Here is a 72,089-nt window from a genome sequence, read left to right as displayed (position 1 = left end):
TGGAATATTCCATCAGTTCATTCTCGGTTAAAAATATTGTACTCTGAGGTGCCTGTGTTGTTTTATTGCATTTTCCTCTCTTGCAGCTTTTCTATCCAATTTTCTCCTTTAACCCTATTTCTCCTGAAGGCAATGATCCATATGGTTCTCTGAAAAATGATGGCCATCCAATAACTTGCCCATACAGCTGTTTATCATGTGTCAGCATATTACAGGGAGTGTTGGCAGGCTATTCGACTGTGAGGGACCATCACAGCTAAGACTGTCCAGATATATGAATTTCTAGCAGGAGTCACTGGATAGCAATCAGGAGTGCAAGTCCTAGCCAAATCTGAGACCTTCCCAGTCTGTATAACTCAGCACCACACCCTGCAAAACATTTACTTAGTGAGTCACCAGACTTCATTTTTAAAATGGGACATTGTTAAAAGAACATATATAAATTGAAAAGATGATATTTTGGGACAGGTTTACTTTCTAGAATAGCCAGCTCTGGAATCTCCACTGAAAACTGCTCAAATTGCTCACTGGGACACATTTGACAATGATGATTAAAAATTTGTTAGACCAAAGTCAGCTATGATGTCAGCCATGGCGATAGTGTCGCACTCTCACCACTGAGTCAGAAGGTTGTGGATTCAAGCCCCACTCCACTGATGAGACCTTAAACCAAGCCCCCGTCTGTCCTCTCAAGTGGACGTAAAAGATCCTATGGCACTTTTTGAAGAAGAGTAGAGGGGTTCTCCTGGTGTCCTGTCCAATATTTATCCAAATTGGCGTAGGGATAAGCAGATTATGGAGGTGAACATGTGGCTAAAGGAGTGGTGTGGGAAAGAGGGTTTCCATTTCATGGGACACTAGCACCAGTACTGGAACAGAAAGGAACTGTACCATTGAGACGGGCTACACCTGACCTGGTCTGGGACCAGGGTCCAAGTGGAAAGAATAAGTAGGGCGGTCACGAGGTCTTTAAACTAGTAAATGGAGGGGAGGGCTTAGGTGGAAAAGGTAGTATAAATAATCATTCTAAAACAAACGAAAGGGAAGAGAGTCAGAAATTGTGCTTTAGGCACTACAGGTAAAGGGAAAACTAAAAGATGTAAACTAATTAAACCAGGAGAGAGAAATAAGAAATGTGTGAGTAAAACATTAGAGCAGAAGGACAGGTTGGGGTGTGTGGCCCAAATAAGAGTTCATTATACAAACACGCGGAGTATAAAAAATAAATTGAATGAATTGCAGGTGCAAATTCAACTTGGAGCGTATGACAAGGTAGCCATTACTGAGATATGGCTACAAGATGGTCAGGACTGGGAACTAAATATACCAGGTTATAAGGTCTACAAGATAGGGAAAATGGTAAAAGGGGAGGAGTAGCTTTAGTGCTTAAGGATGAAATCACTTTAATGATAAGAGAGGTTATAATGAGAGGTAAGCAGGCAGTGGAGAGTTTATGGGTAGAATTAAGAAATAGAAAAGGATTTAAGACTGTAGTGGGAGTTCTGTACATGCCCCCCTGATAGCAGCTGCGAAGTGGTAGAATGTATAACTGCAGCGATTAGACAAGCATGTAGCAAAGGCATAGTGGTTTTAATGGGGGATTTTAACTCTCAAAGAGAGTAGACTAGCTCATTTCAGAAAGGTAGTGAATTTCCTGAGTGTGTTCAGGATCATTTTCTGCAACCATGGGGGTGATTTTATCAATGGGGACGTGATGGAGGCGGGACTACTGCTTGTTGGGTTTTAGTCCCGCCTCCATCGACGTCTGGTCAACCCATGCTATTTTCCCTTGATTGACCTTGTTAAGCCCGCCCAGCAGGCTTAGCAGGCCAATTAAGGGAAAGCCAGTGACAAAAATTTTTGACAGATGACTTGTCATCATTTGACAGCTTTGAGAAGCTGTCAAACACTGACCATCTCTGTTCTTTGGTGAGTCCTTGTACTCAAGACTCACCAAACCTCTTTGCTGAGCAGAAATCAGATGGCTGTTGCATCGAAGAATGCAGCAGCCATTCTGTCATCTCTGCCATGGAGATGAGGCAGCTCCGCAGCCTAAAGGGATGAAGCCTGGAGGAAGAAGCAAAGGTAAGTAAAACACTTTAGACTCACCTCATACACTTACTTCTCCACACTTGCACTCATCACTCACCTGCACACCGGACATTTCGGCTCCTCAGGCCCCCACAGACCCATGGCTCGCCTCGCTGACCCTGGTGAGTTTCGGAGCCATCGGGAAGCCCACATTTTAGGGCTCAAAATAGAGATTAGCCAGAAAATTGCCGGTTAACTACCTGTTAACTGGCAGTTAATTGGCACTAATCCTCTTCCCGCCTCGAGGAGATGGGACCTGGCGCGGGTCGGGTACCCACCTCCTGGGAAGATGGCACGGAGGTGGGTTGGGGCGGGATGGGTACCCACTCCCAGATTCTGCCATTTTCCTGGCAGTCCCGCCTCCATACCCGCCTCCCCAGGGCTGGGAAAATCATCCCCAATATGTCTAGAACCAAAAATGGGGCAGGCCATATTAGATTTAGTAATGAGTAGTGAGCCAGATTTAGTTAACAGCCTAATGGTGTGTGAACATTTATCTAATAGCAATCATAATATGACTGAGTTCAACGTAGTGTTTGAAAGGTAGAAACGCAAAACAGCTACGAAGATTCTAGATTTAGGTAAGGCTGATTTCAATGCTATGAGACAAAAACTGTCCACAGTAAACTGGGTAAATTTGTTAATGGGTAAAACAACGGAAGATCAGTGGGAGGTATTCAAAAAATAATTTAAGATGATACAGAACCTGTTTATACCCCTAAGGGCAAAACAACAGCCATAAAACTAAAAGAAAAAGCACACAAAAATGCAAAAACTAGCACAGATCCTGGCAACTGGGAGAGATACAAAGACCAACAAAAGGTGACAAAACAGATTGTAAGAGCTATAGAAGGAGAGTAAGAAAAGAAACTTGCAAGGGCTATCAAAATCAACACTTTTTTTACAATTATATTAGGAAATAAATGGCGGTCAGGAACAATGTGAGCCCTTTGAAAACTGAAAACGGTGATATTGTAACTGAAAATAAGGAAATAGCGGACATGTAGAATAATGACTTTGCCTCAGTATTTACAGTAGGGGAAGAGGATAGCATGCTGGACGTCCCAAGTAAACTAATATTGAATCAGGGATGGGGACTCACCAAAATTAATGTAAGCAAAATAACAGTAATGAAGAAATTAATGGCATTAAAAAATGACAAATCCCCAGAACCAGATGGTTTCCATCCCAGGGCTTTAAAGGAAGTAGGTGAGAGCATTGCAGATGCCCTAATTACATGCACAGGGGTGGTAGGAGTTTGAAACTGTCTTTGCAAATGGCAACTGGTGCTAAGTAAATTGTTAATTTTAAATCTGCGATTGATAGATTTTTGTTAACCAAAGGTATTAAGGGATATGCGGCAAAGGCAGGCATATGGAGTTAGGTCACAGATCAGCCATGATCTCATTGAATGGTGGAGCAGGCTCAAGGGGCTAAATGACTGTGGTGATTATTCTTGTTTTATAAGAAGCATTGTAATTGGTTGCCTGTTTTCCTGCCTTGAGATATATGCTGTAAACTTATTGGTTAGTGGATTCCATGTGACCTGTGGTGGCCATCTTAAATTTAGTTTTCTACAGTTTGGTTGAGACTGGGTGCTCAACATGTACTTGCTGGTTTTTTAAGGTTAATAAAGCCTAGCTTTTGAAAGGCAATCTATTCTTTATTTCAATTTATTAACCTTTTGCTATAATGGAACGATATCTTCGACCGGAACGATTTAATGCTGACCCTAATTCTGCAGGAGTGGATGATCAATGGAAACATTGGTATCGTACATTTAAAAACTTTTTGGGTGTGTTGGATCAGCAATCTCTAAATAAGTTGGACATACTAATCAACTACATTGCTCCGGATGTGTATAAGTATATTTTGGACTGTGAAACTTATGAATTGGCTATTGCTACGTTGGAATTTTTTTTTGTTAAACCCAAAAATGAGGTATTTGCACATCACCTTTTATCTGCCCGTAGGCAGCAGGCGGGAGAATCCTTGGATGCTTATTTACAAGCACTCCGGCGCCTTGGTGCTAACTGTAATTATAAGGCCGTGTCTGCAGAAGAACATAGGGAAGAGTCGGTACGGGATGCATTTATTAATGGATTACTGTCTAGATCAATTCGTCAGCGGTTATTAGAAAATAAGATCTTGGATCTTAAGAGTGCTTTTGAGCAAGCCTCTACATTGGATTTGGCTCAGAGAAGTTCGGATTCTTATGCTCTTTTTGATCGGCCTGCAACCGTGGTTTCGGCAGTTCCGGATGAAAGGGAGTTACGTGGATTTAATAGGAGTGGTTTACCAGATTCCGAAACAGTTTCTACTTCGGCAGCTGTTGCCTCTAGGATTCAGAAGTGTTATTTTTGCGGGAACGCCTGGCACCCCCATCTGAAGTGCCCTGCCCGGGAGGCTGTGTGTAGTAAATGCGGCAAGGGAGGTCATTACGCACGTGTTTGCAAATCGGTTGCCTCCTCTGCGACCATTCAGCCTTTAGATAGGGCGTTTATTGCATCAGTTTCTGCCGCCTTTTCCCATGGCCTAAACAAAGCTATAGTTATGGTCCAAGTTAATGGGTCAGAAGTGAAGGCCCTTATAGATACGGGCAGTACTGAGAGCTTTATAAGTCTTCAGTTTGTGAGGGAGAAGTGTTTGAAAATTTCGCCTGTTTCCTATCAGGTGTGTATGGCTCAGACGACTCTCACCTCACAAGTAGCTGGTTGTTGCCTTGTGAAATTAATTCTCCTAGGTAATACGTATACTGATATACGCCTATCCATTCTGCCTAATCTCTGTGCGGACATTTTGATTGGTCATGATGTGCTTCAATTACATGAGTCCCTCAGTCTTTCTTTCGGAGGAACCAAGCCACCTTTGTCTATTTGTGGATTAACTTCTTTATTCATTTCTCCATTATCACTTTTTTCCAATTTGATGCCGGACTGTAAGCCAATTGCTACCAAGTCAAGAAGGTATAGCAGTCAGGATAAAGAATTTATTAATTCTGAAGTTCAACGTCTTTTATCGGAAGGAATCATTGAACCTAGTTTTTCGCCCTGGCGGGCACAGGTAGTTGTCACCACTAATGAGAGACATAAGAAGTGACTACTCTCAAACTATTAACAGGTATACTCAATTAGATGCGTACCCCCTGCCTAAGATTGATGAGCTTATCAATAAAGTATCTCAATATAAGGTTTTTAGCACTATTGACCTAAAGAGTGCTTATCATCAGATTCCTATCGCTAAGAGGGACAAACCATATACGGCCTTTGAAGCTGGCGGAAAGCTGTACCAGTTTTGCCGAGTACCATTCGGTGTTACTAACGGTGTCGCCTGTTTTCAACGGGCAATGGATGCTTTTATAAGTGATAACTCTCTCTCTGACACCTTCTCATATTTAGATGACATCACGGTGTGTGGCAAATCAAGGGTGGAGCACGATTTTAATCTAGAAAGATTCCTTCAAGTTGCGGAAAAAGTTGGCTTAACTTTCAATAAAGAGAAGTGTATCTTTTCGACCACTGAGGTAAATTTACTGGGGTATATTATCTCGGGAAACAAGATTAAACCAGATCCAGAACGGCTGCGACCACTGATTGATTTACCTTGCCCTACTAATTCTAAGGCCTTGCAACGAGTTGTTGGACTGTTTTCTTATTATTCTAATTGGATTGCAAACTTCTCGCAGAAGATCCGGCCCCTTATTCGGGTTACGACATATCCTCTATCATGGGAGGCCAGGATGTGTTTTGATAATCTTAAAAAGGATATCCTTGGAGCAGTTGTGCATTCTATTGATGAGCAGGTTCCCTTTGTGATTGAGACAGATGCTTCCGATTTTGCAATTGGGGCTACCCTGAACCAAAATGGAAGACCTGTGGCCTTTTTCTCACGTACTCTGAGCAATAGTGAGCAGAGACATTCATCAATAGAGAAAGAGGCGTACGCAATACTAGAAGCACTGCGTAAATGGAGACATTATTTATCTGGGCGACATTTTACGTTAGTAACTGACCAAAAATCTGTGTCCTTCATGTTTGATGTCAAACATTTTGGAAAATTAAGAATGATAAAATAATGAGGTGGAGGATCGAGTTGGCATGCTACCATTTCGATATAGTCTATCGTCCGGGGAAGGATAATGTTGCCGCTGATGCGCTGTTGAGGGCATATTGTTCTGTGCTTCACGGAGATACGCTTATTAATCTTCATAATGCTTTGTGCCATCCTGGTGTTACGAGGATGATACACTTCGTACGCAGTAAGAATTTGCCCTTTTCAGTTGAAGACGTCAAGCGGATGACTTTGTCATGCTCTGTCTGTGCCTGGTGTAAACCAAATTTCTTTAAGCCTCAACGAGCTCATCTTATAAAGGCTACTTCTCCCTTTGAACGCCTGAGCATTGATTTTAAGGGGCCTCTTCCTTCAACGACTCAGAATCGATATATATTTACTGTTGTGGATGAGTTTTCAAGGTTCCCTTTTGCTTTTCCTTGTGCAGATGTATCAGCTGCTACAGTTATTAAATGTCTGACTCAACTTTTTGTCATCTTTGGGATGCCTGCGTATATCCATTCGGATCAGGGAAGTTCTTTTATGTCTTCCCAGTTGAAGGAATACCTCCAGAGTCAGGGAATTTCTACTAGCAGAACTACCCCGTATAATCCCCAGGGTAATGGACAGTGCGAACGATACAATGGGGTGATTTGGAAGGCAGTTATGTTGGCTTTGACATCCCGTAACCTTAAGAATACACAGTGGGAAATGGTACTGCCTGATGCCCTGCATTCCATTAGATCATTGCTTTCAACGGCTACTAATGTGACCCCCCATGAAAGGCTCTTCAACTATCCGCGGAGATCCACTACGGGATATTCGGTACCTTCATGGCTTACTATGCAGGGACCTATGCTGCTCCGACACCATGTTAGACTGTCAAAGTATGATCCTTTAGTGGAGGAGGTGGAGCTATTGGAGGCAAATTCCCAATATGCTCACATTCGATTCCAAGATGGGAAAGAAAGTATGGTTTCAGTTAAAGATTTAGCTCCTTGTGGTGGCCAGCCCTCTCCTGAGGACATTAACAATAGCCATAATTCAGATAATGTTGATGTCGTCACAGATACTACGAACATTTCCAATCCTATTGCAGACACTTATAATTCTCTTAGTCTGCCTCCGATGGATGTTCATGACCCTCCCAGTCTACCTTCTAATGGGACTTCCAATCCAGAAACCGTTGATAATCGGGATATTGATAGCCTCCCTGCAGAAGATATTTCTGTGTCTCCTGGTGTGGGAGGGCAAGGAACTCCACCAAGGCTAAGAAGGTCGACACGAACAAGATATCCGGTCGACCGATTAAAAATGGACTTTTAAAATAATTAATAATTTAATAGTAAAATTTTAAAATTGTTGAAGGCATTATACATGTATTGCTCTAGTCATAAATAACTAATTGTAAACTGTAAAGGCTACCTAGGTTGAAGTATATTTTAAAAGGAGGGGTGAATGTGGTGATTATTCTTGCTTTATAAGAAGCATTGTAATTGGTTGCCTGTTTTCCTGCCTTGAGATATATGCTGTAAACTTATTGGTTAGTGGATTCCATGTGACCTGTGGTGGCCATCTTAAATTTAGTTTTCTACAGTTTGGTTGAGACTGGGTGCTCAACATGTACTTGCTGGTTTTTTAAGGTTAATAAAGCCTAGCTTTTGAAAGGCAATCTACTCTTTATTTCAATGACCTACTCCTGTTCCTATGTTCCTCTCCCTCAACTAACATCACTAAAACAGATTATCTGGTCATTATTACATTGTTGTTTGTCGGACATTGCTGTGCACAAATTGGCTGCCCCGTTTCTTACATTACAACAGTGACTACACTTCAAAAGTACTTCATTGGCTGTAAAGCACTTTCTGAAGTCATGAAAAGCACTATATAAATGCAAGTCTATCTTTCTTTCAGTGTCCATAAGTAGAGTGCAGACATCCCCATTTTAGTGATAGTGGCAGAAGATGCTGGAAAAACTCAGCAGGCCAGGCAACATCCATGGAGAGAAAATAGAGTCAACGTTTCGGGTGAATCCTTTGTCAAGACTAAAGAAGCACAGGAAATGAAATAGATTAAGAGGCCAGGCTGGGAGAGAACAAAAGAGAAGTGAAGAGACATTAAGAAGTACTCAAAATGAGATGAGATGGTGATAGGACTAGTGGAGACAAAAGACGGCTCTAGATTAGGTGTGAAATGCGCTGACAGAATGGGAGACAGCTGCCGTGTGGGAGAGAGAAAATAAAAGAAAGGGGGGGGGAAGGGCCAAAACAAAGGTGTGGATACAAAATATAAGTAAAAATGTAATAGGGGCTGAGGTTATGATCTGAAATTGTTGAACTCAATATTGAGTCCGGAAGGCTGTAAAGTGTCTAATCGGAAGATGAGGTGATAGTGGCGTTGTTCACACCTCCACTTAGAAATCTGAAATGTCTTGTGAGACATTTTTTCAGGTTGCAATTTGTTGTTTAAATGAAGAATAGAGTTGGGAATGAATAGTTATTTCATAAAAGTCTTGTGATGTAAAACTGGATACTTCCATGGGTAGTGGTGGGGAAGCATATATAAACAACATTGAACAGCACTAGAGAAGATGATGCTGCCAATGTGGCAGTAAAGGAGGAGGTAGTAGTGATATTGGATAGGATAAAAATACATAAAAAGGAGGTACTTAAAATGTTGGCAGTCCTTAAAGTAGAAAAGCCACTGGTCCGGATGGGATGCATTCTAGATTACTGAGGGAAATAAGGGTGGAAATTACGGAGGCTCTGGCCACAATCTTCCAATCCTCCTTAGATATGGGGGTGGTGCCAGAACACTGGAGGATTGCAAATGTTACATCCCTGTTTAAAAAAGGCGAGAGGGGTAAACCTGGCAACTACAGGTCTGTCAGCCTAATGTCGGTAGTGGGGAAACTTCTGGAGACAATAATCTGGGACCGAATTATTTGGCATTTGGAAAAGTATGGGCTAATAAATGAAAGCCAGCACGGATTTGTCAAAGGCAAATCATGTTTGACTAACTTGATTGAGTTCCTTGATGAAGTAATGGAGAGGATTGATGAGGGTAGTGCAGTTAATGTTATGTATATGGACTTTCAAAAGGCGTTTGACAAAGTACCACAAAATAGACTTGTTAGTAAAATTGAAGCCATGGGATTAAAAGGACAGTGGCAGTGTGGATATGATGTTGGCTAAGGGACAGAAAGCATAGAGTAGTGGTGAATGGTTGTTTTTCAGACTGGAGGGAAGTATACAATGGTGTTCCCCAGAGGTTGGTATTAGGTCCACTGCTCTTTTAAATATATTTTAATGACCTGGACTTGGGTATACAGGGCATCATTTCAAAGTTTGCAGATGATATGCACTCGGAAATGTAGTAAACAGTGAGGAAGATAGTAACAGACTTCAAGAGGACATAGACTGGTGAAATGGGCAGACATGTGGCAGATGCAATTTAACACAGAGAATTGTGAAGAGATACATTTTGGTAGGAATAATGAGGAGAGGCACTATAAACTAAATGATACAATTTTAAAGGGGATGCAGGAACAGAGAGACCTGGGAATACACAAATCTTTGAAGATGGCAGGACAAGTTGACAAGGCTGTTAAAAAAGCATATGGGATCGTTGAGTTTATTAATAGAAGCATAGAATACAAAAGCAAGGAAGTTATGTAAAACCTTTATCAAAAACGGGTTAGGCTTTAGCTAGAGTATTGTATTCAACTGTGGGCACCACACTTTAGGGAGGATATCAAGGCCATATAGAGGGTGTGGAACAGGTTTACTAGAATGGTACCAGAGATGAGGGACTTCTGTTATGTGTAGTGATTGAAGAAGCTGGGGTTGTTCTCCTTAGAGCTGAGAAGGTTAAAGGGAGATTTGATAGAGGAGTAAATAAGCAGAAATTGTTTCCAGAAGGGTCGTTAACCAGAGGACACAGATTTAAGATGAGTGGCAAAAGAACCAGAGGTGACATGAGGAATCAATTTTTTTACACAGTGAGTTGTGATCTGAATGCACGGCTTGAAACGATGGTGGAAGCAGATTCAGTAGTAACTTTCAAAAGGGAATTGGATAAATACTTGAAGGGAAAAAATTACAGGGCTATGGGGAGTGGGACTAATTGGATAGCTATGCTAAAGAGCCAGCACAGGCACGATGGGCCAAATGGCCTCTTTCTGTGTTGTACCATTCTATGATTTTATGAAATATAATTCCCGTGATGAAATATTAAAGCTGGGATCCCCCAGACTCGATACCAGAAGACAGGCAGCTTGACTGAAAGTGTCTCCCTGTAATGTCGGACAGGAGAGCACCGAGGCCGAGTATAAAAGGAAGAGTGAGGCGAGGCCCAACCAGATCGGACCAGGTGAGCACCGAGGCCGAGTATAAAAGGAAGAGCGAGGCGAGGCCCAACCAGATCGGGCCAGGTGAGCACCGAGGCCGAGTATAAAAGGAGGAGCGAGGCGAGGCCCAACCAGATCGGACCAGGAGAGCACCGAGGCCGAGTATAAAAGGAGGAGCGAGGCGAGGCCCGACCAGATCAGACCAGGAGAGCACCGAAGCCAAGTATAAAAGGAGTAGCGAGGCGAGGCCCGACCAGATCAGACCAGGAGAGCAGCGAGGCCGAGTATAAAAGGAGGAGCGAGGCGAGGCCCGACCAGATCGGACCAGGAGAGCACCGAGGCCGACTATAAAAGGAGGAGCGAGGCGAGGCCCGACCAGATCGGACCAGGAGAGCACTGAGGCCGACTATAAAAGGAGGAGCGAGGCGAGGCTTACCAACTCAGCAGCGGGGAGAGAGGTAAAAAGTAATCAGAGTGTGACGTCACCAGGGAGCAGGTAAGTGATTGGTTGGTGAGTATTTCTCTATTTTTTAAACTTTACACAACTGTGGTTTATAGTTGCTAAGGTCTTTCTGGTGTAGCGGGGACTGTTGGTAAACCATACAAGCGCCCTAGAGTTTATCTTTAATTGGTGGTAGTGAATTCATTTAAATTAATTAAAGGGTAAGTCATGTCAGGACAGCCCAGCCCCGTGTTATGCTCCTCTTGCTCTATTTGGGAATTCAGGGACGCTGCCTGTGTCCCTGATGACCATGTGTGCCAGAAATGCATCCAGCTGCAGCTATTAGCAGACCGCATTGCGGCGCTGGAGCTGCGGATGGATGGGCTTTGGAGCATTCACGATGCTGAGAGGGTCGTGGATAACACATTTAGTGAGTTGGTCACACCGCAGGTAAGGGCTGCACAGGCAGAAGGGAAGTGGGTGACCATCAGGCAGAGCAGTAGAGGCAGGCAGGTAGTGCAGGGGACCCCTGTGGCCATCCCCCTCTCAAACAGGTATACCAATTTGGATACTGTTGAGGGGGATGACTTACCAGAGGAAGGCAGCAGCAGCCAACTTCCTGGCACCAGGGGTGCTTCTGCTGCTCAGGAAGGGAGGAAAAAGAGTGGGAGAGCAATAGTGGTAGGGGATTCTATCGTAAGGGGAACAGATAGGCGTTTCTGTGGCCGTAGACGTGACTCCAGGATGGTTTGTTGCCTCCCTGGTGCCACGGTCAAGGATGTCACTGAATGGCTGCAGGGCATTCTGAAGGGGGAGGGTGAACAGTCAGAGGTCATGGTTCACATTAGGACCAATGACATGGGTAGGAAGAGGGATGAGGCCTTGCAGCAAGAATTTAGGGAGCTAGGTAGCAGATTAAAGAGCAGGACCTCAAAGGTTGTAGTCTCTGGATTACTCCCAGTGCCACGTGCTAGTGAGTATAGGAATAGGAGGATAGAGCAGATGAATGCGTGGCTAAAGAGTTGGTGCAGGAGGGAGGGCTTTAGTTTCCTGGATCACTGGGCCTGCTTCTGGGGAAGGTGGGACTTGTTCAAGTCAGACGGGCTGCACCTGAACCAGAGCAGGACAAATATCCTTGTGGGGAGGTTTGCTAGCACTGTTCGGGGGGGGTTTAAACTAAAATGGCAGGGGGTTGGGAACCTGAGCAGGGAGACAGAGGAAAGGGAAACAGGGATAAAAGCAAAAGATAGGAAGGAGAAAAACAAAAGTGGCAGTCAGAGAAATCAACGGTTTAAATCAAACGTGGCCGCAGTAAATAATAATTATAATAGGTCTAAGAGTGTTAAAAAGACAAGCCTGAAGGCTTTGTGTCTTAATGCGAGGAGCATTTGTAATAAGGTGGATGAATTGGCTGCGCAAATAGAGGTAAACGAATATGATTTGGTTGGGATCACGGAAACGTGGCTCAAGGATGGCCAAGACTGGGAACTCAACATCCAGGGGTATTCAATATTCAGGAAAGATAGGCAAAAAGGAAAGGGAGATGGGGTAGCATTACTGGTTAAAGAAGGGATTAATACAATTGTAATGAAGGATATTAGCTCTGATGATATGGAATCTGTATGGGTAGAATTGAGAAATACTAAGGGGAAAAAAACATTAGTGGGAGTGGTATATAGACCTCCAAACAGTAAGGCGGAGGTTGGGGATGGCAGTAAAAGGGAAATTAAAGAAGCGTGCAATAAGGGCACAGCAGTCATCATGGGTGACTTTAATCTACATATAGATTGGGCCAACCAAATTAGTAACAATACTGTGGAGGAGGAATTCCTGGAGTGTTTACGGGATGGTTTCCTGGACCAATATGTTGAGGAACCAACCAGAGATCAGGCCATCTTAGACTGGGTATTATGTAACAAGAAAGGATTAATTAGCAATCTTGTTGTACGAGGCCCCTTGGGTCGGAGCGATCATAATATGATCGAATTCTTCATTAAGATGGAGAATGAAGTTGTTGACTCAGAGGCTAGGGTCCTCAATTTAAATAAAGGAAACTACGATGGTCTGAGGAGCGAGTTGGGTAGGATTGATTGGGGAATGGCACTCAAAGGGTTGACGGTGGATAGGCAATGGCAAACATTCAAAGACCGAATGGATGAGCTACAGAATTTGTTCATCCCAGTTTGGCATAAAAATAAAACAAAAAAGGTGACTCAACAAGGGAAATTAGGGATAGCATAAGATCCAAGGAGAGGACATATAAATTGGCCAGAAAAAGCAATAACCCTGAGGATTGGGAGCAGTTTAGGATTCTACAAAGGAGGACAAAGGGATTAATTAAGAAAGGGAAAATAGAATATGAGAGTAAGCTTGCAGGGAACATAAAAACTGACTGTAAAATCTTTTATAGATATGTGAAGATAAAAAGATTGGTGAAGTCAAGCACAGGTCCCTTACAGTCAGAATCAGGGGAATTTATAATGGGAAACAAAGAAATGACAGACCAACTAAATACATACTTTGGTTCTGTCTTCACAAAAGAGGACACAAATAACCTCCCAGAGATGCCGGGGAACATAGGGTCTGATGAAAGGGTGGAACTGAAAGAAATCAGTATTTGTAGGGAAATGGTGTTAGGAAAATTGATGGGACTGAAGGCCGATAAATCCCCAGGGCCTGATAATCTACATCCCAGGGTACTTAAGGAAGTGGCCCTAGAAATAGCAGATGCATTGCTGGTCATCTCCCAGAACTCGATAGACTCTGGAACAGTACCCATGGATTGGAGGGTAGCTAATGTTACCCCACTATTCAAAAAAGGTGGTAGAGAAAAAGCGGGCAATTATAGACCGGTAAGCCTGACATCGGTAGTGGGGAAAATGCTGGAGTCCATTATAAAAGATGTAATAGCAGAGCACTTGGAAAGCAGTGACAGGATCGGGCAAAGTCAACATGGATTTACAAAAGGTAAATCATGCTTGACTAATCTACTGGAATTTTTTGAGGATGTAACTGGTAAAATAGATAAGGGAGAACCAGTGGATGTGGTGTATTTGGACTTTCAGAAGGCTTTTGATAAGGTCCCACATAAGAGATTAGTGTGCAAAATTAAAGCACATGGGATTGGGGGCAAGGTACTGACTTGGATAGAGAACTGGTTGGCGGACAGAAAGCAAAGAGTTGGAATAAACGGGTCGTTTTCCGAGTGGCAGGCAGTGACTGGTGGGGTACCGCAAGGATCGGTCCTAGGACCCCAGCTGTTCACAATATATATTAATGATCTGGATGAGGGAATTGGATGTAGTATCTCCAAATTTGCAGACGACACAAAGCTGGGTGGGAGGGTAAGCTGTGAGGAGGATGTCGTGAAACTCCAGTACGATTTGGACAGGTTGGGTGATTGGGCAGAAACATGGCAAATGCACTATAATGTGGATAAATGTGAGGTTATCCACTTTGGTGGCAAAAACGGGAAGGCAGATTATTATTTGAATGGCAATAGATTGGGAGAAGGGGAAGTGCAAAGAGACCTGGGTGTTTTTGTGCACCAGTCGCTGAAGGTAAGCATGCAGGTGCAGCAGGCAGTTAAGAAGGCAAATGGTATGTTGGCCTTCGTAGCGAGAGGGTTCGAGTACAGGAACAAGGATGTCTTGCTACAGTTGTACAGAGCCTTGGTGAGACCACACCTTGAGTATTGTGTGCAGTTTTGGTCGCCTTACCTGAGGAAGGACGTTCTTGCCATGGAAGGAGTGCAGCGAAGATTCACCAGGCTGATACCTGGCATGGCAGGAATGACGTATGCGGAGAGATTGTGTCGATTGGGCTTATACTCACTGGCGTTTAGAAGATTGAGAGGGGATCTCATCGAAACCTATAAAATTCTTTCAGGCCTGGACAGACTAGATGCAGGAAGAATGTTTCTGATGGCCGGGGAGTCCAGAACCTGGGGTCATAATCTAAGGATAAGGGGTAAGCCATTTAGGACTGAAATGAGGAGGAATTTCTTCACCCAGAGAGTGGTGAACCTGTGGAATTCTCTGCCACAGAGGGCGGTGGACGCCAGTTCATTAAATATATTCAAGAAAGAGTTGGATATATTTCTTAAGGCTAAAGAGATCAAGTGATATGGGGAGAAGGCAGGGACAGGGTACTGAATTTGGATGATCAGCCATGATCTCATTGAATGGTGGAGCAGGCTCGAAGGGCCAAATGGCCTACTCCTGCTCCTATCTTCTATGTTTCTATGTTTCTATGTTTCCTTTCTTTGGCCAGATCATCCTTTACTCCCAGCGTACATTGTGGCTTCATGGAAGGACATCCAGCAATCAGATTTCAGTGTTCGATATAGTATTGAATATTTTTTTCAAGCATATGTGAGGATATTGTATGACAAGTCCTTTCAATATTACATCATGCTTGACATACTTAAAAATGACAAAAAGGAGCGAGAGTGATAATAATATAGTTACTGCAGGTTAATATAATTCCAATCAGAGGGGATGGAGTTTTCATCCGGAAAACACTCAAGGAAAGAGGAAACACCACAGCATTTTTGCAGGGACTGTCACTGCGAGTGTGCAAACAATTTGGAACTTAAATTTACATTTTAAACGGAGCATTACTTCTATACATTTTAACGTAATCTGCACCAAAGCAAAAGGCAAGCGTATACACGCGGTACATTGAAAGCAGCGAATTGATCAGAATACCTGGCACAAACTGATAGATCGGCTATGCTGTTGAATTCTATTGAAATTAGGATTATTCTCAGTGTCAAACCAATTAATAGGGGCCGATGGCAATGACAGCAAGCGCCACCCTTGCATTCACAGACAAGCTAAAGTTGTCTTCGAGATAACTGGACGTGGACAGAGTGTGTGAAACCATTGTGTCCATAAACGAATGAACAGGATTTGACATCGGGAGCGTGAAATCAGGTGGGAAAAGGCAGTGTGAGCTGGCAAGAATTGGAAGTGGCGAGAAGTGCACCATTTCTCAGTGAACTGCTTCCAGTTCCATGTGGCGTGGGAGGCAGGGCTCGGTGTCGGGCGCACCTCAGTGATGGATGCTGTATTGTGAGCCTTCACTTGAGAGGGAGTAAGGAGCAGCGTCCTCCCCTCGCTCCCTCCTCCAGTTGTGACTGCCGACCCTTTCAAAAGAAAGCATCTGTCCGAGAGGTGGGAATGACTGAGGTGTGACACGGAACAAGGTGACTACAATGGCCATGGAAGTGGGTTGCAAATTTACCAATTTAAGTCTCTGTCTCCATCTCGCTCTGATGTAATTCAAGTTGTGTGAAAGGTGGCTCTGGTCTAAATCTCGGCGATTCCTTGCCCGTGTGTGTCCCTCTGGTGTAATTGCAAGCGCATGCGGCTCTCCGCTCGCCGTCTCATCGATTGAGTCAGTGTGCGAGATTCTTCTTGCTGATGTAAACGCCTGGAGGTCGGATGTCGCTGGAACAGCATCGATCCAGCCCTGATCGCGGTCTCTCCTCCAGGTTATCTGAAAAGATAGCTATAGCCAACGGCTCTGCCGATTCACTCCTCTCGATGCAGTTGCGAGGTGCATGAAAGGCTGAGCTCCCTTGGCCGGATCTTCTATCAATGCAACAAGCCCGCTGAAAGAAAGCGCCCTTCCTTCTGAAGCCACCTGCAGCATCGCTTGTCCATGTGAGAGATGAACGCGTACGGATCTCCCTACATGTACATGGCCGGCCCGGTGTCCCAGCCCCGACCCCCTCTCCAAAGGACCCCCAAGTGCGCCCGCTGCCGGAACCACGGCGTCCTGTCCTGGCTCAAGGGTCACAAGCGCTACTGCCGCTTCAAGGACTGTACCTGCGAGAAGTGCATCCTGATCATCGAGAGGCAGCGGGTGATGGCGGCCCAGGTGGCCCTCCGGCGGCAGCAGGCCAACGAGTGCATTGGTAGCCTGATCCCGGACAGCATCCGAGCCGTGCAGGGGATGGCACCCGCTCCTGTCACCGCCGAGCCCCGCCACCCTCAACCCAAAGGCGGGGAGCCCGAGCAGCCCGACAGCCTCCAGGAGCCCAGGGCCGGTAAGCGATCGTACTTCAAATCTCAATTCAGGCACCAATCCAAAGGAATGCGATTTAAAAGCCGGATTGATTTTTTCTCTCTCTAAAAAATAGGATCTCTTCCACCTTTGTCAAATTTTGACATCGGCTCAATTCTACCGCAGAAAGAATCGTAGAAATAGAATGGATGCTGTGGGTGTCGCGGGGTTAGATGTGTGATCTGTAACGGGCTCGGCCTTAGGAATGAACACACAGCAAGCAGCGTTACTGAAAGGACGGATAGATTTATCTGTCTAACCAGTACAACATGTTTTTAATAGTTCTGATTGACATATTTACTTCTAAAAATAATCCTAAAATGATGAGACTCAGGGCTCAGAGAACTGAATACTGTGACTTATTACTAGACAAAATAAGGGAAAATCTGACGAAAAACAGCTTTCCTCTCGTTGCTTTGCCATCTTTTTTAGACTGATGTGGTCGCGAACCTTCTTCATGTAAACGCCTTTCATTTATAATTTTTTAAAAATAACCAGTTACTCATTACGAATAATTTACCAAGCGAATTCATTCCATGTTCAAAACGTATGCATGATACGAACATTTATGATATCTAACAACGAAGGGGTTTGCTATGTCCTGGGCCGGTTAATCTTATTGCTTCGCAGTGATGTGATTACAAACCCCGACAGTGTATACTTGAGGTACAGTTGTAGTTTAATGACATCTGCACAGGGTGGAAACGGGGATTCCGGCTGAAGTTTCACAAATACAGACCTGAACTTCCTAATGGCAAAGTTATGAAAGGTAGATATCACTTCAAACCGCAGAGGATCAGGTGGATGATTTTTTAAGTTCAGTGCTTTACTGCAAACTCCCTCCTGTTCCATTCAGAGACAATTAAAGGAAGAAAGGTTTCTCTGGTTGTAGCTATGTTATGCCGGCATCTATATCTATACCGTCCTCGTTGGACTCTCAATCAGCTTCCAGTCTGCAGACTTCATCGTTTTTAATAAGAACTCATGTATTACAGCCGTCACCGCTGGAGGATTTAGTTAGAGGAGATTTCTAAACTAACATTGACGCGCTTGGAGAAGTATGACGGCCACTTCTTGAACAGTCCCTTTAATGCATAGCCTCCCCGTAGATTTCATCCGAGTTCATTTTCTATTTAGCTTGTGATTTTTTACTGAAGCAACCTTTGCTAACAAGTAAGATCTCTTTAACTCTGCTGCTGACGGCGCTTTACTTTCTGCTCGATTATTTGAACGGCCCGAAATACTCAGCAGGCGAAAGAAATAACCTCCGGGACCCACTCGAAAGGGATCAGTGGAACGGGGGAAATGTGCGATTGGAAACCCGCCAAATTATCTTTAATATTAGCGTGTGTTGAAGGTGGAATATTTGTATAAATCAGCTTATCACGGAAATTATTTTATACACAATAAAGATTAAAGAAACAAAAGAATCCGCTGGCATGTTTCGTTGGCAGAGTAGAACTTCGAGTTTGGATGTAAATAAAGTGAGTTATTTTAATTCATGCTGGTAATTTTATTTATTTGGAGAAGGGCAGGAGACTTTACCCATCTTCTGCTCTCTCAGCTGATCCCGGGACAGTAAAGTAAGGAATAAAAACAGAAAATGCTGGAGATACTCAGCAGGTCAGGCAGCATCTGTGAAGAGAGAATGGTTTCAGGTCGATGACCCTTCGTGACGAAAGGTCATCGACCTGAAACATTAACTCTGTTTCTCTCTTCACAGATGCTGCCTGACCTGCTGAGTATCTCCAGCATTTTCTGTTTTTATTTCAGATTTCCAGCATCTGCAGTATTTTCTTTTTGTACAGTAAAGTAAGGGATGTTTCCAAGCCGGTGTTGACGTTTGGCTGCAGACTCCAGCACCTCTACAAGTACTCTTTCCGACAGTAACCTACAAATGGTTAATTAAAAACAGAAAATGCTGGAAATACTCAGCAGGTCAGGCAGCATCTGTGGAGAGAGAAACAGAGCTAACGTTTCAGGTCGATGACCCTTCCTCAGAACTGAATGGTTAAACTTGGGCCAGCTGCCCAGACAGGCTTAACGCAGTCAGAATGGAGGGTGAAAACAAGAAATCGTGACCTTTTCACCTGCAACCTGGTAAGTAACACGGAAACTTGCAAAACATGGATTCAGCGAAACAATCGACATTTGTATTCGGTTTGATTGTTTTACCGAGCAGCTGGTTTTAAAACTCCTGCGGTATTGGTTACTTACAAAACAAATACGTTTAACGGATGAGTAATTTGACGATTTCAAGTAAACAGGGGTTTCCTGTAAATGAACCACATGTATAGGAAAATGTCCAAGACTCAGGCGAAGCTCTGTTTGCTATCGGAAGAACTGTGTGTACAGTGGAAACACCGAGCATTATTACCAGGGTCCGGCACAGCCAAGCGCTTTGCATTCGGTCGAATTTGAACTTGGTTTCCATGACCGCGCTCCGATAGACAAGGCGAGGCTGTGCAAACCGGAGCTCGAACCGGATACTCAGCCCAACGCCCAACTATTCCACACATCACGTGCAGCACTGAAATAAAAAAAACTCTTTAATATCATTTGAAATTCATCATCACCGATTTTATACTAGAGCAGGTCGTAGCATGACGTAACCATCAGAGCTGATTTAGACCGAGAGACTTGTAATGGCTGATACTTTTTAAAATAGTCTCACAGGCGGTAACACGAATAACAATGCCAGTTGCTGTGCATTTGTATTGGATATGATCATGATATTAATACTAGTATTAACCTCTATGCAAAGCTTTCAGAACTGTGGAAGGACTTTGAAACCAGCCTTTCTGTAAATGATATCACAGCTGTATCATTCAAGTGGAATCTAACCTAACGGGGAGGGTGCACCGGACAACACTGCACTAGTTCCATCTCAAATTATTACATTTAGTACTAAATTATTCGTAAAGGTAATGTTTAAAATGCGATTCTACGAATAGTACTTCCGTTTAAAGAGGACATTTGTTTACGAATATCGGTTTAAAATCAAATAGTTAAAATAATTATAACTAACATTAAATAGCCTCTTTCTTTCTTGGTGTCTATCAATTGTGTTGAGGGCATTATGCCGAAACTGTAAGAGTGACGGATAAAGAAAACGCAATTAAAATGGGCGAGTTAACCCAGGTTATTTTGCGTCAGCTGAGGCTCAGTGTTAGCACTCCAGCCTCTGAGTGAGGAGTTTGTGGGTTCAAATCCCACTCCAGAGACTTGAGCACAAATGCTAGGCTGATACTCCAGCTCAGTGCTGAAGGAGCGCTGCACGGTGCCCCCTTTCCAATGAGACATTAAATGGTGGCCCGCCCCATCTGCCTTTTCAGGGGACACTATCGGAAGAAGAGCAGGGGAGTTCCCCTAGGTGTCCTGGTAAATGGTTATCCCACACTAAAACAGAATATCGGATCATTATCTCATTGCTGTTTGTGGGAATTTGCTGTTTGCCACCGCGTTTCGATACAGTACAACAGCAACTGCACATCAAAGGTACTTCATTGGCTGTTAAATTCTTACTTCAACCAGTTATTCATTTCAATGGGTACAGGTTATTGGGCCAGTTCCCAATATGCCATCAACACTCACTGTTTAATTAAACACATTAAAGAAACATCTGCAGAATAATTCGTGTTCTAATTAATCATAATTCTTTTTAAACGATTTTTAAATGATTCTTCACAGCGAGACTGCCTCTTTAAACATGTTTATTAAGCTAAGTAGAATAGTCCTTAACCATATTGGTTTATCTGTATATGGGGCTTGGCTTCTTAGCAGAGCCGTCGTTATATTTCCAGTAAATACACTGCACACCGCGCTAGCGATGTCACAGTTACTGCTGCTGGTAATCTGTTCTTTTCGTCATTGAGCCCCGGCGCTGTTTTGTTTCGGAAACACATTTTATACACACATGTTAAATATATATTAATCACAAAACGATAACGGAATGAATAAAACAACAGCTTCAATACGATCCCAGCTCTGTTGTGCTCTGCCTATCACGGGTTATGTTAGATCTTTTAGTGTTTAATTTTGTTTCAGCTACTAAAACATATTTAAACGAACAAATTCATCCAAATATTTTAGTTTACTAATAAATTTCGTTTACACTCCAGAAAATGCAAGACTTGTTCTAAAGTTAGAATAGTTCAGTAAGCGTAGTTTGTGTTGTTTATTTATTGGTTTCATTATGCGTTAGATTAATCCACCTTTCCACAAGCTGCATTCGTTTAACTAATTTAATTATTAGTCATTTGCTATAATGCTGTGATCATTTTCTTAGCTATTTCAGATATAATTTTACTGTAGTGTCTTTACCTATGCTAATTATACAATTAGATCTGCAGTAACCCATTAGGGAGTTGGACTGGGCCGTTTTAGTTTCAGTCAAGGCGATAAGATGTGAACATAACAGTAAAAGAGTAAAGAGTCGGTTATTGAAGAACTCCATAGAGCGGACTTCATCGCATTAAAGTGTGATTCTTGGAGATCATTACTTATATAATATCATTATCCGGCAGGGCATGATACACTTTTTAAACATCTAAATCTCTGATTTGTTTGAAATAAATTCTATTGTTACCGTGTAAATGGAGAATGAATAGAGCTGGCAGCGTTCATTGTGGTCTGTTAGCTAATAGATAATATGTTTTATTTAACCAAGCAATAATAAAACAAACCTTCTGTGTTCACACCGCCCCCTATTTTGTGGTATTTAAGAAATATTAAACAGACCCTCGCCACAAGGCGAGGAGTTTTGCAGCAATGGGAGGCACAGGATGGAAATCGGAAGCTTGTAGAAAACCTACTGGTTGCGGGATTTGGAAAATACAATTTATTAATGCCAGAAATCTTTATACCCAGAACTGCCACAAGGGAGGAAATTTAATACAAATAATTTCACAGTCACTGTGATGTATTCTCTGACATTTAGGAACGAGCAGGTCTTACGTTAAACTGCACTATCTTAAAGTCGCACACGGCATTTAAAATAACAGCCGACACTCATAGATTGCTATGTTTTCAAAACATACATTTAAATTTGCATCGTAACCAGCGATTTTTCAGATTCAAACGCCTTCTACCATCTGTTTCTCTAGGCACAATATTAATAACTGCGGAAAGGTTCCTAACCAATCAAATAGTCAAGAATGTAATAAGGTGCAATATATGTGTTCCTTGGCCAGGACAAGTGCTGTTTCTAAACGATTAAGCACGTTGTTTCCATAAGACGTTACCGTCCAGCGTTGTTCTTATAATATTAACGCAATTGTAAAGGAGCCAGTGTCGTGAATAAAACAGAAAACGACGATTCTTCATCAATTTATGTTCCAACGACTGGGCGGGGGAGAGATTTGTAACACAATTTAATTCGCTACAGAAAAAGCTCTTCTAACCTGCTGCAGAATGTTGCATTGCGATTATGCAGAGCTTTTTTTAGAAGTTTAAAATGTTGAATTATAGATACATAAATAAAGATCTGTAAATTGATTATGGTATGGCGCTAGCTGTTGGGGTGGGGGATTTATTGATGGCTCCAAAAAGCACTTTATTTAAAAAAGAAACACTGCCGCGATTACAGCTGGCAGACTTTAAAACCTCAATGTGAAAATAGATGAGGCGACTGGCACAGTATTGGATTTAACAGATGATTAATAATCGCGCTTTAATGCAAGACTCTTAACAAATTACAGCAATCAGACGAGAGCTGATTCAATCGAATTGGGACAACAATAACTTCTTCAGAAAAGGTCAAAGAACACTGAAATGTTACCAAGCAACAGGCGAGTTCTTAGGAAATACAGTCACATCTGCATTGATGTAGTGCGCCTTGCCATCCAGTCAGCACTTCTCCTAACAGCTTCCCAGAGAGAGGAGTAAATCGTCATCAATCACAACGGCTCTGGCGTTTTCGACACTGATTCGTAAATGTTGCATTTCTCCATGGAAATTCAAGGTCATAGGGATTGTTCCAAGCGCAACTTTAGCCAGGTTTAAAGGCAGTATCTCTTTTTGTTAAAGATTGCCAAAATAACCCCATATTTTTCCACATCTCCCACTCCCAAACATTACTGAGCCTCCCTCTGGTTTTATCGGCCAGTCTTCCTCTCGTACCCAGCCATTACCCATTTCAGTTCTATTTTGTTTTTTAAATGATTTTTTCCCCTGCGTTTACATTTTCGAAAGCGGTACATATTATAGAAGGAGCTATAATGATCTCCCTTGGACACGGGAAATAGGTTCGGGAATCAAAAGTCAAGTAAAACGCATTCAGAAATTTCTCTACCTGAATTGATTTTAAAAACAAAATAGTAACATGCAAGTGCTTTGATTTTTTTTTCAAACGGTATAACTATATCAGACATATTTCTAAATACAGTTAAACTACGCTTTGTGTAAAGTTGTAGTTTAAAACATATCTAAATACTGCTCTAAATGGAACAAGCTTATCACGTTAAACACAATTGCCGTCTCACTTATATTCAAGTTCATGACACCAGTAGCACTAAAGTAGAAAATGATGGAAACTCACAGTCTGAAAGAGAAACATGGGCTGCGGTAACGATAAATGCTAAAACAAACAACAGATTATTAAAATAATTCCCAAAATGAAAAACAAGAATAAAGATTAAAACAGGCAGTGTGAAGCATGTAATATCAAATATCCCAGTGGAAAATGATGTTATATAAGGAAACAAATTCAAGGAAACATAATGCGTTTTAAAGAAGAAGAAATTTGTGAGAGGTCTCAGTTTCAGTCACAATTGCCACAGACGCAATCAGAATGTTCCTCCACGGTATAAAACAGAGAAATAAAAATGAAATTAATATGTGGGCTCCTGGTCCCACTGCTTTGATCATAGCACAGAACTTGTACATTCCTATACCATTTTCGTCAGTGCATTGAATATACCCTTGAGCAAACGCGTTTGTCTACTTCAAAAAATCTGTTTCATTTTGTGGACTTGTAGTTATTTTCTAAAGGAAGGACCACCATCTGTTTGAAAATAGACTCTTTTCTGAATTCAAGCAATGACACAAAATTTTCATCTTATATTTTAAAACATTTTCACACATTGCTACATTGTAATTCTAGTTAAGCACATAAAACTGATTATTATAATTTCTCAGGAGTATCCATTAACTAGAGCCAGAGGAGCCTCTCAGCTAACTAAGAAATGACTGGATCATATGATCTGACCCAGAATGTTGCATTACCGTGGCGACTCTCACTGGTTCAGTTAAACATAAAATAATGTTAATTTATCTAAATGTTATAATGGTGCATCGGGGCACTTACCTTTCCGATCAAAAATGCCTTCCGTGACTCCATCTTGCGCAATGTGACTACTCAGTTAACAGCTTGTTATTCTAGACTTTGAGAAGGAGCCTCAAGAAGGTTTTAGGACAGAGATATCTCCATGAACCAATATTAATTTATATTAGGTGGTAGTTTATTAAAATCGGATAATCTGCTTAATTGTTCAACAATTACTAACTTCAGGTAAAATTCCTTGTTCTAATGTTAGATTCTAAATTTAGATTCTAGGTTTGGTGCTATTAATTATTAACAAATGCTACATATTTGATACTACTCTTACACACAAGTGCATCATCTCAATGCCCATGACTCAATAACTGCATTTTGTTGGTAGCCATTATTCTCTATGATCAGAACCTTGGGTTTGGAGCTTTCACAGAAAAATGAACAGAATTGTGCAATGTAATCCCTAAAAACCTCCAAATCCCCAGTATCAAAGGTGACATTTAACTTATCCAGCACAAACCAATGGCCTTGATTGCAATATGCTGGTGAATCTCCCATGGCATTGCTCATCATAATTTGAAGATGCACTGTTTATAATGAGAGTCTGCTAAACCTATATGCAACCAACTCTTCCACATCCCCTCCCTCCCAACAAGATGTCTTTCTTTCCTCTCTCCCTTCTTCAATAGCATTTGTACTTCAACAGGTTCTTCCTCTCCACTTCCTACATGTTTCCTGCTCAATAAATGCTTTCTCCCCTTTTCTCTACATTCCATATAAGGTCTCACTCTTTTTTCTCTCACCCCAACAGGATACCTCTTTATCTCCAACTCCCCGAGTCAGATACCCCAGAAGATCTCTCTCTCTCTGCTCCCCCTCTCCCAACAACATCTGATTGTCCATCTCTCTCTTCCTGTTCTCCAGCCTAAACAATTGATGAAATCAGTGTTGCTAGACTTTCTGGTACTTGGTAGCCCAAAGGCCATTAAAATCCAACCCAATAGTTGTCCAGTATATTTCATTTCAACTAGCTCAAAAGTAGTCAGAGATGGCTGAAGACTGTGCAACCAATGATGAGGAAAATTAGGATAGATGCACAGAAGGATGGAGTCAGGAATGGAGCATTTGGTAGGGGATATAGGGTTGCAGGAGATTGTGGAGATAGGTTGTTGCAAGGCCATGATGAAATTTATAGCTGAGGATGAGGATTTTAAATTTATATCCCTAGTTAGACACATAAAGCAGATTATTATAATTCATTATGGTGGCATTGAACAATCAGGAGAACCATTTAACCTAAACCCAAGAAGCCTCTCTCTCAGCTGGGAAATGACTGGAACATATAGTCTAAAACAGAGTGTTGCATTTCCGATGCAACTTTCACTATAGTGTTCAATGTATTAAAGGCTGTCCAGAGGAAAAACTAACCTAAAACTTTCTTCAATACACAATTCTTTCATAAAATATAACTATCTTAAAAATAAGATAATGGCTCAGAATTTGTGGTTGTAATGATGGTGTAACAGTTAGCGCTTGCTGTCATTACTGTGTAAAACTGACAGCAACATCTGGTATCCACACATGCGCAGTTAAACACGGAAATCCTGAAGTTGCTGTCAGTGATACCCTGCTCCTCCACAGAGTGCGCTGTTGCAGTCTTCGCAGACGCAATCAACACAGAATCAGTGATTTGACGTGAACTTCAACTTTTTACACGTTATTCTCATTGTAAAAAAATGGAAAAAGTCAAGCCTTGTTGAATGAGGTGTAACTGATAATGGCGTACTATGTCATAATTACTGCTGAACAACCTCTCTGGCCCTGAAAAACTAACTTTATAAGTGTGGAGTGTCATTTCCTCCATTCCATGATAAAAATTCCATAGATTTTAAAAATAATAAATATATATATATTTTTTAAAATTAGTTTATGATATTTTAATTTCTGCCTTAATCCCATGTGTACTTCCCAATATTTATTTCACTCTCTGTTAAAAAGGTGAATGATAATCAGTGCTTTTTACTTCCTCATTTGCTGTCTGTGAAAATTCTTCAATCTGATTGGCTGCTCAGCCTGCTTGATGACTTTACTGTTCCTGGACACTAGAGATTCCCTATAGATGGTGCCAGATTGAAACTGACGTTGGAATAGGGGAAATCAACGCCACAGAGCCCGCTAAATCTTTGTGTGCAGCTTTCCTCAAGGTCAGCAGTGAGCGCTGTCCCTTCGCCACTGACCGCAAAATCCAGGCCAATGTTAATTTATCTTCTATTGAGTCTTGGATGAGTCATAAGTTCCTTCAGCTCAATATTGCAGAGGCAGAAATAAGTAATCTTGCTAATGGGCATAATATGGCATTTAAGGTGCAAGTCAGGGCGAACAGAATACTAATATTGTCAACTTGGGAAAGTAGCCAAGGAGAGAGATCGGTAACAAGGGAAAAGAGACAATGCCAGGGGCTGAAGATGATGGGTGATGGGGAGCAAGTGTAGGTCAGCGGAGGTGGAAATAAGCTGCCTTAGTGATAGAAAGAAAGTAGGGTTTAAAGCTCAATTCAGGGTTGAACTGGATGCCAAGACTACAAATGATTTGGTTCAAACTGAGAAAGTAGCTGGGGAGGGAGATGGAGTTAATGACAATAGAATAGAGTTTGTGGTGGGGTGAAGACATTGACTTCAGTCTTCCTAATATTGAGCTGGATAAATTTGTGACTCATCCAAGACTTGATATCAGACAAGCAGTCTGACAATATGGAGGTTGTCAGTTGGTTAAGTAAAGTGGAACTGGGTATCATCAGCACACATATGAAAGCTGGCCCCTTGCCAGTGCATGATGTTGCCAAGGGTCAGCATGGATATGAGGTGAAAGAGGGAGCCAAGAATAGATCCTTGGGGGACTCCAGAGGTGAAGGTGCAGGGAAGGGAATACAGGCAATTGCTGAGATGCACTGGCTGTATTCAGATAGGTAGGAATAGAAGGGTCCCTGAATACCATGCTGTGGCTACTGAGAATTTCAGTCATTTACATTAGAGGCTGAGTTCTGTGCAGGCACATTTTTTTACATGAAAAATTATATTACACTACTGAATATGCAGAATCAGCTGGCTGAGTAGGAAACGTGAAATATGAGGGGAATGTGCAATCGGAAACCAGGATATTTAGAGGCCTGATGGGGTGCTTCATGCTATTTAAGGAAAGGGGAGTTCTTGGAGCTAATAGGTAAATTTCTGATTTTTAAAATATATTATGCGATAATTTTACTTTTAGGGATGTAGATTGGAAAAAGTGAGGAACTGTCATGATCACTGTATTGTCAAGAATTTTTCTTAGTGGAATGTGATATGGGTGGAAATTTAAAAGGAAGAAAGATTTTGTAAAATTGGTGAATTAAAATACTGTTAACAAAGGAGGGTGAAGAAAATTTACCAATGACATGACATTCATAATGTAAATAACAAATTTGATGCTTACATCAGGCTCAATGTATATGACAGACACAAGCAATTTTATTCAGAACATAGGAATTGCAATATGAAAAAAGACAAAAGCCCATCTAGTTTCTTTTCTACCATCCTGGTAGTCACATGATACAACAATAATATTTACTATTTCTATTTTATTACCATGTTTATCCCCATTTTTTAATACTAGCAGAATATAGGCAAGTATAACATGTAGTTTTTGTTATAATTACAGTACAGATTTGGAAGGGGAAGGTCCTGGCTGATAAACCTCCTTGACTGTTGAGAGTATATTACAAATGAAGCAGGTGGTGCAACTTTTATCAGGACTTTCAGAAAGCTTTTGTCAAAGTTCCATTATAACACTCTTCACAGTAAGCTAAGACCACAGAAATCCAGGGTAGGTAGAATATAGAACCAGATAATAAATTAGTTCAAAATAGGAGTACTAGTGGGAGGGGTGATGATAGTCTGGAAGTGGGTGTTGACTGGAGTCCCTGGTCACTGCTTGGATACCTGTTGTTTCTATTCTGCATTAATGACCAGGATAGTAAAAGTAAATGTAAACTTTTTTTTAATTCACTTATGGGATCTGGGCTTTGCTGGCAAGGCCAGCGTTTATTGCCCAAACCTAGTTGCCCTTGAGAAGGTGGTGGTGAGCTGCCTTCTTGAACCGCTGCAGTCCGTGTGGTGAAGGTAGTCCCACAGTGCTGTTAGGTAGGGAGTTCCAGGACTTTGAACCAGCGACAATGAAGGACTAAGTCAGGATGGTGTGTGACTTGGAGGGGAACTTGGAGGTGGTGGTGTTCCCATGCACCTGCTGCCCTTGTCCTTCTAGGTGGAAGAGGTCGTGGGTTGTTAATAGTACCAACATAGGGAGTGCAGTATTCAGCAAAATATTTAGGTTGGCAATGCAACTGAGCAGACAAATACCAATGTACACTTGCAATTTCCACTTGGGTTCTCCTGATGTTCCACTGTAACTTCAGCAGAAGATTGGCAGACTCCCCAGAGAAATGGCATAAATGGCTAAAAATGGCCACTTCTCCAGGGGTTCTGCCAATCTTCTGATGAACGTATGGTGGAAAATCAGGAGAACCAATCAGAAATTCAATCCCATAAAGTATTGCACATTGGTCAAAAACATCTTTCATAAATACACAATGAAAGGGATTGAATTGGACAAGCGAGTCTTGGAAAAAGGACCTGGGAATGATAGCACTTTCAATGTCTGATCAAGGTGAAACAATTTAAAAAGCAGATAGAATACTGGGATATATAGCCAGAACAGTACCACTGGAGTATCTCTGGAGGTTAATCTGGGATTGTGCAATCCACTGGTCTGATCACACTTGGAGTAATGCGTTCAATTCTAATCACCATACTGAATAAAACAGATTTGAGTATAGAAGAGGATGCAGTGGAGTAACAAATCTACTCTCAATTGTAAAGGAAATGACCAGTGAGATCAAGTTATTTAAACCTAAGCTATAAAGTCCAGAAAGTAGATGGTTAAGAGGGAACTGTCTTGAAGTATACAAAATATTAAGTGGAATAGATAGGTTAAACTCAGAAAATTACTTCAAATTAAATCAAGAAAGTATAACTGGGACATAAATCTAATTTAGTGATAAATAATTTTAAAGAAAAAAAATTATTGCTTAAAGAGTGGTAAATATTTGGAACAATCTACCAATTGCCAATCTTTTGACGTACAGGCAGAAACATTAGAGATATCTAGAATGAAAGTGGATGCTATAGTGGGAGAGTTAGGATATTAAGGGAACGTGTTTTGATAGACTTTCTTGTCCTTGACTTTTTTTATGTAAAATAAGTTGTAGTTCTTTGATATTAATTACTTAAGGAGGTGGCCCTAGAAATAGTAGATGCATTGCTGATCATCTTCCAAAATTCGCTGGAATCTGGAACTGTACCCATGGATTGGAGGGTAGCTAATGTTACCCCACTATTCAAAAAGGGTGGTAGAGAGAAAGCGGGGAATTACTGACCGGTAAGCCTGACATCGGTAGTGGGGAAAATGCTAGAATCCATTATAAAGGATGTAATAGCTGAGCACTTGGAAAACAGTGACAGGATCGGACAAAGTCAACATGGATTTACAAAAGGTAAATCGTGCTTGACTAATCTACTGGAATTTTTTGAGGATGTAACTGGGAAAATAGATAAGGGAGAACCTGTGGATGTGGTGTATTTGGACTTTCAAAAGGCTTTCGATAAGGTCCCGCATAAGAGATTAGCGTGTAAAGTTAAGGCACATGGGATTGGGGGCAAGGTATTGACTTGGATAGAGAACTGGTTGGTGGACAGAAAGCAGAGAGTAGGAATTAACGGGTCTTTTTCCGAGTGGCAGGCAGTGACTAGTGGGGTACCGCAGGGATCGGTCCTTGGACCCCAGCTATTCACAATATACATTAATGATCTAGATAAGGGAACTAGATGTAATATCTCCAAGTTTGCAGATGACACAAAGCTGGGTGGGCGTGTGTGCTGCAAGGAGGATACCGAGAAACTCCAGTATGATTTGGACAGGTTGGGTGATTGGGCAGAAGCGTGGCAGATGCAATATAACGTGGATAAATGCGAGGTTATCCACTTTGGTGTCAAAAACAGAAAGGCAGATTATTATCTGAATGGCAATAGATTGGGAGAAGGGGAAGTGCAACGAGACCTGGGTGTCCTTGTGCACCAGTCGCTGAAGGTAAGCATGCAGGTGCAGCAGGCGGTGAAGAAAGCAAATGGTATGTTGGCCTTCATAGTGAAAGGGTTTGAGTACAGGAGCAAGGATGTCCTGCTGCAGTTGTACAGGGCCTTGGTGAGACCACACCTTGAGTACTGTGTGCAGTTTTGGTCGCCTTATCTGAGGAAGGATGTTCTTGCCATGGAAGGAGTTCAGCGAAGATTCACAAGGCTGATCCATGGGATGGCAGGAATGACGTATGAGGAGAGATTGGGTCGATTGGGCTTATACTCGCTGGAGTTTAGAAGAATGAGAGGGGATCTCATCGGAACTTATAAAATTCTGACATGTCTGGAAAAACTAGATGCAGGTAGAATGTTCCCGATGGTCAGAGAGTCCAGAACCAGGGGTCATAGTCTAAGGATAAGGGGTAAGCCATTTAGAGCAGAGATGAGGAAGAATTTCTTCACCCAGAGAGTGGTGAACCTGTGGAATTCTCTACCACAGAAGGCGGTTGAGGCCAAGTCTTTAAATATTTTCAAGAAGGAGTTAGATATATTTCTTAGAGCTAAAGGTATCAAGGGATATGGGGAGAAGGCAGGTACGGGGTACTGAGTTTGGATGATCAGCCATGATCTCATTGAATGGCGGAGCAGGCTCGAGGGGCCGAATGGCCTACTCCTGCTCCTATCTTCTATGTTTCTATAAAAAAACCTACACAAAAGATTGTAGAGGAGATAATGCTGAAATTGATGATATAACATATCAGATGTTACTTAAGACTGGCTGTTAAAGCCAATGTTGTCAAATTGAGTGGTAACTATCACATGTTGACAAGGGCTTGTGTGGTCCAGTGGTTGGGTATTAAGCTTTCAACCAGAGACAGATGATTTGAATTTCATCACTGTCAAAAAGTTCCTGGACCAGCAATCTTAAGCAAAAATTTAAGTGGGCTCCAGTCTACTTAGCTGCTGATTGAGTATAACATTCCTGAGAAGTAAATGAGAGACATCTGTAAACAGGTTGCACTTGTCAAAGACACACTTCGCCTCATGGCCTGCTTTAAAAGTGAGGATTGTTTGTGAGTAACTTTTTTTGGCATATTGACATCATTAAATACATGTTAAATTATCAACTCCAATTGGCCTACCAAAGTATTACATAGGATTACATAGGATATACGGCACAGAAACAGGCCATTCGGCCCAACCAGTCCATGCCGGTGTTTATGCTCCACCCGAGCTTCCTCCCGTCTTTCCTCATCTAACTCTATCAGCATAACCCTCTATTCCCTTCTCCCTCATATGCTTATCTAGCCTCCCTTTAAATGCATCTAGACTATTCGCTTCAACCACTCCCTGTGGTAGCGAGTTCCACATTCTCACTACTCTTTGCATAAAGAAGTTTCTTCTGAACTCCCTATTTGATTTCCTGGTGACTATCTTATATTGATGGCCTCTAGTTATGCTCTTCCCCACAAGTGGAAACACTCTCTCTGTGTCTACTCTATCAAAACCATTCATAATTTTAAAGACCTCTATTAGGTCACCCCTCAGCCTTCTTTTCTCAAGAGAAAAGAGACCCAGCCTGTTCATCCTTTCCTGATATGTATACCTTCGCATTTCTGGTATCATCCTTGTAAATCTTCTCTGCACCCTCTCCAGTGCCTCTATATCCTTTTTATAATATGGTGACCAGAACTGTATGCAGTACTCTTAAGTGTGGTCTCACCAAGGTTCGATACAGGTTTAGCATAACTTCCCTACTTTTCAATTCTATCCCTCTAGAAATAAACCCTAGTGCTTGGTTTGCTTTTGTTTATGGCCTTGCTAACCTGTGTCGCAACTTTTAGAGATTTGTGTATTTGTACTCCGAGATCCCTTTGTTCCTCTACCCCACCTAGACTTGTACCCTCCAAGTAATAAGTGACCTCCCTATTCTTCCTACCAAAATGTAATACCTCACATTTATGTGTTGAACTTCATTTGCTAATTATATGCCCATTCTGCAAGTTAATTAATTTCCTCCTGTAATTTGTTGATGTCCTCCTCAATATTGACTAACCCCCCCAATTTGGAGTCATCCGCAAATTTAGAAATTGTGTTTTTGATTCCAAAGTCTAAATCGTTAATGTAAATTGTGAACAACAGTGATCCCAGCACTGATCCTTGTGGAACACCACTTCCTTCTGCCACTCTGAATACCTACCCTTTACCCCTACTCTCTGCTTTCTTTCTTGAAGCCAGCTAGCTATCCATTCTGCTACTTGTCCCCTGACTCCGCATTTTCTGACCTTGTTCATCAGTCTATTATTGGGTATCTTATTGAAGGCCTTTTGAAACAAAGAAACATAGAAGATAGGAGCAGGAGTAGGCCATTCGGCCCCTCGAGCCTGCTCCGCCATTCAATGAGATCATGGCTGATCATCCAAATTCAGTACCCTGTCCCTGCCTTCTCCCCATATCCCTTGATCCCTTTAACCTTAAGAAATATATCGAACTCCTTCTTGAATATATTTATTGAATTGGCCTCTACTGCCTTCTGTGGTAGAGAATTCCACAGGTTCACCACTCTCTGGGTGAAGAAATTCCTCCTCATCTCTGTCCTAAATGGCTTACCCCTTATCCTTAGACTGTGACCCCTGGTTCTGGCCTCCCCGGCCATCGGGAACATCCTTCCTGCATCTAGTCTGTCTAGTCCTGTTAGAATTTTATAAGTTTCAATGAGATCCCCTCTCATTCTTCTAAACTCCAGTGAGTATAAGCCCAATCGACCCAACCTCTCCTCATACGCCATTCCTGCCATCACAGGTATCAGTCTGGTGAATCTTCGCTGCACTCCCTCCATGGCAAGAACATCCTTCCTCAGATAAGGCAACCAAAACTGCACACAATACTCAAGGTGTGGTCTCACCAAGGCCCTGTACAACTGCAGCAAGACATCCTTGTTCCTGTACTCGAACCCTCTCGCTACAAAGGCCAACATACCATTTGCCTTCTTAACCACCTGCTGCACCTGCATGCTTACCTTCAGCGACTGGGGCACAAGGACACCCAGGTCTCGTTGCACTTCAACTTCTCCCAATCTATTGCCGTTCAGATAATAATCTGCCTTCCTGTTTTTGACACCAAAGTGGATAACCTTACATTTATCCACGTTATATTGCACCTGCCATACTTCTGCCCAATCACCCAACCTGTCCAAATCATCCTGGAGTTTCTCGGCATCCTCCTCACAGCACACACGCCCACCCAGCTTTGTGTCATCTGCAAACTTGGAGATATTACATCTAGTTCCCTTGTCTAGGTCATTTATATATATTGTGAATAGCTGGGGTCCTAAGACCGATCCCTGCGGTACCCCACTAGTCACTGCCTGCCACTCGGAAAAAGTGCCGTTTACTCCAACTTTTTGCTTCCTGTCTGCCAACCAGTTCTTTATCCAAGTCAGTACCTTGCCCCCAATCCCATGTGCCTTAACTTTACACGCTAATCTCTTATGCGGGACCTTATCGAAAGCCTTCTGAAAGTCCAAATACACCACATCCACTGGTTCTCCCTTATCTATTTTACCAGTTACATCCTCAAAAAATTCCAGTAGATTAGTCAAGCATGATTTACCTTTTGTAAATCCATGTTGACTTTGTCCGATCCTGTCACTCTTTTCCAAGTGCTCTGCTATTACATCTTTTAAAATGGACTCTAGCATTTTCCCCACTACCGATGTCAGGCTTACCGGTCTATAATTCCCCGTTTTCTCTCTACCACCTTTTTTGAACAGTGGAGCTACATTAGCTACCCTCTAATCCATGGGAACTGTTGCAGAGTCTATCGAATTTTGGAAGATGACCAGCAATGCATCTACTATTTCTAGGGCCACTTCCTTAAGTACCCAAGGATGTAGATTATCAGGCCCTGAGGATTTATCGGCCTTCAATCCCATCAATTTCCCTAACACCATTTCCCTACAAATACTGATTTCTTTCAGTTCCTCCCTCTCATTAGACCCTATGTTCCCCAACATCTCTGGGAGGTTATTTGTGTCCTCCTTTGTGAAGACAGAACCAAAGTATGTATTTAATTGGTCTGCCATTTATTTGTTCCCCATTATAAATTCCCCTGACTCTGACTGCAAGGGAGCTACGCTTGACTTCACCAATCTTTTTCTCTTCACATATCTATAAAAGCTTTTACTGTCAGTTTTTATGTTCCCTGCAAGCTTACTCTCATAATTTATTTTCCCCCTCTTAATTAATCCCTTTGTCCTCCTTTGCTGAATCCTACACTGCTCCCAATCCTCAGGTATACTGCTTTTTCTGGCCAATTTATATGTCCTCTCCTTGGATCTTATGCTATCCCTAATTTCCCTTAGCCACGGTTGAGTCACCTTTTTTGTTTTATTTTTATGCCAAACAGGGAGGAACAAATTCTGTGTTCATCCATGCGAACTTTGAATGTTTGCCATTGCCTATCCACCGTCAACCCTTTGAGTAACATTCCCCAATCAATCCTACCCAACTTGTGCCTCATACCATCATAGTTTCCTTTATTTAAATTCAGGACCCTAGTCTCTGAGTCAACTACTTCACTCTCCATCTTAATGAAGAAATCTATCATATTATGTTCACTCCGACCCAAGTGGCCTTGCACAACAAGATTGCTAATTAATCCTTTCTCATTACATAATACCCAGTCTAAGATGGCCTGATCTCTAGTTGGTTCCTCAACATATTGGTCCAGAAAACCATCCCGTATACACTCCAGGAATTCCTCCTCCACAGTATTGTTACTAATTTGATTAGCCGAATCTGTATGTAGATTAAAGTCACCCATGATAACTGCTGTGCCCTTATTGCATGCTTCTCTAATTTCCCATTTAATGCCATCCCCAACCTTCACATTACTGTTTGGAGGTCGGTATACCACTCGCACTAACGTTTTCTGCCCCTGGGTATCTCTCAGTTCTACCCATTCAGATTCCACATCATCAGAGCTAATATCCTTCCTTTCAATTGTGTTAATCCCCTCTTTAACCAGCAATGCTACCCCACCTCCCTTTCCTTTTTGCCTATCTTTCCTGAATATTGAATACCCCTGGATGTTGAGTTCCCAGCCTTGGTCACCCTGGAGCCATGTTTCCGTAATCCCAATCATATCATATCCGTTTACCTCTATTTGTGCAGCTACTTCATCCACCTTATTACGAATGCTCCTCACATTAAGAGACAAAGCCTTCAGGCTTGTTTTTTTAACAGTCTTACACCTTTTAGAATTATTATTTACTGTGGCCATGTTTGATTTAAACCTTTGATTTCTTTGACTGCCACCTTTGTTTTTCTCCTTCCTGTCTTTTGCTTCTATCCTTGTTTCCCTTTCCTCTGTCTCCCTGCTCAGGTTCCCAACCCCCTGCCATTTTAGTTTAAACCCGCCCCCAGAGCACTAGCAAACACTCCCCCTAGGACATCGGTCCTGGTCCTGCCCAGGTGCAAACCGTCCGGTTTGTACTGGTCCCACCTCCTCCAGAACCGGTTCCAATGTCCCAGGAATTTGAATCCCTCCCCCTTGCACCATTCCTCTAGCCACGCATTCATCTGAAATATCCTTCTATTTCTACTCTGACTAGCATGTGGCACTGATAGCAATCCTGAGATTACTATCTTTGAGGTCCTATTTTTAATTGACCTCCTAACTCCCTATATTCAGCTTTTAGGACCTCATCCCGTTTTTTACCTATACAGTTGGTACAGGTCTATATGCACCACGACAACTGGCTGTTCACCCTCCCCTTCCAAAATGTTCCACAGCCGTTCTGAGACAGCCTTGTCCCTTGCACCAGGGAGGCAACATGCCATCCTGGAATCACGTTTGTGGCCGCAGAAACGCCTATCTATTCCCCTTACAATAGAATCCCCTATTACTATAGCTCTCCCATTCTTTTTCCTCCCGTCCTGTGCAGCAGAATCACCCACGGTGGCAGGAAGTTGGCTGCTGCTGCCGTCCTCTGATAAGCCATCCTCCCCAACAATATCCAAAGTGGTATATCTGTTTGAGAGGGGGATGGTCACAGGGGACCCCTGCACTACCTGCCTGCGCCTACTACTCTGCCTGGTGGTCACCCATTCTCTTCCTGCCTGTGCAGCCTTTACCTGCGGTGTGACCAACTCCCTAAATGTGTTATCCACGACTTCTTCAGCATCACGAATGCTCCAGTATGTATCCACTCGCAGCTCCAGCGCCGCAATGTGGTCTGTCAGTAGCTGCAGCTGGATACACTTCCCGCACACCTGGTTGTCAGGGACACAGGAAGTGTCCCTGATTTCCCACATAGCGCAGGAGGAGCATACCATGGCACAGAGCTCTCCTGCCATGACTTACCCTTTAATTAATTCAAATTAAATTAAAGCAAATCAATCCCACCAATTACACTACAATTATATGATATACTGAAGGGCCCTTGTTTACCAGCAGTCCCCGCTACACCACAGACACCCTATAAATTATAAACCATAAAATTTAAGTTTGGAAAAAAGGAGAAAGAGAGAAATACTCACCAATCAATCACTTACCTGCTTTCTGGTGATGTCACACTTCGATTCCTTTTTACTTCTCTCTCTCCCTCTCCCTGAGATTGGTAAACCTCTCGGGCCTCGCCGCCTCTTAAATCACCACCGCTGCCTTGCTCCACACAGTTCCGCCGCCACTGTGGGGCCTACCTACACTCGGGCTCGTTTTATATCACCGCTGCCTCGCTCCTCACAGGTCCGCCGCTGCTGTGGGGCCTACCTGCAACTCGGGCTCATTTTATATCACCGCCGCCGCACTCCTCACAGGTCCGCCGCCGCTGTGGGGCTTACCTGCACCTCGGGCTCATTTTATATCACCGCCGCCGCGCTCCTCACAGGTCCGCTGCTGCTGTGGGGCCTACCTGCACCTTGGGCTCGTTTTATATCACCACCGCCGCGCTCCTCACAGGTCCGCCACCGCTGTGGGGCCTACCTGCTCCACTGCTTCATTTTATATCACCGCCGCCTCGCTCCTCACAGGTCCGCCGCCGCTGTGGGGCCTACCTGCACTCGGGCTCATTTTATACCACCGCCGCCGCGCTCCTCACAGGTCCGCCGCTGCTGTGGGGCCTACCTGCACTCGAGCTCATTTTATATCACCGCCGCCGCGCTCCTCACAGGTCCGCCGCCGCCGTTGTGGGGTCTACCTGCACTCGGGCTCGTTTTATATCACCGCCGCCGCGCTCCTCACAGGTCCACCGCTGCTGTGGGGCCTACCTGCAACTTGGGCTCGTTTTATATCACCGCCGCCGCGCTCCTCACAGGTCCGCCACCGCTGTGGGGCCCACCTGCTCCGCCGCCTTGTTTTATATCACCGACACCGCGCTCCTCACAGCTCCGCCGCTGCTGTGGGGCCTACCTGCAACTTGGGCTCATTTTATATCACCGCCGCGGCGCTCCTCACAGGTCCGCCGCCGCTGTGGGGCCTACCTGCACCTTGGGCTCATTTTATATCACCGCCGCCACGCTCCTCACAGGTCCGCTGCTGCTGTGGGGCCTACCTGCACCTTGGGCTCGTTTTATATCACCGCCGCCGCGCTCCTCACAGGTCCGCTGCCCCTGTGGGGCCTACCTGCTCCGCTGCTTCATTTTCTATCACCGCCGCCACGCTCCTCACAGGTCCGCCACCGCTGTGGGGCCTACCTGCACCTCGGGCTCGTTTTATATCACCGCCGCCGCGCTCCTCACAGGTCCGCCGCCGCTGTGGGGCCTACCTGCTCCACTGCTGCATTTTATATCACCGCCGCTGCGCTCCTCACAGGTCCGCCGCCACTGTGGGGCCTACCTGCACCTCGGGCTCATTTTATATCGCCGCCGCCGCGCTCCTCACAGGTCCGCTGCCGCTGTGGGGCCTACCTGCACCTCGGGCTCGTTTTATATCACCGCCGCCTTGCTCTTCACAGGTCCGCCGCCGCTGTGCGGCCTACCTGCTCCGCCGCCTCGTTTTATATCACCGCCGCTGCGCTCCTCACAGGTCCGCCGCCGCTGTGGGGCCTACCTGCTCCGCCGCCTCGTTTTATATCACCGCCGCCGCGCTCCTCACAGGTCCGCCGCTGCTGTGGGGCCTACCTGCTCTGCCGCCTCGATTTATATCACCGCCGCCTCACTCCTCACAGGTCTGCCGCCGCTGTGGGGCCTACCTGCACCTTGGGCTCATTTTATATCACCGCCGCCGCGCTCCTCACAGGTCTGCTGCCGCTGTGGGGCCTACCTGCACCTTGGGCTCGTTTTATATCACCGCCGCCGCGCTCCTCACAGGTCTGCCGCCGCTGTGGGGCCTACCTGCACCTCGGGCTCGTTTTATATCACCGCCGCTGCGCTCCTCACAGGTCCGCCGCCGCTGTGGGGCCTACCTGCTCCGCTGCTTCATTTTATATCACTGCCGCCGTGCTCCTCACAGGTCCGCCGCCGCTGTGGGGCCTACCTGCACCTCGGGCTCGTTTTATATCACCGCCGCCACTCTCCTCACAGGTCCGCCACTGCTGTGCGGCCTACCTGCACCTTGGGCTCGTTTCATATCACTGCCGCTGCGCTCCTCACAGGTCCGCCGCCGTTGTGGGGCCTACCTGCACTCGGGCTCATTTTATATCACCGCCGCCGCGCTCCTCACAGGTCCGCCGCCGCTGTGGGGCCTACCTGCACCTCGGGCTCATTTTATATCACCGCTGCCGCGCTCCTCACAGGTCCGCCGCCGCTGTGGGGCCTACCTGCACTCAGGCTCATTTTATATCACCGCCGCCACGCTCCTCACAGGTCCGCCGCCGCTGTGGGGCCTATCTGTACCTTGGGCTCGTTTTATATCACCGCCGCCGCACTCCTCACAGGTCCGCCGCCGCTGTGGGGCCTACCTGCACCTTGGGCTCGTTTTATATCACTGCCGCTGCGCTCCTCACAGGTCCACCGCCGCTGTGGGGCCTACCTGCACTCGGGCTCATTTTATATCACTGCCGCCGCACTCCTCACAGGTCCGCCGCCACTGTGGGGCCTATCTGCACCTTGGGCTCATTTTATATCACCGCCGCTGCGCTCCTCACAGGTCCGCCGCCGCTGTGAGGCCTACCTGCACCTCGGGGTCATTTTATATCACCGCTGCCACGCTCCTCACAGGTCCGCCGCCGCTGTGGGGCCTACCTGCACCTTGGGCTCGTTTTATATCACCGCCGCCGCGCTCCTCACAGGTCCGCCGCTGCTGTGGGGCCTACCTGCTCCGCTGCTTCATTTTATATCACCGCCGCCGCGCTCCTCACAGGTCCGCCGCCGCTGTGGGGCCTACCTGCTCCGCTGCCTTGTTGTATATAACCGCCGCCTCGCTCCTCACAGGTCCGCCGCTGCTGTGGGGCCTACCTGCTCCGCCGCCTTGTTGTATATCACCGGCGCCTCGCTCCTCACAGGTCCGCCGCCGCTGTGGGGCCTACCTGCTCCGCCACCTCATTTTATATCACCGCCGCCTCGCTCCTCACAGATCCGCCGCCGCTGTGGGGCCTACCTGCTCCGCTGCCTCGTTTTCTATCACTGCCGCCTCACTCCTCACAGGTCCGCCGCCACTGTGGGGCCTACCTGCTCCGCCGCCTTGTTTTATATCACCGCTGCCTCACTCCTCACAGGTCTGCCGCTGCTGTGGGGCCTACCTGCTCCGCCGCCTCGTTTTATATCACCGCCACCTCGCTCCTCACAGGTACGCCACCGCAGTACTGCATTACCATTGTCTACTGTCTTTGTTACCTCTTCAAAAAATTCAATGACGTTGGCCAAGCATGACTTTCCCTTTTGAAATCCATGCTGACTATTCCTTATTATATTTTTGGTTTCTAGATGTTCTTCTATTTTCTCCTTTAGACAAAGTCAACATGGATTTACAAAAGGTAAATCATGCTTGACTAAGCTACTGGAATTTTTTGAGGATGTAACTGGTAGAATAGATAAGGGAGAACCAGTGGATGTGGTGTATTTGGACTTTCAGAAGGCTTTCGATAAGGTCCCACATAAGAGATTATGATGCAATGTAAAAGCACACGGGATTGGGGGTAAGTTACTGTCTTGGATAGAGAACTGGTTGGCAGACAGGAAGCAACGAGTTGGAATAAACGGGTCTTTTTCCGAGCGGCAGGCAGTGAATAGTGGGGTACCGCAGGGATCGGTGCTAGGACCCCAGCTATTCACAATATATATAAATGATCTAGATGAGGGAACTAGATGTAATATCTCCAAGTTTGCAGACGACACAAAGCTGGATGGGTGTGTGTGCTGTGAGGAGGATGCAGAGAAACTCCAGTGTGATTTGGACAGGTTGGGTGATTGGGCAGATGCATGGCAAATGCAGTATAATGTGGATAAATGCGAGGTTATCCACTTCGGTGGCAAAAACAGGAAGACAGATTATTATCTGAACGGCAAGAGATTGAGAAAAGGGGAAGTGCAATGAGACCTGGGTGTCCTTGTGCACCAGTCGCTGAAGGTAAGCATGCAGGTGCAGCAGGTGGTTAAGAAGGCAAATGGTATGTTGACCTTCATAGCGAGAGGATTCGAATACAGGAGCAAGGATGTCTTGCTGCAGTTGTACAGGGCCTTGGTGAGACCACACTTTGAGTATTGTGTGCAGTTTTGGTCACCTTATCTGAGGAAGGATGTTCTTGCCATGGAGAGAGTGCAGCGAAGATTCACCAGACTGATACCTGGGATGGCAGGAATGACGTATGAGGAGAGATTGGGTCGATTAGGCTTATATTCGCTAGAATTTAGAAGAATGAGAGGGGATCTCATTGAAACTTATAAAATTCTAACAGGACTAGACAGACCAGATGCAGGAAAGATGTTCTCGATGGCGGGGAGTCCAGAACCAGAGGTCACAGTCTAAGGATAAGGGATAAGCCATTTAGGACTGAGATGAGGAGGAATTTCTTCACCCAGAGAATGGTGAACCCGTGGAATTCTCTACCACACAAGGCAGTTGAGGCCAATTCATTAAATATATTCAAGAAGGAGTTAGATATGTTTCTTAAGGCTAAAGGGATCAAGGGATATGGGGAGAAAGCAGGGACAGGGTACTGAATTTGGATGATCCACCATGATCTCATTAAATGGCGGAACAGGCTTGAGGGGCTGAATGGCCTACTCCTGCTCCTATCTTCTATGTTTCTATGATTCCATTATCTTTCCTACCACTGGTGTTAAGCTGACTGGTCTATAATTCCCTGGACATGTTCTATCCCCCTTCTTGAATATAAGTATTATTTTAGATACCTGCCAGTCTTCTGGCACTACACCTTTTTCTAACGAAGTATTAAATATGTGTAGTAATGCCTCTGCTAACTCTTCCCTAGATTCTTTTAAAATGCGTGGATGCAATCCATCCAGACTAGGGGTTTTATCCTCTTTGAGTTTGATTAGTTTATTTAATATAGCCCCTCTTTTTATTTTAAATACGATTATCTCATTACTAATCTCATCATCCAATGTCATGTCCACCTGTTCTATCGCCCTGGTAAATACTGAAGAAAATAATTGTTTAATATTTCTGCCATCTCTCTATCATTACCTGTGGTATTATCCTGTCTATCCCTTACTGGTCCTATTCCCATCCCAACCTTCCTTTTTTATTGACGTGCCTGTAAAATATTTTGCTATTTTGTTTTATATTCCTTGATAATTTAATTTCATAGTTCCTCTTTGCCTTCCTAATTGTTTTTTTTTTACTTCTCTCCTAATCTCTTTGTATTCTCCCTTATCATGCACTCCCCTGCTGTCCTTGTACTTAATGTATGCCTCTTTCCTTACCGTCAATTGTTCCCTTATGGCGTTATTCATCCATGGAGTCTCATTAGTGTTTAGTTCTTTTCTTTTAGCAGAATATATTGTTTCTGCACTCTATTGAACACTGTTTTAAATGTTTCCCATTGCTGTTCTACATCGTTGTTTGCCAATATTGTCCATTTTATTTGCCAAGTTCTATTCTCAGCCCTTCAAAATCAACTTTTCTCCAATCTATTAACCCTGGTTTTCCTCATATTTATGTCCTTCTCAATTATCATCTTAAAGTGTATTATATTATGGTCACTATTGCCTAGATGTTCCCCTACTTTAACTTCTCTTATCTGCTCTGGTTCATTCCCCATTACTAGATCCAATAGCAAATTCTCCTTTGTTGGGCTTTTTAGATATTGGGTTAGAAAGGAGTCCTGTACACATTTTAGGAACTCCATTCCCTTATCCCCTTTACCTACCTCTTCTGTCCAATTAATATCGGGGTAGTTGAAATCCCCCATGATTATTATTCTATGTTTTTTACTCATTTCCCTAATTTGTCTGCATATTTCTTCCTCCACCTCCCTTCCACTATTGGGTGGTCTGTAGACATAGAAACATAGAAACATAGAAGATAGGAGCAGGAGTATGCCATTTGGCCCCTTGAGCCTGCTCCGCCATTCAATGAGATAGATCATGGCTGATCATCCAAATTCAGTACCCTGTCCCTGCCTTCTCCCCATATCCCTTGATCCCTTCAGCCTTAAGAAATATATCCAACTCCTTCTTGAATATATTTAATGAATTGGCCTTCTGTGGTAGAGAATTTCACAGGTTCACCACTCTCTGGGTGAAGAAATTCCTCCTCATCTCAGTCCTAAATGGCTTACACCTTATCCTTAGACTGTGACCCCTGATTCTGGACTCCCTGACCATCGGGAACATCCTTCCTGCATCTAGTCTGTCCAGTCACATCAGAATTTTATAAGTTTCAATGAGATCCCCTCTCATTCTTCTAAACTCCAATGAGTATAAGCCCAATTGACCCAATTTCTCCTCGTACGTCATCCTGCCATCCCAGGTATCAGCCTGGTGAATCTTCGCTGCACTCCTTCCATGGCAAGTACATCCTTCCTCAGATAAGGCGACCAAAACTGCACACAATACACAAGATGTGGTCTCACCAAGGCCCTGTACAACTGCAGCAAGACATCCTTGTTCCTGTACTCAAACCGTCTCGCTACAAAGGCCAACATACCATTTACCTTCTTAACCGCCTGCTGCACCTGCATGCTTACCTTCAGTGACTGGTGCACAAGGACACCCAGGTCTCGTTGCACTTCCCCTTCTCCCAATCTATTGCCATTCAGATAATAATCTGCCTTCCTGTTTTTGACACCAAAGTGGATAACCTTACATTTATCCACGTTATATTGCATCTGCCATGCTTCTGCCCAATCACCCAACCTGTCCAAATCATACTGGAGTTTCTCTGTATCCTCCTCGCAGCACACACGCCCACCCAGCTTTGTGTTGTCTGCAAACTTGGAGATATTACATTTAGTTCCCTCATCTAGATCATGAATACATATTGTGAATAGCTGGGGTCCAAGGATTGATCCCTGCGGTACCCCACAAGTCACTGCCTGCCACTTGGAAAAAGACCCGTTTATTCCTACTCTTTGCTTTCTGTCTTCATACCTTGCCCCCAATCCCATGTGCCTTAATTTACACGCTAATCTCTTATGCGGGACCTTATTGAAAGCCTTCTGAAAGTCCAAATACACCACATCCACTGGTTCTCCCTTATCTATTTTACCAGTTACATCCTCAAAAAATTCCAGTAGATTAGTCAAGCACGATTTACCTTTTGTAAATCCATGTTGACTTTGTCCGATCCTGTCACTGTTTTCTGTGCTCTGCTATTACATCTTTTATAATGGACTCTAGCATTTTCCCCACTACCGATGTCAGGCTTACCGGTCTATAATTCCCCGTTTTCTCTCTACCACCTTTTTTGACTAGTGCGGTAACATTAGCTACCCTCCAATCCATGGGTACTGTTCCAGAGTCTATTGAATTTTGGAAGATGACCAGCAATGCATCTACTATTTCTAGGGCCACTTCCTTAAGTACCCTAGGACTATGCCTGTTAGTGTGATTGATCCTTTATTATCTTTTATCTCTATCCATATGGATTCTATTTTTGTCTTGCTGATAGCTGTCACCTTTTTCTACTGCCATTATGTTATTCCCTAATAAGTACAGCTACTCCACTTCCCCCCTTCCCCTCTCTATCTTTTCTAAATATGTTATACCCTGCAATGTTTAATTCCCAGACCTGATTTTTCTGTAGCCATATCTCAGTAATCCCTACTATGTCTGGTTCCTCTCAAAGCATGATTGCCTCCAGCGCCCCTGTTTTAATACGCACACTGTGTGCATTGCTGTACAGACAGTTTAACTCATTTTTAATAGGATTTCCTCTCACGTTATGTTTAACCATCTTTTTAGATTCCTGTTGTCTAACTCTATTTATTCCCTGGCCATCAATGTCCTCCCTTACTTTATTCTTTCCTATGCTTTCTTTTCCCCCTTTGTTTGTATTTAGGCTGGTTACATTTCTTGTAGATCCCTCCCCCCATTTTACTAGTTTAAAGCCTTTGCCATCTCCCTATTTACCCTATCCGCTACGACACGGGTTCCATCCCGGTTCAGGTGGAGCCCATCACATCTGTACAGCTCCTTCCTGTCCTGGAACTGGTGGCAGTGTCCCATGAAAAGGAACCCCTCTTTTCCACATGAGCCCTTTAGCCACGTGTTAATTCTCATGATCTGTCTGCTCCTATGCCAATTTTCACATGGCTCGGGCAATAATCCAGAGATTATTACCCTCAAAGTCCTCCTTTTTAATTTAGGACCTCCTCCCTGTTCCTATCTATGTCCTAAGTATGTAATATTGGATCAAGTTTTTAAAATCTAAATAACTATCTCAGAATGCATTTACATTGCATTTTGCGTGATGTGATTTTCAGTTTGCATCAAAGCTAAACTGATAGCGTAAACCTGAAATCAGGGCCTGATGGAGCATATATCTGATGCAGTGCCAAACCTGGTTTACAAATTTTGTCAACATGTGCTACAAAATACTACGTGGTATATAGTAATTTCCTACATTGCAACAGTGACTACACTTCAAAAAGTTTCTCATTGGCTGTAAAGCACTTTGTTCATGAAAAGCACTATGTAAATATAAGTCATTTTCGTTTTAGCACTTAGTTTGATAACACTGGCTTTAACAGGCAGGCCTTAGAAACACCTGACATGTTGTATCATTAATTTCAACATCATGGGGCTGATTTTTGTCTTCACTACTTGGGTGGTAATCTGGCGGAGTGGATCGCTCACCCAATATAGAACCCAACCGATTTTCATTCCATAGATTTCAGTAGAATGAAAGTCAGGCAGGTTCTATCACAGGTAGGCGATCTGCTCCGCCAGATTACCACCCAGGCACTGAAGATGAAAGTCTACACCCATCTTGTCTGCAATTGTTATGCAGGTTTGTATTAATATCAAAGGGATACCATTGGATAACCTGGACACTTTGTAAATCTATCTGACCTTAATTGAAATTCTCTCCTCCCCATTCTCTAAACATTTAAAATTCTCGTTTTTGGGAGACAGCTCTGCATCCAGGCATGTGTAGGTCTGTCTCACAAACAGGGCAGTTAATTCTCCACTCAGCAGTGTAAACAAGCTTCTGGCTGGCTGGAACCTGAACTGTAGCGGTTGGTCTCGAACCAGTAGCTGCAGTGTAAGTGCAGCCCCTGACACTTTTATTCAGCCAGGCCCTTAGACTTCAACATTGAAAATGACTTGACACACTATAATGAATATTGTATATTGGAGTAGAAGGTTTCTAGCTGTTCAAGGGTGCATTTATACTACACCTAGAGTTGGTTTGAAGCAATTTTTGCTTTGCCCCAATACTAAGCTTGCAGTATATATTTAAGTACCATTTTAAGCTGGGGTGGGAGTGCACCATGGAAATAAGCACAAATTCCATAATTTTTCCTCATAACTTAACTGGAGCGAGAGGGAAATACCCACAGTGGCACCAGCGTGAGGCTGGGGCAATCTTTATTCCTGGGCATCAGTTAAATGTACTATCGCTGACTTGCTTCCTGATGCTGTTGGGGATGATGTGGAGGCTGAAGGCTGGGATTGGAAAAATGGGCTTTGCAGTCTGAAGTCATTCCCGGCAAGGTAAGTGGACAGGGGCGGAATTTCCTGATGATCACAGTTGAGGAAGGGGGGAAGCCTGGGGCTCCTCCTGGCCAAGGAGGAATCTTCAAAGAAATCAAAAAAAAATTAACTGACGTGGGTCCTCTGGCCCCAATTCTACTTGCCGCCAGCTTTGAATGGTTCACCACAGGGCTTTCAGCTCTGGAACCTGGGTTTGAATCTCACCCAGACTGACAGAACAAAAGCCTCCTCTGTCTGCTAGCTGTTAAAATGTGAAGTGAATTTCGGCAGTCTCAACCAGTTCCTAGTGGGCATGCACCCACAGCGTAAACTGCCCTAAATTTGCATTAAATTGGCAGTTTCAGAGAAGCCGCTGGATGGCTGGTGTGGGAAATGGAAAATGTCAGAAAGTAGATGCTCATCTGAGGTTGATGCTGAGACTTTTGGAGCAGAGAAGGGGAGCTTTAGTGGATCAATGTTATCAATTCACTTTAAAATTGTGAAAGCTCAATAAGATCACCCACAGTTTCCACTTTTTCCAAACAAAATAAGCACAAATTCCTTAACCTTTCCTCATAACTTAAGTTCCAAGAATCATCTTTTTTTGCTTCTGTATTCTTTCAAGGGAAATGATACCTTTCCTATGATTAGGTGATCAGAACTAATTACAATACTCCAGATGGTGGACATGTACTTAAAAGATACAAGCTCTTCATATTTTACTCTATTACTCCTAAGCTAAGCACTGTCTCACAAGGTTCATGGTTTACCCAATAACCATTAGGGCCCAGAAAAACCACAAAGATGTGATCCTGGCAGTTACACAAGAATTACAGCTGCTGTGGAATTCCATCGCTGACCCCACCAAAATTAACATGGTCAGGGGGAGGGGCAGGGGCCTTTGTCTGTTTGGGGGTACATCTGCGATTATCCCCCCCCCCCGAAGTCTTTGGAAATGCAGGCAAAAGTTGACCAACATAGGAGGTGGAGGGGAGATGCTTTAATTGTTTAAAAAAAATCAGCCAACACTCACCTTTAAGTGGGCCCCATTTCCTCTGGTTTTGACCAGATCCGACTGGTGAAACCCGACTGATGCTAAGCTGGATCCCAAGAGAGGACCAGGGTGCAGGAACTCTCAACTTAGGCTGCATCTACCCTTGGCCCCCGGCTTTTTCTGTTTTTTGCCTCTCCCAGGAGACTGATGGTGGGCAGGTGGGTATGTGATAGAGTCATAGAGTCATAGAGTTTTACAGCACAGAAAGAGGCCCTTCCGTGGGTATGGGTGCTGAATTTTGATGCTACAAGCGTCGTGGTTGTGTGGGGCAGGCATGATGGACCAGCTGGTCTTTTCCTGCCCGTCGATTTTGTATGATCATGGGCCGGAATTTCTGACCTCACGGGTAGCACACGAGGTGTGTACGCACCCGTAGGGGCCTCGCAAGTGCCGGGTTTAGGCATGCAAAGCACATGCACTGAAACCCGGCACTTGCGATCTGTCAATAATCCTCTTGATAGATCCTCTGCCTGCCCGGGAGAAGGGCCTCCGCGGGCAGAGAGCTCCGCTTTCTGCACAGCCTCCACCTGCTGAAAACCTTTAAAAATCTTACGCCTGGTAAATGTTTCACTGTGTTTTTAAATGTGATCCCTGTTCATACTTTTGACAGATCTATGCCTACAGACCTGTCAAAAGTGTGAAGGGGGATTCCCTTCTTTGATTGGTTCCCCATGGCCCACATGATCCCAGGGATGCTTGCGAACCTCATGCGCCCCTGGGTTACCTGGGCCTCTGTGCATTTCGTAGAGTAGAGGCCCCGGATCGGGAGTCTCAGGACCTACAGAACCAGCAGGTAAGTGCGTAAATTTTTTCCGATCAGAGGCATCCGCACGCGGGAAGCCTCCGATCGGAAAATCCAGACCCATGTGTTTTGTATTGCAATGTTAAAGGTGGTGCATTTGCTTTGCCAGTTCTAACTGTCAGATCATATTTTGAATGGAGAAAAAACACAGAGCCATGGGACAATGCTGAACAGGAATCCACTTTTAGAATTTGATACTGCAAAGAAGCTATGAATTAATGTATTTGCTTCCTCGCAAAATTCAGGGTGTGAGTAGCAGTAAACTGCTCATGGTCCTGTACAGCTTTACTTCACAGTAGTTTTAGTACATTTCTGCTCATATTATAATGGCCCAGAAATTCGGGTCGGGGGCTTCCCGCGGGTGCAAGCCCCTGACCTGCACTTACCTACCGCGCCGGCTGTTGAGCTGTGAGCCCCCGTGGAATTGCGATCCTGGGCCTCCTCCAACTGCCGGCGCGCAGTGCTTGCGTATCCCAGGGGCGCGGTTAGTTCGAAGTGTTCCCTGGGATCACGTGGGCCATGGAGTGCCAATGGTAGCAGGGAATGCTTCATTCATAAGTTTGACAGGAAGACCTGCCAAAGCTATAAATACTGTAAGCCCCAAAACATCACTAAATCGTCAAATAAATAAAAAAAAATCACATTTTTAAAATAAACTATAAATTACATGAAATAACTATTTTAAACAATAATTTAAATTTTTGAAAACATTAATTACATTTTCTAACAGGGCTAAAAATAAACTTATCTTTCTTTAAAGTATGTAAAAATAATAAACCTGTGGAAAAAATGTTTTAATTTTAATTAATTCACCACTTACCTTGTAAAAAGCAGGCCTTGCGACTGCTTTTTACATGTCTAACTTCTGGAGACTTACCTTCCCGGGAAAACCTGCAAAAAAAACGTAAGTTCGATGCGCATGCGTTCGACTTCTGAACCCCTTCTTTTAGGGGAACGGAAGTGCCGGTTTCCTGCGCATGCACAGTGCATGCACGAAACCGGCACTTCCATTGGGCTTACGGGTGAGTACCCCATGCGTACTCACCCGTAGAGACCCGAATTTCTGGGCCAATATTTTTTTTTGGTTTTCTGTTACATAATATATGTAGACACACATAGATGGATGCACAACCAATGTTAATTTTGTACAATAATTCAAAACAAAATAGCTCCTCTTGGTAAAAAGCTGAGAATGTAGAAAGCATAATAAGTTAAAATGGGGAAGAGACCTCTTGGGGGTGAGGGAAGAAATCTATTCCTCACATTTGTCTTCCTCCTTCCCTACCTGTATGAAGTGCCTGGTCTCCATTTGGGGCACAGGTGAAATCAATAACACACCATGAGGGATAATTTCCTCTGTTCCTTCCTTGAAATCACCAAAATATTTTCATCAATCCTATAGCCGCATCAATAAATGATGTGAATAGATGCACTGGCTTAAGACCCAGTATGTCACATCCTCGCAAAAACACATCTTTCTGATTAAAACAGCCCAGAGGAGCAAAAACAACTGCCTATTTAATCCATTTAAACCTGGTTAGTCTATTCTAAACCAATCAGAATTTTTCAGTACACTATGACTATTTTAAGCTTGTGGCTTAGGCAATTTAATGCTTTAGTGCTAGACAGACCACAGGGCTCATTATTAAGTTTAGAATTCTGATACAGTCCTTAAGGTGTTGATCATCAGGTCCATCTTTCTCTCTTTTTTTTCTCAGACATAAGTGGGGAACGTTTAGACGACCAGATTGGAGATGAGACTGCGGAAACGTACAGTGACAAAGAGTCAGGACAAACAAATTCCCCAGATCTGCCCAAAGGCAAGAATTGCTACACAGCTGAAAGCCCTGAAATGCCAGTGGTTGATGAAGAACGGTTTCCAATTGAGAAGAGAGGCAACACCTTGGAAACAGTGCCAGAAAGTACCACATTTAATCTGGAACAAAACCAACTACTGATGGAGGGTCTATCTGGAACGGTGTCAGTTCCTTTTTCTTTAAAAGGTAACAGACCTCCCATTGAAGTGTTGAAGAAGATCTTCCCAAATCACAAACCTACAGTCCTTGAGCTGATTTTGAAAGGTTGTGGGGGTGATCTTGTTGGCGCCATTGAAATTCTTCTGTCAAGTCGCTCTGCATTGGCTTCAGATAGATCTGCAGAAGCCCCTGATGTCCTCTCTGTATCTTCCAATGGACAGACTTTTTTTGAACATGCTTTTGGCTCCTACCCCGTTGCCTCCTCCAAGTGGTCTGTTGGGTCAGCCTTCAGAGTCCCAGATTCCTTGAGGTTCTCCAGTGATCCTGGCAATGTCATGCCAAGCCCGCTGGCCATGCCATTACAGCACCCATTTCCTCAACCTCCTCGTTACCCACTGGTCCTGAGGAACACCTTGAGCAGAAACCAGGCAAGCCCATTTATATCAAACGATGTTGCTCTATGGAACACCATGACACTCCAGCAGCAGTACCAGCTTAGATCCCAGTATCTCACCCCTTTCCCAAACACCTCAGCTGGCATCTTTCGCAGTTCCCCAGTCCTTTCATCTCATCCTACCAATGATCCCAGGCTTTCAATTGCCGATGAGGGCTGTTCGATGGTGACCAAACAACCCATTTATACAGAGGAGGACTATGATGAAAGATCTGATTCTGCAGACTCTAGAACATTGAACTCATCCTCTTAAATGATATGTATTTGTTGCTTACCAAATAGAATATACAAAGGAAAATACTTGAATGTAGTAACAAGGACTCCGAGTAGATACTCCATCCACTACTTAATATCCCTAATCGGGCATAGCCAAAGGATTATAATACATAGTTATCCAGTTTTATTGTCATGATTAGATGTGTTAGTTTAAGAATATGTATAACTGGTAGCTATACTTTCTAATGCATGTAATATGCTGTGATCATGACTGCAAACAAAAAAAAATACTAGGCACTTGAACAGGTACCTGTAGCACGCCCAAAATTTTAAGTGCAAATAAATGAAAATGATGTACATATTCAGTTGCACAAAATATCATTCACACTGACTGATGGATTCATTCATTACATTTAGCACAAATCAGGTACACATTTTAGGAAAAATAATAGCTGTCATATAACTCTCATTTAAAATAAGAATAAGGGCATATTCAGGATATGTTTTACTATTAAGGAGGTGGATGAGCAAAACACTATATTTAACTAATATACATGCCTTGAACATCCTAACCACACTCAATAGAATATGAATAATAAGGATAAAGATGCAGATCAAAAGATACTTTGGATAATACTGGGTATTAAGATATGCTTAGTTTTGCTCTACAATATTCTATAATCTCACCATTCTACTCCCTGAAGAAAAACACAATTTGTTTCAGGATTTAAATCTAAATTGGTTTGATGATTACAGCTTAACAAATATATATAATTATTTGGAGATCTTAAAATAATGGGAAACATTGTATTTCTACAAAAGTGGAATAGGTTCATACAACTAATAAGACTATACTTGCAGAATTAAACTAATTACTGATTGAGCTCTAGATTAGCAGCAGCTGATGTTTCTCTGTACAGAAAGGCCAACACAGACTGTGATTACTCAGTAGGAATCATTTATTAAATAAATATTTACTGACCCTGTATTTGTAAGGTTATTTTCTTTTTTTATGTACATATTTTTAAATTAGGATTGCATATTATACAAAAAACTCACAAAAGAACATATAAACATATATCAACCATGCAAAAAATATATATAAATGGTAGTATATAGTTTGGTATAGCAGGGAATAAGGCACATTTACAGACAGAGCAAGGTAGCCATCATCAGCACAAAGTCAGATTCACAAGGTGAAAAAGATGGGATAACATGAAACACCTGGAATGAAAATACAAAATGCTGGAAACACTCAGCAGGTCAGGCAACATCTGTGGAGAGAGAAACAGAGTTAATGGGAGTAATTGTAACCCCCAAAAACAGGTGGGCTTGTGTCGGGTGGGATGTTAAAATTATTAAAATCTCTTACCCGAACCCAACACACATCGAACCCACCCACTTCTGGTTTTAATGGAGGCGGGATGGTGGGGAGGGGGCTGCGTGGGGAGGGGGCGGTGGTGTCGGCCGATCAACCCGCTCCCAGGAGGTGAGTTGCTCATTTAAATATTTTAATGAGACTGCAGGTCTCAGATTTTATTTCTCTTCCAGCTTTAACACTGACTGGCTGGGTTTCCTGGGCCTCGGGAAACCTGGCAGGTAAAGGGAGGCGAGGACTGCTGCATGGAAGAGGTAAATGCTTTTCCAGCACTGCTTGTGGACCAGGAGGAGCAGGAATGCTTTCCCTGGCCAATCAAGCTAACCTGCATCCCTCCCGTGATCGGATCCCCCCTCGCGATCACCGACGCCACCCCACCGCCACCTTCCCCCCACGATCACCGAGCCCCCATCTCTGCTCCCGATCTCTCTCCGAACCCCTGGGATCACCCCCAACCTTCCAAGCTAACTGTACCCACCCCTCCCATCACAATCTTTACCCCAGCAGCGCAAACTTACCTGCTCCTGGGCTGCAGCCTCTTCTGCAGCGTTCCCCACCCGACAGGGAGCCAAACCTGTCAATCAAGCTGTCTTCTGGGTGCCGCCCACCATATTGGTAAAAGATTGGCATAGGTGTCCAGGACCTGCACCTGAAACAAGCATTAGGCCTTTTGCATATTCAAATAGGGGAAGGAATCACCTTCTGTGAGCCTGGTTTTAGTTTGGTCTAGGGTATGGATGAATTCATCCAGGAAGAGATCATGGATGGGCAAGGTCTTGATAAGGGAAAATTGATGTGTAGGTAAATACAGAAAGGACAAGCAGCAGATCCACAGAAGAGATTGTGCAAGGCTGGTGGGGCAGAGGGAATGGAAAGAGGGATAGGAAGGAGGCTGGAGAATTCGATCCTTAGAGAGTGAAGTGGACAAGTTGCATATTGGGAGGAGATGAGGTCTTCTCTGTTCTAGTGAAAAGAGACCCAGTTTGTCTAGTCTCTACTCATAACTGAAGCTTCTCATCCTTGCTATCATCTTAGTAAACCTCTTTACACTCTCCCTGGCCTTAAATGCTCTTCTTAAAGTAGGGCATTGTTTTCCTGGGAGAACAAAATAATCATGGAATTTTACAGTACAGAAGAAAGGTTTGGCCCATCACACCTGCACCTGGTCTCTGAAAGATATATCTATTACATTTCTCTGTCATTTCCCCATACCCTTTTCAATTTTTCTTTTTCTAATACTGATCCACTTCACTTTAAAAAGCCATTATGGCTTCCCCTTCAAGTGTTGTTCCTGGTAGAGCGTTCTACGTCCTAACAACATTTTGCATTAAAAAAATCTCCCAATCTTTCCCCTCATTCTTTTGGTGATGATTGTAAACTTATGCTCTCTAGTTACTCAGCCACCAGTGGAAATAATCTTTTCCTATTTATCTTATCAAAATTCCTCACAATTTTGAATACATCTATTACATCTCCCCTTATCGTTCTCTCTTCTAGTGAAAAGAAGCCCAATTTGTCTCGTGTCTACCAATGCTCCCTGTAAGCTGCGTGGGTGCGTGGCCACGCTGCAATCTGTGAAGGTACCACGCAGGATGCTCACAAGCTGTCCTGTTGAAGATACTGCAGGTGCAGCAGCCACACTGCAAACTTAAAGGTACCGCGCATTTAAATAAACAGACCCACGGTAATAATTAGAGGGAGCATTGGTCTCTACTCATAACTGATGCCTCTCATCCTTGGTATCATCTTAATAAATCTCCACTCAGCCTCCTCTGTTCCAAAGAAAACAACCCCAGCCTATCCAATCTTTCCTCATGGCTAAAATTCTCCAGTCCTGGCAACATCCTTGTAAATCTCCTCTGTGCCCTCCCTAGTGCAAACAACTCTTTCCTGTAATGTGGTGACCAGAAATGCATGCAGTACTCTAGCTGTGGCCAAACTAGTGATTTATACAGTTCTAGCATAACCTCCCTGCTCTTATATTCTATGCCTTGGCTAATAAAGGAAAGTATCCCATATGGCTTCTTAACCACATTATCTACCTGGCCTGCTACCTTCAGGGATCTGTGGACATGCACTCCAAGGTCCCTCTGTTCCTCTACATTTCTCAGTATCCTACCATTTATTGTGTATTCCCTTGCCTTGTTAGCCCTCCCCAAATGCATTACCTCACATTTCTCTGGATTGAATTCCATTTGCCACTTTTCTGCCCACCTGACCAGTCCATTGATATCTTCCTGCAGTCTACAGCTTTCTTCCTCATTATCAACCACACGACCAATTTTTGTATCATCTGCAAACTTCTTAATCATGCCCCCTACATTGAAATCTAAATCATTGAGAAACACCACAAAAAGCAAGGGACCTAGTATTGAGCACTGCAGAACCCCACTGGAAGAACACTATTAAATTTGTCATACATGACGTGTCTTTTCTAAATCTGTGCTGGATGTTTTTAATTAACCCAAATCGTTATGTTATTTATTATAAATTGAGGGGGCAGTAGGTCATGTTCAGCAGGGGGTATCCCTGGCCTTTTTTTGAACTGAAGCCATGAAACGTCATGGGGTCTGGAATCAATGCTGAGGACCGACTGTAACCCCACCTCTGGGGGCTCTGTCCTGCTGATGGGGCAGGACATACCCAGGAATGGTAATGGAGGAGTCTGGGTTGTTGGCAGAAAGATATGACTCTGCGAGTACAACTGTGTCAGGTTGTTACTCGACTAATCTGTAGAACAGCTCTACTACCTTGGACATCAGTCCTCAGAGGTTGGGGAGGAGGATTTTGCAGTATTAACTTGGCTGGGATTGCCTGAGTCTTGTAATGATCTGGTGCCTGGATCGTTGTTGATAGGCCCATCCAATATTTTTCTTATGATTCTGTCCTTTAGCAGTTGTTTTACAATGGAGTGGTTTGCTAGGTCCTTCAGAGGGTATTATGTGTTAACCACATATTATGGGATTGAAATGTGCAGGGCAGACTGGGCAAAGTTCCCTGCCTGAAGAACATTAATGAAGCAGTTCAACTTATACAACAGTCTGGCAGCATTGATGGTGCTAGCCCACAGATGACCAGATTTATGGAATTTGTAGTGTATGTGCCTTTAAGAGCCCCCTGTGTACTGTAATGCCGGTAATGGCCACTCGGGCTATATAAGCCTGTATATTGTGTTGTATCAGTTAGTTCCCCATCAGACTTTGTTCAGTAAACACCTGTGAAACCAACTCCTTTCTTCAGTGTCTCTATTAACACATGGATACAACAGTGGCGACGAATTGGAAACGGACTTACCTGCAATTCGGCAGCACCTCAAGGACATCGATTCCTCTGGCGTCCAAAGTCGAAGAAAATCAAGAAAAAGAAAAAGCTGTGGTTTCACCAGCTAGCCGAGCTGGTGGCAGGTACTGCAATAATCCTTCCTGGGCGTCGGGCTGGGGCTCCAGCGGCTGGCTCTGCAGCTAGGCCAAGCAGCGAAGGCGGAGGCAAGCAGTAACAGACGGGGAGGGAGCACTCGGGAGACGGCCGGTGCTGCAAGCAGGTCGGCGTTCAGACCTAGCAGAGAGAGTCCGGCGGGAATGAGTCTCTGAGCACTCGGGAGACGGCCGGCGCTGCAAGCAGGTCGGCGTTCAGACCTAGCAGAGAGAGTCCGGCGGGAACGAGTCTCCACCTGTAAATAAATAAATAAAAAGAAGGGAAACCTGCGGGAAACAGCGTTATCATCGGCAGCAGCGGCGGGGAAGCGCGGGAAGCGCCATTTTTTTTCTAGGATGCCTAAGTCTGCCAATATTGATGCTTTTGATAACAAGATAGAGGATTGGACCACATATGTGGAAAGAGTGGAGGTATATTGCACCGCAAATGGAATAGAAAATGAAAAAAAGCGTCAGTACTTCTAAATCTAATGGGCGCAATGACATACGGGCTGTTACGAAACTTAATCACTCCAGCCAAACCAAAGGACAAGAATTTTAAAGAAATTGTTGATACCCTACAAGAGCACTTAAATCCAACACCGCTTCTGATAGCGGAACTATTCAAATTCTTCAAGAGGAATCAACACAAGAATGAAAGTAACGCTGATTACCTCACCGAATTAAGAAAGCTATCAAAGCACTGCCAATTCGGGGCAGGACTAGCAGATTATCTTCGAGACAAATTCGTCTGCGGTCTCCTAAGTGAAGGAACACAGAAAAGGCTGCTTTCTGAAAAAGATTTAACACTGGACAAGGCTTTCAGTATGGCTGTATCATACAAAGCAGCCGCAAGAGGAGCTGCAGAGATACAACAAAAGACACAGGACTTCGGCACCCATGAAATGACACAGGGTTTCGAGAGATGTTATCGCTGCGGCAGATCCACCCATGACCAGAGGGACTGCTGGTTCAAGGACAAAGCATGCAGGCAATGCGGAAAGATTGGACACATTGCACGGGTATGCCGATCTGGACAAAAATAATCCACAGACAGGAAAAAAAAAATCAATAAAGTAAAGTACAGAAAGGTACAAATGATGACGGACAGTAGCTCCGAAGACCAGAAGAGCGATAGCGACTCCGAAAACAAGAGACTAAGCTGTCTCAAATTACATAATGTAATTGCCAAAGAAGATTACCAGACCATTTGGGTTACCCTCACGATAGCAGGGTCCCCAGTTAAAATGGAGCTAGATACAGGATCAGCTCTGACCGTCATAAATCGACGGGATTACGAGCGGCTATTTCCGCATATACCTTTAAAAGACACATCCATTATCTTGAAAACATATACGGGGCAGAAAGTATACCCCAAAGGAAAAATAAGGGTGCCTGTTGTATACAACGGCAAGGAAATACAAAAATTGTATTTATACGTTCTACAAGATGGTGGTCCACCGCTGTTGGGACGTGAATGAATCAGGAAAATACGTTTAGACTGGCACTCCATTCAGGCACTGACGGTGACCAGTAAGGAAAAAAACGATGATGACGTCATACCTGAACGATTAAAAGACATCTTGGCCAACACCAAAGAAGTGTTTCAAGAGAAACTAGGAGCCTTGAAAGGCATCACCGCCTCAATAAAAGTGGAAGATGCGGCAATTCCCAAGTTTTTTAAGGCAAGACCGGTGCCATACGCAATTCGTCCAGCAGTCGAGGCAGAGCTGGAGAATTTGGAAAAGGCAGGCGTATTATCCAAAATAGATTGGAGCAAGTGGGCAACACCCATCGTCCCAGTCATGAAGAAAGCGTTGAATAATGATAAATCTGAAGAACAGAGAAAAATTTGCATCTGTGGAGACTTCAAGGTGACTGTAAACCCGGTCCTTCACACGGTACAGTATCCTCTTCCGCGGATAGAAGATATTTTCGCCTCACTATCCGGAGGGAAACATTTCACCAAAATTGACTTGGCACAGGCATATCTACAGATGAAGGTTGAAGAGGCCTCTAAAAAGTATCTCACGATAAATACACACAAAGGTCTGTACCAGTACAATCGACTGGTTTTCGGAGTAGCATCCGCTCCAGCTATCTGGCAAAGAGCTATGGAGCAAGTCCTCCAAGGGATTCCGGGGACTCAATGCTACCTAGACGACATCCTTGTAACAGAAGAAAACGACAACGAGCACCTTGCCAATTTGGAGCAGGTGCTCACTAGGCTGAGAGAACGGGGCCTACGAGCAAATCGCCCCAAGTGCGAATTTTTCCAGAATCAAATATCATATTGTGGCCACATAATTAATAAGGAAGGGTTGCATAAGTCACCTGAAAAAATTGAAGCGGTCATAAAAGCCCCAGCACCTGAAAATGTTTCACAATTAAGGTCGTTCCTGGGATTAATAAATTACTATCATAAATTTTTACCGAACTTATCAACTCTTCTGCACCCTCTTAATGAACTGCTACAAACAGGAGTAATTTGGAAATGGAGCGAAGACTGTAAACGTGCCTTCCATAAATGCAAAGACTTAATCACGTCCAAAGAGGTTTTGGCTCATTACAACCCATCACTGCCAATCAGACTGGCGTGCGATGCATCCCCTTACGGCGTAGGAGCAGTATTATCGCATAAATTCCCTGATGGCTCAGAACGGCCGATAGCTTTTGCGTCACGCACATTGAACTCAGCTGAGCGTAACTATGCCCAAATCGACAGGGAAGCACTCAGCCTGGTAAGGGGAGTGAAGAAATTCAACCATTACCTACACGGACAAAAATTTACCTTGTTGACTGACCATCAACCCCTCATGTCCATATTCAACCCTAAAAAGGGTGTTCCCATTATGACAGCGCAAAGGCTACAGAGGTGGTCCCTTTTTCTAGGGGCACACCAATATAACATAGAATACAAAGGATCAAAACAGCATGGGAATGCTGACGGTTTATCGCGCCTACCATTGCCAACGGTAGAAGAAGCACCTGCCATAGACCCAGTGGAGATTTTCCACTCTACCATAGTCGAATGTCTACCAGTAACAAATTCTGCCATTGAAAGGGAAACTAGAAATGACCCGACTCTCTCACGAGTCTACGATTTAACAGTGAAGGGATGGCCAGCACATGGCGAACCACTGTTGCCAGCATTCTCGCAAAGAAGAGAACAGCTGTCAGTGTGCCGGGAACCTTGATGTGTGGATCCAGAGTGGTGATTCCACCCAAACTCCAGGATAAAGTTCTAAAGGAGCTTCACGAGGGGCATCTGGGTGGAGTGAAAATGAAGAACCTAGCCAGGGCGTTTGTATGGTGGCCAGGTATCGATGGAGACATCGAAGAAATGACCAAGACCTGCCTAGGATGCCAGAAGGTCCAAAACGCTCCACCACAAGCCCCTCTACATCCATGGGAGTGGCCCTCATCTCCCTGGCAAAGGGTACACATCGACTTTGCTGGTCCATTTATGGACTCAATGTTCTTAATCGCGCTTGATACACACTCCAAGTGGCCGGAGGTAATAAAGATGTCCTCCACCACCACGGAAAAAACCATCACAGTATTAAGGACCATATTTGCCAGGAATGGGCTGCCTGAACAGATCTGTTCTGATAATGGACCGCAATTTGTGTCCGAAGAATTCAGGAAGTTCTTAAAAAACAATGGGGTTAAGCACTACACGTCCGCCCCATACCATCCCGCCACCAATGGATTGGCTGAAAGGTTTGTCCAGACCTTCAAGAAGTCCATAAATGCCATGGGTAATGAAGACATAAAACTTCAGCATAAGGTGGATAACTTCTTGTTTGCATACAGGAATGCAACACATATGGTTACAAACCAAACTCCCGCCATGATGTTCTTCAATAGAAGCCTAAGATGCCGGCTGGATTTGATCAAGCCAAACATCAGAAGGGACGTGGAGAACCGGCAATTTCAAAGCATGAATGAAAGGCCAACTAGAACCTTTCAGATAGGTCAACAAGTTTTGGTCCGGGACTACCGTACCGAGAAATGGCAGCCTGGAACTATCTGCACACGACTAGGACCGCTGATGTATACCGTGGACATCGGAGAAAGCATAATAAGGTGCCATGCTGACCAAATCATAGAGTCATCTGAAAAGGGACAACCTACACCACAACTCTATATGCCTAATGATGAAGTAGAGATACCCATATCTACCTCCGATCCGGTGATACTGGAACCCGATGAACCCGACACTGGCATTCAAGCCGAATCAGCCTTGCCAAAAGAACCTACTACACCACCAGAAACTACTACACCACCGAGGCGTTATCCGGACCGAGTCAGGAAGCCTCCAGAGAGACTGACTTATAATTAATTAACTGCAGCAATGTGTAGATTATTTTTCTTGTAACATGTAATTAATGATTACTTAAAATATTATGTACTGGTTGGCTAAAAGGGGAGGAATTGTAGTGTATGTGCCTTTAAGAGCCCCCTGTGTACTGTAATGCTGGTAATGGCCACTCGGGCTATATAAGCCTGTATATTGTGTTGTATCAGTTAGTTCCCCTCCAGACTTTGTTCAGTAAACACCTGTGAAACCAACTCCTGTCTTCAGTGTCTCTATTAGCACACGGACACAACAGAATTCAATTTCACTACTTGCCATAGTGGGATTTGAACGCACTTTCTAATCCATGACCATAACCATTACACTACCGTACCTATCAAGTGACAATTTAATCAGGGAAGCAGAGGCAGCAGCAACAGGAGCAACACGTGGCATCCTTGGGGTAACAGCAGTGGAGTCAGCTCTTCAGAGAGAACATTTGGGGTCAGGAGGTCAATGGAGGGGCAGTGAGGTATATAATGCAGTAAGTTAAACAGATTTACCTTTTTCGGGTTGTGCTTGCTTCTGGAAATGGTGAGGTAGGAGAAAGGTATACTCAATAGGCTAAATGTCATCTTATGCAAGATGTCAGGTAAAATAGGTTTAGAATATCTAAGTCATTTTCTTGGTGACAATTATGTAATGCAATCTACAGGGTCAATACGTCATCAAAGTTACAGCTCAATATTTGCTAATATTGAATATGGCGATGGAAAGTTTCAAATTTCTGCACGTTTTAATAATAAAGATAATTTTGACCACCTCAAAAGTAGGAGGTTCCTCCTAAAACTGATTCAACTCCTAAAACTGATTGCACCATCATCTTTGATATTGCTCAGCTTTAAAGGCTGCCTGCCCTGTTACCATCACCTTCAACGATGTGATAGCATCATGATATCAACATTATCACATCTGGATTTCAGAGATAAGAGTCTGAAATGTTGGTATGGCACAGCCCCTTTAAGATCGTAGCATTCCATACCAGTAACATTAATTAGATATATTTTTAAGTACTGAGAAATTATTGCAAACTCACAAAACAGCTGTTCATTAAATGTTTAAATTGTAATTATAAGAAGTATCTTCCCTTCATTGATTAGTTTTAGTTTTTTACTCCACTACGCCATACACATTGGGGTCTATCTTTAGTGCTGCCATCTGGTGTAAATGGGCTGGTAGCAGCCTGAAAATGGCATCTCTTCACTTACAGCCCCATTTATACTGGCGCTCCAGCCATTGTCATCTTGGGTAAGGTCATGAGACAGGCGACCCTCTCCCTTCCCATCTGCAACACCCTGCTGAATCAACCCCTCCCCACATGACTTAGCTGAGTGCCGGCAGACCGCCTCCGGGCACCCCAATCTTCGCCTGCTGGCAACTGGCCAACTGCCTCTTTATGCTCATTTCGAGCGGGCAGCTGGCCGACGGGATGTTACTGAGGCCCGGCCGTGAACATAGGCCAGGTCTCCCATGCAGGCGGGAAGCTCAGCGACTACCCCCACCGCCACTCCAGCTTTCCGACTAGGAGTTATAATCCATGCTTTAATGTTCCCTCATTAACCAATATTGAATGGTCTGCTCATTAAGTGTAGAATAATCCAGTCAAAGAGTTCAGGTGGTGTCATAAACTATAAGAGCAAAGTCTGAGTGGTTTATAATAATAATCTGAATAGTAAAATTAGATACTGCTGTGTAATCACACACTATTAATCTTATGAACGGTTTAACATACACTGTTAATCCATGGGATGGCTTTTGTTCAGTTTTGGACTGGCTTTGTGCTGATGGCAGCAGCCATTGTGCTTCTTGCCTGTGATGTGTCTCACTGAATGATTAGCAACTGTGAGATCATTACTGCAATCTTACAAAGAAAGAATTGGCAGTTCATTGTAAGGAGATTCTATGACCTAGTTGTTTAGTTTAGAGTTGATCCACTGCCAAGTTTCACACAGAACAGCAGTAGAACCAGCTTTGTATAAAACACAGTGGGGCCTAAATGCGGGCTTAAAATGGGCGCAACAATGCCCAATTTAGCAGTTGGATGGCCCACGCCCAATCTGCGTGTTCATTTGGGCCCTGCTAAATATGTCGGGCCTATTTTTCAGGCGGACAGGCGTTAGGCCTCTTAATAATCTCACACGAATCTCCATCAAAGACGGACACCTCAGCACTTCACTCTACCGCAAGCCCACGGACAACCTCACGATGCTCCACTTCTCCAGCTTCCACGCTAACCACGTTAAAGAAGCCATCCCCTATGGACAAGCCCTGCGAATACACAGGATCTGCTCAGATGAGGAGGAATGCGCTGGACACCTACAGACGCTGAAAGACGCCCTCGTAAGAACGGGATATGATGCTCGACTCGTCGATCGACAGTTCCGACGGGCCGCAGCGAAAAATTGCATAGACCTCCTCAGAAGACAAACACGGGACACAACCAACAGAGTGCCCTTCGTCATCCAGTACTTCCCCGGAGCGGAGAAACTACACCATGTTCTTCGCAGCCTTCAACATGTCATCGATGACGACGAACACCTCGCTAAGGCCATCCCCACGCCTCCACTACTCACCTTCAAACAACCGCCTAACCTCAAACAGACCATCGTTCGCAGAAAATTACCCAGCTTTCAGGAGAACAGTGACCACAACACCACACAACCCTGCCACAGCAACCTCTGCAAGACATGCCAGATCATCAACACAGATACCATCATCACACATGAGGACACCACCCACCAGGTACATGGTACATACTCATGTGACTCGGCCAACGTTGTCTACCTCATACATTGCAGGAAAGGATGCCCCGGAGCATGGTACATCGGCGAGACCATGCAGACACTGCAACAACGGATGAACGGACACCGCACAACAATCGCCAGGCAGGAGTGTTCCCTCCCAGTCAGGGAACACTTCAGCAGCCAAGGACATTCAGCCTCCGATCTTCGGGTAAGCATTCTCCAAGGCGGCCTTTGAGACACATGACAACGCAAAATCGTCGAGCAGAAACTGATAGCCAAGTTCCGCACCCATGAGGACGGCCTCAACCGGGATCTTGGGTTCATGTCACGCTACATGTAACCCCACCTGACGTAGGGTCATCCAGACTCGAGTCATCATTGGCTTGTTCTCTCTACACAGATGCAGCCGGGCCTGATGTGATTTCCAGCAAAAAAAATGTTTTTGGTCTGTTTTTTTGTTTTTCATACAGACCCCAGCATCTGCAACATTTGACCCCTTGTGACCTCACCTCATTGTTCTTTGATGTAATGTTTTCCTGACTGACCTGTTTGGACACCATTCACACCTTTGATTGCTGTGATTATCTCTCTGCCGAAGTGTGATAAATGGCAGTTGGAAAGATTACCTGTAAACATCTGACATTATTCTCTGACTATATAAGCTGTGTCTTTATACATTTCTCCACTTCACCTGACGAAGGAGCAGCGCTCCGAAAGCTTGTGATTTCAAATAAAGCTGTTGGACTATAACCTGGTGTTGTGTGACTTCTTACATTTGTCCACCCCAGTCCAACACCGGCATCTCCACACCATGGCTCTTAATAAGGGGCCTAATGCTTATTTTAGGTACCTTGTCAAAATTGGTTGGTGATAAGCAGAGCAGAAGCTGGGCCTGCTCCACTTGAAATTCTCCAGCAGCCTCTGTGGCTGCCAACGATTGGTGCATATTAAAAAAAAATCACCCTGATGTGTGTATCACCCCATCCCTCTCTATCTATGCACTTCCTCAGATCCCCATCTATCCATCCACCACTGACACTCACCCTCATCCTTATGCATTGTCATGCCTCTCCCTCATTGTCACTCCCGACAAATGGTCTCCATCCATCGGGTGAACATATGCCATTACTCTCACTCATAGGTCTCTTCTTTCACTCCTTGCAGGAGAAGAGAGCACAGAACACCAGGAAGGGGCAGAGAACCGGAGGTGGCCCTCCACAGATCTCGCAACTAACAGCTGCACAGGAGGAGGTGCCGGAGATCAGCGGAGTCTTGGCATGCTGGCTGTCAGAGATGGGAGCCTCCCAGCTACCTGGTGACAGAATTATGTGGAGCAGGTGCTCTCCTTCGACTCCACGGTCCTTGTGATCGACCAGCCTACATGCCACCTCCCTGTTGCCGCTCCAGCAGCCCCCCCGGGCCTTACCTTCAGGTGCTGTCTGTGGAGGCATGACAGGGGCCAGCAGCTTGCGCAAAATAGGTTCATGAAGCTCAATTTTGGGCCGGTGTTGGGCCTCCTGGTTGGGGCACGCACTGCCGGTGTGCCGCTGGTTATGAACCCAAAAACAAGCCATAACCGATTTCCACCCCAGTTTGTTGTCCAGTGTCTCCTGCTGTTTTTGTCCACTTTGAGTTGTTTAATGGTCTGCCATACAAAGATGCACAAATTGGCAACTTTGGCTCATAATTTCTATAAAATGCAGTTTAAACATAATCCAAACATAAGCTGTTTTGGTAAATACATTATTTGCCTGTTAGGATTGACTTATTAGGGTTTAAGATTGTGGGTACACACTGTACACTTTTTATAAACAGAGGAATGCCTAACAATTATTGACAAGTATATTTGAACAAGTCCTTGACATGCACTGGAATCCTCATTGGGCTGGATTTTAATGTGCAGGCACACTGGGAGCGGGGGGCGGGGAGTGGTGGGGCGTGGATGCCGATAGCGCATGGGAAACACGGAAATATTTGCAGCGCGTCAATCAATGGCTTTTTAACGCAGCCACTTCATTAACATCTTATTTCGGGTTTCCTATCCAATTATCAGCAGCGGACTTGATGATGACTCACGTGACATTATCTCAAGTCCAGTAATTAAAGGGGCACTCAAAACACGCGAGTTGAAGCAGTTACAGTTGGCATGGAGAGAGAAAGAAGTATTGGAATGCAGTCTAGATGGGAAAAGGCAGCACCGCTTCACCAACGCCTCCCTGGATGTGCTGCTGGGGGCTGTAAAGACCCGGAGGGAGATACTGTTCCCTAGTAGTGGGAGGAAGAAACCTGCCGGTGAGACAAAGAAAACGTGGTTGGAGGTTGCTCAGGAGGTCAGCAGCAGGAGCGTGGTGCCATGTTCCTGGATCCAATGCAGGAAGCGCTTCAATGGACTAAGCAGGTCAGGAATGGTGAAAGCAATGGCACATTGCCTTACACCCTGATGTGTGTATCACCCCAACCCCCTTACTCTGCCTTCTGAAGCCTACTCCAGCATATCACTCCTCACACCAACTTACCTTGCCAGGCAATGACTATCTCCAACAAGTGAGAGTCTAACCACCGCCCCTTGACATTCAACACCATTACCATCGCCGAATCCCCCACCATCAACATCCTGGGGGTCACCATTGATGTGAAACTTAACTGGACCAGCCACATAAATACTGTGGCAACAAGAGCAGGTCAGAGGCTAGGTATTCTATGGCGAGTGTCTCACCTCCTGACTCCCCAAAGCCTTTCCACCATCTACAAGGCACAAGTAAGGAGTCTGATGGAATACTTCCACTTGCCTGGATGAGTGCGGCTCCAACAACACTCAAGAAGCTTGACACCATCCAGGACAAAGCAGCCTGCTTGATTGGCACCCCATCCACCACCTTAAACATTCACTCCCTCCACCACTGGCATACTGTACATACTTCTTCAGCAGCACCCCCCAAAACCTGTGACCTCTTCCACCTAGAAGGACAAGGGCAGCAGGTGCATGGAAACACCACCACCTCCAAGTTCCCCTCCATGTCACACACAGGAGGTGGTCAAGGTCGCCCATGATGATGCCAACTCCTCAGAGGAGCTCACTTCCTCTGAGGGTGCACCATCACAGGACTTAGGCAGACCATGCACCAGCTCAGATACTCACACTTCAGTGGGACAAGTTAGAGAGGTAGTTGGGTTTTCACATGGTGACTCGCACTTCAGAAGTGAACAAAAGCAAATAGCGGAGTCAGGGATAGCAGTGGAGAGTCTGTGTTGGAGGGAGCAGCATTCTCCAAGCTCTGCTCATCTAGACGCAGATGCTGTACCCCGGGGGCCATCGATGAAGAGGATACTTATTGAGCAGCAGCACAGCATGTGCAATGTACTGACAAGCATTCCAAGTGCACTTTGCACAATTGCAGAGAGATTGGAGAAGTCCACCTCAAGCATAAGTGGCATGCTGTCTCAGCACATTGCGATGATGTTTTCTTCCATGTATAGTGGCCAACTGCATGGAGCATCAAACGTGGCAATCGAACAAGTGCATGCAGGCCTTCAACAACGTCTTGCACACTCTGGATGTCACTTAAATAGGATGAATAATACCCTAGCCTAGGCCTTTCAGTGCCCCACTGATCTGCACCAAGTGTTCTCCAGCATGGTAGAAGCAGGGAAGTGTGGCTGGGCCATGAGAGAGATGATGGCGAAAGGGGACATGGAAGTGGGGACTCAGCGCAAAACACCTCCACTTCTCACCTGTTGCACCCCCACCCCCCCACACACACCCCCAGTCAATACCCAACATGCTGCCTCGTGTCCCGATGGCCAAATCTGCCCCTGCACAGGTGTAAGGGGAGCAGTCTATGGTGGGACCCTCACGGGCTCCAAAACCCAGAGGACATCGACCAAGAGCAACTCAGCAGTCAGAGTAGGGATCTGAGCAGCCTGCCTCTACCTCTGCTGAAGCCACAGGGGTTGTACCACATAGAAGCACTAGGAAAAGGAAGAGTAATGTTTGTAGTTGCACAAGGGTCTGCACATAGGTATGTTAGACATTGCTATATTGTTAAGTTTCTGATGTTTATTTGAAGCACCACTTTGCCATCTTGCCCATTCTTGGTTGCTGGATGGGAAGTGGCCTTTACAGTTGTTTGATGATGAATGGGAAGACATGAAATGACAGCGACCAATGGGGGGATGTGAAAGTTTGGTTGTTTGAAGGACTGTTTTGTGTTGGGAAGGCGGAGGGTGCAAAAGTGGCTTTTGAATGAGGTTGTTAGATTAGTGCAATGGTGGAATCTAAGTGAACCTCGCAATAGTCAGGGCATCCCAGGCAGCAATGTGTGCTGCTGGTGGTGCATTGCCCTCATCACCATCCTCCTTCTCATCTTCCTTCTCCTCCTCCTCCTCCTTGTCTTCCTCCTTCTCCTCCTCAACTGAATCCACCAAGGAGGCGCTGTGCTCTGTGTCTTTGTCCTCTTGTAGGTTCAAACCTTGCTTCTGGGCAATGTTGTGCAGAGCGCAGCACACCACGACAATTCTGGAGACCCTGGCTGATGCGTATTGAAGGGCACCTCCAGATCTGTCCAGGCACCTGAAGCATATCTTCAGCATGCCAATGCCCTTGTTCGATGACACATCTGATGGTTATGTGACATTCATTGTAGTGTTCCTGGGCCTCATTCCTCAGGTTTCTGAGAGGTGGCATTAGTCACGTTTAAAGTGGGTATCCTTTGTCTCCGAGCAGCCAGCCAGTAACTCTGCTCCCAGGTGCGAAGACATTTGGGAGGGTGGACTGTTGCAGGATGAAAGCATCATTGCAGCTGCCCGGGAATCTTGTGCACACCTGCATAAATATTTTTCCTGTGGTTGCTCACCAGCTGCACATTGATGGAGTGGAAGCTCTTGCGGTTGATGAACACTCCTGGGTGATCTGTGGGTGCCTTAATTGCCACGTGTGCAGTCGATGATGCCTTGCACCTGTGGGAAGCCAGCCAGAGCCGTAAACCCAAGTGCCCGCTCATTCTGACTGGCGTCATTGCAGGCAAAGTTAACATAATTGGCGGCCCTGGCAACCAAGCCATCAGTCACGGTATGCAATGTCTCCGGCAGAGCCCTGGAAGGATCCAGAAGCAAAAATGTTGAGGGCAGTGGTGACTTTGACAGCCACTGGTAAAGCATAGCCACCAGGCCCAGCTGGCAGCAGGTCATGTTCGAGCAGGCTGAAAATGTCTGCCACCACTTCACGCAGCACCCTGAGACTCTTGAGACACTAGTGTTCAGACATGTCGAAGAAGCTTATCCTCTGCCTGTAGACCCTGTGTGCCCTGCGAGCTGCACCTCTCTGCTGCTCTCCTCTCTCCTGTGGAGCTACAGGTCTGTGAGCAGCAGGCTGGTGGTGCTGCTGCTGGTGGTGCTGCTGCTGGTGGTGCTGTTGCTGGTGTTGCTGCTGGTCATCTTGGTCCTCAACTGACGTCCAATCTAAGGCAGGATAAGTGGACACCCATGCTGATCCGATAGATCAGAGCTCCAACTTGCAGATCAGACCTCCAAACCTCCAAAGTGTAGATGACACCTCCAAAGTGTTGTAGAAACTGCCAAAATGTTTAAAGTAACCTCTCAAACTCAAGTATTGTGAACAAACCCTTCCCCACAAGCAGGTAAGAAAGCAGCTGTCAGTACTGAATGATTATTGGCATAAAAGCAGTAAATGCTGGAAATACTCAGCAGGTCAGGCAGCATCTGTGGAGAGAGAAACACTGTTAATATTTCAGGTTGTTGACTTATTGGCATATTTCCCTGAGATTTCTTCAGCCCCCTCAATTGCTGCTGTGTACTCGCCTTGCTTTCACTGAGTGATTAACATATGTTATATGGTTACCCACCTCTCCCAAAGAGGTTGCTCGCACGCAGCTTGATGCGCTGCAGTGAAATGTGGAAGTTGTCAGGTTGGAGCCGGCGGTTTTAATCCCCCCACCCGCACCCAAACTCATACGCTCCAACACATTAAAATCCAGTCCATTGCTACTACTGTATTTCTTTAGTTTAAAAAAAACTATTTTCATATGTAAGGAGCAGGCGTGAAAGTGGAGTTGAGGCCAAGATCAGATCAGCCATGATCTTATTGAATGGTGAGCTGGCTCAAGGGGCCAAATGGCCTACTCCTGCTCTTATTTCTTATGTTCTTAAGTTCTTAAATGGTTTTAGTCCCCCTCTGCTCACTAAGCTCACTCACTCCATGTGTTAACCCTGGCTGAAAAACAGCAAGAGATGTGATACAAGGGGGTAGAATCGGGGTGCGCTCCCAGTGCTGTGCATGCTGCACGCGTCTAATGAGGCCGGGCCAAGACCACAGGAAATTGGTCCGTCAGCCTCATTTATATTGTTGAGCTGCAGGTGTCAGTCGTGGCCCCAGAGGCTACTTGCCAGTCCCGGAAGGTACCAGAATCAGCTGGCTCAGACGGTGTCCAAAGTCACAAGTAGAGTCCAGGAGGGGTGGAGGCAGTAGGGATAAGGACCAAGCAGTGGCCAGCAGCAGCCCGCAAGTTTAATGTGGAGTAAGTTAAAAAAATGAAAACTTACCATTCCGGAGGTGGCCTCATTTGGCTGAGATTACTGAAAGCAGTATGCACGGCATATGCAAATACATTTTGCGAAGGAGCCTGAAACTTAAATTCTGTGGTTTATAGTTTCTAGGGTCTCTGTTGTGTAGCGGGGACTGCTGGTTAACAAGGGCCCTTGAGTATATCATTTAATTGTAGTGTAATTGGCGGGATTGATTTGATTTAATTTAATTTGAATTAATTAAAGGGTAAGTCATGGCAGGACAGCTCAGTGCCATGGTATGCTCCTCCTGCACTATGTGGGAAATCAGGGACACTTCCTGTGTCCCTGACGACCATGTGTGCGGGAAGTGTATCCAGCTGCAGCTACTGGCAGACCGCATTGCAGCGCTGGAGCTGCGAATGGATGCATACTGGAGCATTCGCGATGCTGAGGATGTCATGGATAGCACGGTTAGGGAGTTGGTCACACCACAGGTAAAGGATGCATGCACAGGCAGGAAGAGAATGGGTGACCACCAGGCAGAGTAGTAGGTGCAGGCAAGTAGTGCAGGGGTCCCCTGTGGCCATCCCCCTCTCAAACAGATATACCGCTTTGGATATTGGTGAGGGAGATGTCTTATCAGAGGAAGGCAGCAGCAGCTGGCACCGTGGGTGGTTCTGCTGCACAGGGCGGGAGGAAAAAGAGTGGGAGAGCAAAAGTGAAAGGGGATTCTATTGTAAGGGGAATAGATAGGCATTTCTGCGGCTGCAAACGAGACTCCAGGATGGTATGTTGCCTCCCTGGTGCAAGGATCAAGGATGTCTCGGAGTGGCTACAGAGCATTTTGGAAGGGGAGGGTGAACAGCCAGTTGTCGTGGTGCATATAGGTACCAATGATATAGGCAACAAATGGGATGAGGTCCTAAAAGCTGAATATAGGGAGTTAGGAGGAAAATTAAAAAATAGGACCTCAAAGGTAGTAATCTCAGGATTGCTATCAGTGCCACGTGCTAGTCAGAGTAGAAATATAAGTTTATTTCAGATGAATACGTGGCTAGTGGAATGGTGCAAGGGGGAGGGATTCAAATTCTTGGGACTTTGGAACCGGTTCTGGGGGAGGTGGGACCAGTACAAAATGGACGGTTTGCACCTGGGCAGGAGTGGGAGCGAGGTCATAGGGGGAGTGTTTGCTGGTGCTGTGGGGAAGGGTTTAATCTAAAATGGCAGGGGTTTGGGAACCTGTGCAGGGAGACAGAGGAAAGGAAAACAATGATAGAAGCAAAAGATAGAAAGGAGAAAAGCAAAAGTGGCAGTCAGAGTAATCAAGGGTTTAAATCAAACATGGCCACAGTAAATAATAATTCTAAAAGGTCTAAGAGTGTTAAAAAAACAAGCCTGAAGGCTTTGTGTCTTCATGCGAGGACCATTCGTAATAAGGTGGATGAATTAGCTGCGCAAATAGGTGTAAACAGATATGATATGATTGGGATTACGGAAACATGGCTCCTGGGTGACCAGGGCTGAGAACTCAACATCCAGGGGTATTCAATATTCAGGAAAGACAGGCAAAAAGGAAAAGGAGGTGGGGTAGCATTGCTGGTTAAAGAGGAGATTAACACAATTGTAAGGAAGGATATTAGCTCTGATGATGTGGAATCTGTATGGGTAGAGCTGAGAAATACCAAGGGACAGAAAACGTTAGTGGGAGTTGTATACAGACCTCCAAACAGTAATGCGGAGGTTGGGGATGGCATTATATGGGAAATTAGAGATGCGTGCAATAAGGGCACAGCAGTTATCATGGGTGACTTTAATCTGCATATAGATTGGGCTAACCAAATTAGTAACAACACTGTGGAGGAGGAATTACTGGAGTGTATACGGGATGGTTTCCTGGACCAATATGCCGAGGAACCAACCAGAGATCAGGCCATCTTAGACTGGGTATTATGTAATGAGAAAGGACTAATTAGCAATCTTGTTATGCGAGGACCCTTGGGGCAGAGCAATCATAATATGATAGAATTCTTCATTAAGATGGAGAGTGAAGTATTTGACTCAGACTAGGGTCCTGAATTTAAATGAAGGAAACTACAATGGTATGAGGCGCGAGTTGGCTAGGATTGATTGGGGAATGTTACTCAAAGTGTTGACGGTGGATAAGCAATGGCAAACGTTTAAAGATCGCATGGATGAACTACAGATTTTGTTCATCCCTGTTTGGCATAAAAATAAAACAAAAAAGGTGAATCAACCGTGGCTAACAAGGGAAATTAGGGATAACATAAGATCCAAGGAGAGGACATATAAATTGGCCAGAAAAAGCAGCAAACCTGAGGATTGGGAGCAGTTTAGGATTCAACAAAGGAGGACAAAGGGATTAATTAAGAGGGGGGAAATAGAGTATGAGAGTAAGCTTGCAGGGAACATAAAAACTGACTGTAAAAGCTTCTATAGATATGTGAAGAGAATAAGATTGGGGAAGTCAAGCGTAGGTCCCTTGCAGTCAGAATCAGGGGAATTTATAATGGGGAACAAAGAAATGGCAGACCAATTAAATACATACTTTGGTTCTGTCTTCACAAAGGAGGACACAAATAACCTCCCAGAGATGTCGGGGAACATAGGGTCTAATGAGAGGGAGGAACTGAAGGAAATCAATATTTGTATGGAAATGGTATTAG

General features: G+C 44.5%; 1 protein-coding gene across 1 annotated transcript; it reads left to right on the top strand.

Moving 5' to 3' along the window:
- The first annotated feature begins 15,941 nt into the window (after window positions 1-15,941).
- Window positions 15,942-51,966, top strand: dmrt3a (doublesex and mab-3 related transcription factor 3a). Its single transcript, XM_085984301.1, has 2 exons — window positions 15,942-16,986; window positions 50,061-51,966. The coding sequence occupies exons 1-2, from the start codon at window positions 16,608-16,610 to the stop codon at window positions 51,023-51,025; spliced, it is 1,344 nt and encodes a 447-aa protein (XP_085840427.1). The 5' UTR covers window positions 15,942-16,607; the 3' UTR covers window positions 51,026-51,966.
- The last annotated feature ends 20,123 nt before the right edge of the window (window positions 51,967-72,089 follow it).

The sequence above is a fragment of the Somniosus microcephalus genome, chromosome 1, assembly GCF_052327205.1.
Source record: "Somniosus microcephalus isolate GS21.2 chromosome 1, FLI_Smic_1.0, whole genome shotgun sequence".
NCBI lineage: Eukaryota > Metazoa > Chordata > Chondrichthyes > Squaliformes > Somniosidae > Somniosus > Somniosus microcephalus.
Note: the sequence above shows the minus strand (reverse complement) of the source record. Positions and strands in the feature narration are given on the sequence as shown.

Bases quoted from the DNA above. Each gene is read 5' to 3' on its own strand.
- dmrt3a (XM_085984301.1), top strand. From the start codon at position 16,608: ATGAACGCGTACGGATCTCCCTACATGTACATGGCCGGCCCGGTGTCC. The intron at 16,987-50,060 runs GTAAGCGATCGT...TTTTTTTCTCAG, and splicing joins CCTCCAGGAGCCCAGGGCCG to ACATAAGTGGGGAACGTTTA.